This window comes from Ursus arctos, unplaced genomic scaffold (assembly GCF_023065955.2).
Source record: "Ursus arctos isolate Adak ecotype North America unplaced genomic scaffold, UrsArc2.0 scaffold_7, whole genome shotgun sequence".
NCBI lineage: Eukaryota > Metazoa > Chordata > Mammalia > Carnivora > Ursidae > Ursus > Ursus arctos.
In genome coordinates, this window is record NW_026623089.1 from 79099658 (window position 1) to 79171577 (window position 71920).

At 44.9% G+C, this 71920-nt stretch overlaps 1 protein-coding gene across 3 annotated transcripts; it reads left to right on the top strand.

Moving 5' to 3' along the window:
* The first annotated feature begins 432 nt into the window (after positions 1 to 432).
* Positions 433 to 27750, top strand: FAS (Fas cell surface death receptor). 3 transcript variants are annotated; one of them, XM_057308643.1, is made up of 8 exons: positions 433 to 631; positions 13281 to 13446; positions 17724 to 17861; positions 19028 to 19136; positions 23175 to 23233; positions 23388 to 23456; positions 24666 to 24731; positions 26072 to 27750. In XM_057308643.1, the coding sequence occupies exons 1-8, from the start codon at positions 626 to 628 to the stop codon at positions 26377 to 26379; spliced, it is 921 nt and encodes a 306-aa protein (XP_057164626.1). In that variant the 5' UTR covers positions 433 to 625; the 3' UTR covers positions 26380 to 27750. The 3 variants fall into 3 exon arrangements, with proteins under 3 accessions (XP_057164626.1, XP_057164628.1, XP_057164627.1); XM_057308644.1 differs by lacking the exon at positions 433 to 631 and adding an exon at positions 824 to 988; XM_057308645.1 differs by lacking the exons at positions 433 to 631; positions 23388 to 23456 and adding an exon at positions 821 to 988.
* The last annotated feature ends 44170 nt before the right edge of the window (positions 27751 to 71920 follow it).

Genomic DNA, 71920 nt, shown 5'->3' on the forward strand with positions numbered 1-71920 from the left:
GTACTTCACTCCTGCCAGGCCTGGGAACTACTTTCAGAGTCACACTTTAGCGGTGTCATTATACAAACTTCCCTTCTGTAAAATTCTTGCAAAACCATCTGAACAGACAGGTCCATTGTTCCAAAACAATAGTGGTTTTGAGCTGTGTTAACCCAAGTACTGAAGAATTACAACTTTTTAAAAAAAGGAAATTGGCCAGGAAATAATGAGTAACAAAGGAGGGGAAGTCATCGTGAACGTTTAATGCGGCTGGAGCTGTGATGGGTCCTAACTACTTAGCTTTGTCCTCCTCTGCAGTGGTACAGGTGAAGGGATCCCCCCTCTTCAGAGTCCCCAGAGCGCCCTATCTGAACCTTTCCCTGGATGACTGTCACTTGGCATGGGGGTCAGGGGCGGTCGGTGGCCTCCGGGTGCAGCCACCGCACGCGAGCTGAGCAAGGCCGGGTCTTCCCCGGACGTTCCCAGCGAGCGTCCCAGGCTTGCGCGCGCAGAAGGACGCCGGGGGCGCCCCGCAGCTTCCCGGGGTGCGCGACACCAGCGTGGCCCGAGGACAGCGAGCCCGCTCCCGGGGCCCTCACCTGAACCCCGCCCGCCAGCCGCCCGCGGAAACGCCTCCGCACGGGGAATGCCGGTTTGTGCAACAAAGCCTGACCGCGGCCCCCACCCACCACCCCGGCCCCGCGCCGTCCGAGGGCGCACCTTCCACCCCCTCCCCAGACGCTCCCCGGCCGGGCTTCCCCCAGCGTCCCGGCCCCGGGGCCCGCCGGCCGAGCCCGCGCAGGTGCTCGGAGACTTCCGGGGAGCGAGGCGAGCGGCCGGGGCGGGCAGGGCGGTGAGCTGATCCCGGGCCGGCGGGGCTCGGGGAGGGGCCACGCGGCTGGCACTCCTCCCGGGGCTGCTGGCCGGCGGCGCTCGCAGGCGCACAGGCGCTGGCTCTCCAGCGGGGCGCTCCGCAGCCATGTGGGGGACCTGGGCCGTCCCGTGTCTGGTGAGTGGCTCCGGCCCCGCGCCGGCGGGCGCAGAGCGGGGGGTGGGGCGGCCTGGCCGCGGGCTGCTGGGGCTCTCCGTGCCCGCGGGGTCTGGGAGCCGCTGCCTCCCCGCGCCCCTCCCCGGGGACGGCTGTGCGGGGCCCGGGCCGGGCGGGCCGGGAACGGAGGGGATCTTCGGGAGCAGCGCCGCTTGTCCCGCCGCACGTCGGCCCCGGGGCGGGGTGGTGACCGAGCCCCGGGTGGTGTGTGGGGGGGCACAGCCCGCGCCCTCTGCGGCCGGTCCCCAGCGCGCGTTTTCCACTCGCTCTCAGATCTGGGGAAGAAAGCGGCCCCCGGGCAGTGGGAAACCTGAGACTTCAGACCAAACCGTTTCTTTCTCGGAAAAGTTATCTTGGGGCTGAATGCGCCTCTGGAGGCTTGTTTACCTTCTTATCACCACTCAGAAAAAGAAACTGTTCTTGTTTCCCTTCCGGGAATACTTCTCCTTAAGACCGTAAGTCACTGTCTCAGGTCTCTTCTCTCTTCTCCTCTCTTCTCTTCTCTTTTCTTCTCTTCTCTTCTCTTCTCTTCTCTTCTCTTCTCTTCTCTTCTCTTCTCTTCCCCTTCCTTGTCTTCTTGCAGTCTTCTTCGCGCGCACCCATAAGGCCGGTCTGGGCCAGGGCGCTGGTACCTGCTGCCGGCGCGCACGCCCCCGCGCGCCTGCACTTGGCCTGGAAGCCCGGCCGCAGCCCCCTCCCTGGCAGAGTCCCCGGCGCAAGACTGCCGGCGTGGTGGCCAGTCCCAGAGACTCGGTGCATTTGAGTGCCAAAGCCCCCGAGAGTCCGTGGATTTTCATTTGATGGGGACCGGCCCCGAGTTCCGCGCACCGTGCCGGGACCGTGTGTCAACGGCGCGTCCGCCGCGGGCTGAGGGCGATGCCTTCATCCCCGTTTCACAGAGGGCCGGATGGAGGCCGGAAAGCTCAAGTAGCAGCCGAGCTCGCGCAGCGCGTCTAAGTGGCAGAGCTGGGACTTAATTTAGACTTATTTCCAAAGTCCAGGCAAGTTTGTTGATGGCACCTGGTTTCCAGACTACACCCAAAGTTGGAAGGAAAAAGGCAGTGATGTCTGGAACCATCTTATGATTGGGGAGGAAAAGAAAAACAAAAAACAAAACAAAACAAAAACACAATTCACTGGCTCTTTTGGAAGTACTGTGCAATAGCTGGGTTCCTTTAGAAACTCCTAGAGAAAATGTAAGATTCAAAATCGAACTATTTGTACAACTCAGACCGCTCTCTTTTCTTCCTGTCCCTAACCACTGCATTTTCGCAGTGTTGGTTACTTTGGAAAATCTCTCTTAGTTCTCCAGACAGCAGTACAAGTAAGCATAGCAGAATTATCAAAGCCAGGAGGGGGTTACACTTAGCATCTTTCCAGAGATGCATATTTAAAGCACCGAGGACACTTCGTTTTTCTGAAAGAATGCACACACACACACACACACACACACACACTTGTGTATATTTTTATTTGTATGTACCTATTATTATAACATCTGTAATTAAACATTTATTATGTTTACATATAATATATGGCCTAGGAGATTAAGAAATTTAAGTTTTATTAAATAAAATTTTTAAATGCAGACAAATAATTCTTTAATCTGGAAACAATCTGACATGACCCTATCACTTAGATAATCACTGTCTACATTTTATTGTGTATATTCCCTTTGCCCCTCTGACATGACTCTTAAATTTATGCCTTGCGCCCACCACTAGCCCAATAGCACACCTTATTCTTAAGTTTCCAGGCTGTCTGTCGTGTCATCCGGTGTCTCCCGCAAACACTTGCTTTTGTGCCTTTGCACTTAGCAGTGCTTCCTTAGTAGTAGCAAGAATAATAAAACGGGGCGGGAGTGCTAATTACATGGAACACAGAAGCAGACTTGGTTTGACCAGTCAGTGGGCTGCGTGGGTGGGAGGGAGCTGCCTCCTTCTCTTGTCCTCCTTGTTTCTCTGGGGTCCTGGTCTCCGTTCCTGCCTGCTGTCCCTTACCTCTGTGCTTCCCTTCTTTCTATCCTCTTGGTGTTTGTTTTCTCTCCTCTAGTTCCTAGCCGTTGTGTCTGTGGTACCAAGAAATACGTTTGAAATCCCCAAACAATCACAAATGTCTGAAGGAGACTTTGAAAAAGAGTCAGACCTAATATAGAAATTTGTGTGAGAAATAGCTGTGGGCAATGCATCCTTCTCTTCTCTTCTCCTTTCTTTCTTTCTTTCTTTCTTTCTTTCTTTCTTTCTTTCTTTCTTTCTTTCTTTCTCCCTTTCTCTCTCTCTTTCTCTCTTTTAGCACATAGCTCTGATAGGTTTTTATTTATACCATTGAGGCCTGTGGTCAGGCAATTATTACATACTGAATTTCTTCTACATTTCTTAGAGCAGTTGTCTTCAAATTATGGTCAAGGGAAAGGAGAGGGCATTTGAAAAGAAACCAGTGTATTTATAAAGAATCCAATGAAAGATTTTTAGTGGAAAAATAAAGACAGTTGTTTAATTCCTAATTTAATCATTTTCCTTAAACCGGCCTCAGAAACGTGAAATGGGTTTTTTTTAATGGGTTTTACTTATATCACAAAGGACTTGAAAAGTTTTTAGACCAAAACAAAATTATGAAATGTAATTTAAAACAATAACAACCTGGAGGGAAAAACACCAATTTATAAATGATGGCAAGATGGGGAGGCAGAAATGAAATTGGTACACGGAGCCCAGCAGGGCCACTGTGAGATGAAGGAAGTCTCCTCTTGTCCATCTCTGACATACAGTTACCACCCCTAGTGGCAAATTAGAGTTTAATGTAGAAAAAGAGGTTACATTTCTCTCCCTAAGTTTAGAGGGGGAAGGTGAAATAGTGAGAGGCAAAGGGGACCCAGGATTTGAGTGTAAGTCTCTTTGGGACACTAGGCAAGTAATTTACTCCTAAATAGTTCTTACAGTGGAACTATATCTCAAAGGAATCTCTCCGAAGGCTTCTAGATGCTAAAGGGAAACCAGATGACTATAATACAACCGGCAGTTGGAGAAAATGGCCAACATTTAAGAGATGTTTAAAAACCTGAATAAGGAAATCCCCCACTTGAAAACCCCTAGTGAGCAAAGTGCCTTTTGGTAAATTATCTTGGGTCCCAAAAGTCCCTCAGTGAGCACATGTTTTGTAATAGGTACTGAAGACTATTACCTTATGATGAAAAATAATCAAAGGACACACTTAAAAAGTGGATCCAGAAATAAAAAGCAAATCGAAACCAAATTTAGGACAGTGAATCTCTTTCTTCTCTTTAAATAGATATAGAGAGAGAAACTGACCAGATGATGTGAAATGAAAAGTAATTCTTGAAAATGTAAAGTTATTCCTTACTTTATCACCTAAAGCCAGAGTTTTTATATTTTTCTTATGGCCTTTTAGTTTTGTCTACATCTGTAAATAATTGCATGTTTATTCTGTGCTGTTTATAGTCTGCTTTCTGTCACTTCTCCGGGGCACAATTTTTATCTTGTAATTTTTATTGGATGCATTTACAGAGAGAGCATTTATTCAATGAACTTGAATTTCTATAATTCTTATCATTTATTATTTTATTTATTCTTTTTTTTTAGTAATCTATTATTATAAAGAAACCTTTTCTAATTGTACTGGAATCTGTCCACATATATCTTATTACCAAAAAAAACCTATTTATAGAACTATTGTCAGTATCTTAGTGCATAGGCTTGTATTCTTTTTGCTATCTGTGTGTATCTGTTCACACAAGTGGAAAAGCAGCATTTAACTACCTAGAAGGTCCTTTTCATTTTCTGGAAGACCCTTGCTTTAAAAAGAGAAATAAAGCGCCTTTAGCTTCTTAAGTAAGTCTCTTGAATTCAGTCTCAAGCAGGAGCAAGTAATTCAGTGACTTGCCAACCTCTATTTTCTTTGACGTGAGATGTAAGTGGTGATGGTCTGATTAGAGAGCAAGTGATCGTTACAGGATTGGCAGCTCCATCTTTGCCAGAAGGAAATGAGCTACTTTTCCCCTTAGATCTCTGCTCCCTTCTTGTTTTGGAGTGGAACCAAGCCACTCCCATCTTGGGCATTTAGGAACAGGGGTCTATGTTGGACCACCGGCCCGAGTTCCACTAAGTGTAAGGATGATAATGATTTACTATGTGGTTAGGCATGTTGAGCAAGGCCAGCCTTATAAACTAACGAATCCGACTGCAGCTCACTAGGCCAGCCCAGCGAGGCGAGCAAGACCTACTGTAGGTTTTGTTAAGCTGCGAACTGGGATGAACTTGCAAAATTAGAATCAACTTGGCTCTGGAGGCATTCATGACGGACTGCCCTTTGGCAAGTCATGCAAGATTCTAGACTTACTCACTTCTGTGTTCCGGGAGACCATAAAAATATGAGATGTTAGAAACATCGATACTTTTGATTTCGGAGGGCAGAGGTTTTGGAAGAGAGAGAGAGAGAATACGTTCTCAGAGCACGTGGGTTACACTCTTGCCCCTTGCTGTTGCCTGAGCTTCCGTTTTTAACCTCCCGCACAAGATATTCCAAAGTAGACTGTTTTTTCGTATGGAAGTCTTAATAGATTTAGGCCTGATTTCAAGGCCTGACCAGACACTGCCCCAGACTATGTGGGGTTTTTTGTTTTTGTTTTTGTTTTTTTTAGCCTGCATGGTAGTGACACATACAGTAAATATATATGTAAGTACCTGTTTTTAATATTGCTGCCACCTAAATGTTGGAGGATTTTGCTTTCTGTGGAAAAAATGGAAGACCTGGGCCCACTTGCCGCATGGCCCCGCTCTCCTGCCCTTGGTCCCGGTGGCCCTCTCCATTTCGACGAACCTCTCCTCCCCTATTGCCCATGACACGTGGACGCCTCATTCCCGTGTGACTTCTTTGGCCCCCCTGGGCAGTTAAGAACTCTAGGTTCTAGTTTAGGATTTTGTAGCCCTCCCATTATCTGTTTCCTCCACCAAAGATGGCTTCTTTTCCTTCCGGCCTGTTTCTGGGAAGAGTCATTACTTCTCTGTGAGAAGTCAGCTTCTGATTTGCAAGCGCGGACCACAGAGGCTGTTGGTCTGTAAATCTCTTCAGCGCCTCACGGGTCAGTGCAGTGGCCTGCTGCCCTCAGCTGTCCTCTAGCTGGGCTGTCTCCAGCTGTGGTGACCATCCACAGAACGGAGGGCTTGCTGACGATCTCAGAGACCCTCAGTCTTTACGTCTGTGGTGGGACCTGCAGTATTTTTTTTTTTTTTTTAGTGAATCACTACGCGATTCTGAGGTCTGTCACAGTTTTGAAGACTATTTTTCTAACTCTAGCACTAAACTCAAAATCTAATCCCAGGGAGAATTTGCTAGATTCCCTCGTTCTCTTTTATGTATTGCTTGATCACTCAGAGGTCTACACCCACTGCCTCAACTCCCTCTCTCTCCTGGTCTCCCCAGAAACTGGCCTTAAGAAAGAAAGAAGACACTCCGGGCATAAGATTACCATGTGTATTTTTATTTACACGTTTTGAAGAAATAAGAAGGAACGGAATCCTCACTCATCTCTTTCATGTCAAGAAAATTTTCTCTTACTTCTCTGGATCTCAGTGTTTCAATAATGCACCTGCCACAAAATGTCCCTACTACTTCCTTATGTTTCACACAAATATACCAGCGATGCCTGTCATAGTCGGAAATGGTCTTCTTAGAATTTCTTTCTTCTCACGTGTTCTCAATAAGAGTCCAAACAGCAAGCAAGCGAGCAGAAGTAGTCAGCCGAGCTGCTTCTCATGCCATTTACGTCCTCAGCAGCAGAGGACAGGGCTCAGTCTTGAAAAAATTCACTGACTCTTCGGCAGGCATCTGTTACTCATTCTTGCCATCCTTGCATTTTTCACTTGTGTCTTTTTTTTTTTTAATTTGCTGCTTTTAAAAATTATTTTCCTGTTTGCTTCGAGCTTCACTAAGAACAGGAAAAAAAAAACTTATTATTTTTTTTCTTACTTCCTTTTCAAATTCTAGCTTATCTCTTAGGGCAATTGATTCTTTGGTGTAATCCAAAGGTAGTTTCTGTTTCTTCAATAGTTTGCTTAATTCAGGCACAGAGATATTACTGTTTTTGTAACTGCCACGTGACATCTCCAGTGGTTGTGAGTCCTGGGAACGGGACCAGGGTGAGGTATGCGGTGGGGGGCAGTCTTCAATTTCTGGGTCTGGCTCTGCCTGTGTCATTTCTTGTCTTGAGTGACCTGGTTGTCTCTGAAAAGTGATCCATCCCTGATACAGATAACTAAGGAATACCCAATTATTCTCTCAATTCCTCATCCTCTGATACAAGGGACAAACTCTCTTGCAGCCCTGTCACTGAGTTTCAAAGGGAGCCAGTGCCAAGACTCTAGTCTAGGAAGACGTGGGGTTTCTGTTTGTGTGTTTCAGACCCCCACCCCTGCAAGAGACTGCAGTCCCAGCGGGCATCGTGGCTATTCTCAGAAACTCAGCACCCAGATTGGAGGAAGGGAGGTGTAAACCTACTTCTTTCCGAGCTGCAGACCAAGGGTGCGAAGTTTCCACATCCCTTCCGTGCCAGCCAGAACCCGAGCCTTGGGGTCCCTGCTACAGCCTTCTTACATACACTTGGGACTGACTTCTGTTTCTCAGAGAGTTCCTGCCAGACCCCCTCCCCCACCCGAAATATGCATTTGCGTTGAAGGTTCTCTGTCTTTTTTTTAAACATTTTATTTATTTATTTCACAGAGAGAGAGAGCACAAGCAGGGGGAACAGCAGGCAGAGGGAGAGGGAGAAACAGACTCCCTGCTGAGCAGAGAGCCCAACGTGGGGCTCTATCCCAGGACCCTGGGATCATGACCTGTGCTGAAGGCAGACGCTTAACAGACTGAGTCACCCAGGCGCCCTGAAGGTTCTTTGTATAATTAACACTCAGGCTTTTTGTCAACAACTCACTGTCTGAAACGAATTGAGTTGTTTGTGCACCTAAATGGAATAGAAATAATTAGGAAACTAATACAGCACCTGAAAACAGAGCCCAGGTCTGGGTCAGAGGTGCGATTTTTCCCCTGGCCTTTCCTCATTGTGGATTATTGCACAAGTCATTTCCCATACTCTGTGCTCAGCTTCCTCAACCATAAAATAAGATGGTAAGAATTCCTCATGCAAAAGCTTCCCATAACTACCACGAAGAGAGATATATTAAGGCCCTTTGTTGCAGGCCAGGCACAGGTCCTGGGGATAAGAGAAAACCACCCTCCAGGGTCAGGAGCTCTCACTTCACATCTTCATGGGTGAGTCCAGAGAGAGAGAAGCACATTTTCTGACTTGCAGAAAATACTAACATCCTATAGATAATGAAAGACCCAAGATGGTCCATTTTTTAAAATCTGTCTTGCAGCTGAACAGGTGTGTATGGTCCTTCCCCTGCTCTGACATTCAGGAGTCCAGGAGACTGCGGCCTCTAGGGTTAAGGTTGGCCAGATAATCCCGCTAAGGCTTCCGTCGGCAAAAGGTTGCTGACTTGGGTAGCTCCGGAGACAGAGATCTTTACTTATCTTCACAGCTAGTTGCTAATGATGGTGTTGCTAAGGACCTGAGGTTCTTCCCCACTTTGGGCAGGCCAGGTTCTCCTGGGTCTGACCCTCCTGGAAAGCCTTTCCCGAAAGCCAACTCTTACCCACATTTCCTCCAGTGCCGTGCGCAAACATCCTCTCATTCGGGGGCCTTCCCGGACCAGCTTTCTAACACAGCCCTGCCCCACCCTTCAACCTCTCTGTGCCCCCTAAGCTGGCTTGACCGCTTTCCACAGCACGTATCCCTCCCTGGCGGGGCGCCTATCTCTCAAGTTCTCCATCCCCCTGCATGTGATGCGTTGTTTCGTGTGTCATTGTGACTCAGATGTGAGCGCAGACGTCTGCTCAAACGTTATCCTGGATGTTTTGGTGACGGTGTGTTTTTGTTTCTGTTTTTGTGTTTTGCTGCTGTTGTTTTTTGATGAGATTAGCATTGGAAGTGGTAGATTTGAGTAAAGCAGATTCTCCTCCCTAATGTGGGTGGGCTTCATCCAATCAGTTGAAGGCCTTAACAGCATCGAGACTGTGGTCCCTTCAGGAAGAGGAAATTCTGCCTTTAGACTGCCTTTGGGCTTGAACTGCAATGCTTCCTGACTCTCCAGCCTCCTGGTCTATCCTGTCAGATTTTGGACTTGCCAAGCCTCCCCCCCAACTCTGTGTCTCTCTCTCTCTCACACACACACCCTTTTGGTCCTATTCCTCTAGAGAACCCTGACATACCTCACGTACATATAAACTCTATGAGAGCAGAGTCTTCCTCTGGTCACTGGGCTGTTCCCAGGCACCTGTCTGGCACAGAGTATGTGCCCAACGAAGCGTTTGCTCAATTAGTTAATTTGATGAATGGATTAGCGAATATTCCCAGCAGAATGAACAGTCGAGGTTTCTCTGACTTTTTCATCTTTAGGATGCTGGAGATGTCAAACTATTTTTATTCCTCATTTTTTCCCAGTTGGTGATCCTCTGACTTAGTTTAGTCACATTTTTCAGACCTTTAATTTAATCCATTTTCTGGCCTTTTTGGCTTTTCTGAAAACAAGTTTTTTGAGCATTCAGATCATTTCATTCTTTGTGGGTTTCCTGCCTTGTCACAGTCAAAATGCCCCAGTTCCTGCCTGGACGGTTTGGGTTAAATCTTTGCATATTGCAAACTTGAGTTAATGCAACAATTTAAAAGCAAATACAAGCCCTATGCAGCACCTGCCTCACCCCACGCGTCAGCCACCATGTGCTCTTCGGACCGGCCTCCTTTTTCATACTTAAAGTAAGTTTTTGATGCTGAACAGAGTAAGAGCTGTTTCCAGAAATTCAGCTCTGTGAAGCGGATGTGACCAACTATGAGATGAGCTTGGTGCTGCTGTCTGCCCTTCGTGGCCCGTGATGCCCCTGTCTTCCAGCATTCTGCCCCAGCCTTCGCATTCCTCAAATTCTGGATGGATTTTGGAAGGTGGATTTCGATTCCCACTGAAAAACTTCAGTTTTTTCATTTTGTTTTCTTTTTCCAAAAGAAAACAGAATGAGCGGGAGCATACATTTGTTTTAGACCGCTGGAGAAAGTTGACTGGGTGCAGAGTTTTCCAGAAATAGCATCAGTGTCACAACCCATAAACGTAAAATGTGCTGCTCTCCTGAGCACTTATCACCTAAGCCAGGAATTGTAGACCTGCTCGTAATATTGTCTCAGGAATCCTGAGTGGAATTAGAATACCGAGGAGGAAAAGGCCCCTGAGGCCATCGGAGACACCCCCCCCACACACACACACACAGGATTGAGCATCAACTTTCACTGCTTTTTGCTGGTCAGTTTTGGCCTGCTCAATCCCTATCAATCTCTTCTGGGTTTAAACCTGTGCCGTTTTCTTCACTTTCTGGCGGGACACCAGATTCGAAAGAGGAGGGCAAGTAGTATCTTCCTGTTAATCCCCTCTTCACAGCAGTGGGGCTGGGGGCAATAGAAAAGAATTTCTTCTAGTCAGTTGGGTTTGCTTAGTTCAGTCTTCCATTATCTGTTGCAGACAGGACTCACTGGTCTCTTCCAACTATGGAGAGATATTTTTAAAGGTTTATTTATTTTATTTGAGAGAGAGCGAGATTGAGCACGGTGGGGTGGGGCAAAGGGGGAGAGAGAGAGAGAAAATCTCAAGCAGACCCCCTGCTGAGTGGGATCCCCGAGGTGGGGCTCAAACCCATGACCTGCGATCTTGACCTGAGCAGAATCCAAGAGTCAGACACTTAACAGAATGAGCCACCCAGGCACCCCTGGAGAGATTTTTATATTGGTTCCAGACTTTTCATGTGCTGGCAGTATCTGGAAGGCTAGCTGGCTGGTATGCTTAATCCCTATCAGATAGAACAACCAGATAGTTACAGAATGAGGATCCTAACAATTTGAAAGATTTTCATTTGAAAGTCCTTCCCATCTTAGCAGTTCACACTCTGGTATGCTTTCCATCATGTTATTACTTCCTCGCATGTCCAATTCCGTTACTATGCATTAGCTATTATTCTCTGCTCTAGAAGAGGAGCTGATATTAACAGGATGACAGAATTTCCCCCAGATAAAGTAAAAGTGGGGAACTGTCACCATGAAAAGAGAGATTAATGCTAATAAAGACCTTTTGTTCAAAGTTCTTAAGTTCAAAGAAACTTAATATTCCCATTCTATAACAATCGATGTTACTTGTCTTTTGTAGTCTCAGAACCTGGCACATAGTAGCTGCTCCAGAAATGTCTGTTGGGTCCAAGAGGCAGTGAAGCCAGCATATTTAGGCATTATTCCTCTGATCTGGATACCAGTTTCAGGTGTTCTGTACGTAGAATTATTCTTTTTTTTTTAAGATTTTATTTATTTATTCGACAGAGATAGAGACAGCCAGCGAGAGAGGGAACACAAGCAGGGGGAGTGGGAGAGGAAGAAGCAGGCTCATAGCCGAGGAGCCTGATGTGGGGCTCGATCCCATAATGCCAGGATCACGCCCTGAGCCGAAGGCAGACGCTCAACTGCTGTGCCACCCAGGCGCCCCCGTAGAATTATTCTTATTGAGAGAGAGAGAGCTAGCTGTAGCCCGTGGTAAGTTCACCTGTCTCTTGGCTGGAGGGAAAGAACACTATGGAAGTTGTTTGGAGACTCGGAGAAGCGCTAGGTCTACCTTTTGCTGGCAAGTGTCCCTGGTCAAGTGAGATATTGTCTTGATGCTTTGGTGTCATTTTCCCTCTTGGAAGACTGAATTTTAGGAACGCATTTTTAAAGACGTCCATCCCAAGAGGAAAAGTAGGCAACCACATCTCCCTCAACCCTCCCTCCTTGGAGGTGCCGTGGTATCCTGTGACCTGACGGGATACAGGCTTGGGTGACAAAGGGGGAAGGGCTAGAAGGGAAGAGGGAGGGACTTCCGTGGCAATGGTTTCTACATGAAGAACGCTTAGTTCTCTTGACTCAGAAGATGCCAGTATTATTACTATGCCAGAAAGCAGAAAAAACTATATATGCCATGAAAACTGTGAAAAATGACCTTCAGAAAAATCCTCAGAGCTAATAGTTTAAATTCTTTTGATGCTTAGCAATAGAATTTACATATTCCACCTAAAATTTATATTTATGGTTAGAGAGACAAAATATACCTGGGAAACCAAAGAAAGGAATCAATCAGAGATTAGCCCCAAATGCTTCCATACATTTTAGAGGGCTCATTTTTCTAAGGAATTCTAGTCTATAACTCATGAGATAAGTCTGACACAATACCACTTAGACAGATGGACTTTTACCTCCAGAAGAAAGGAACCCCAAATAAATTAAAGATTGGTTCTCCACTAAAAGAAGTTCTTTTTTTTTTTTTTCCTGAGCAAAGGTGAAGAAAATCCCATGAGATCCATTGTATCATTGGTTAACCAGACAGGATTTCATCAAAATTGTTTATTCTGCGGTTACATATAAAAGGGAAGATAGAACATACTATAAGCTAAGTACCAGGTTTGGGAGAAATTATCACTTTTTATCCTCGTAACTTACCGGTCAGCGACTGAGGGTCACCTGGGTCTATACTTTGCTTGAACTGCTGGCAGCAGAGCTGGGAGTCGCGCTGCAGTTGTTTTGAAACTTCATGGTTTTTCCTGCTTGACTATGTTGTTCCTCACTAGAACTTTATGACAATAACAATAATAAATTTATTATTAAATTTATTATTATTTATTATATTTATTTATATTTATAACATTATATTTATTATATATTATTGTTATTAATTTATTATTAAATTTATTATTAATAAATTGATAATAATACCATTCCCCGGGCACCTATTTATAATGCCAGAAATCGCACTAAGAACTTTAGGTGCATCTAATGATCACATGAAGGGGAGATTATTTCCACTTTATAGATAAAGCCGCGGAGACTGGGAGAATTTAAATGACTTTACCCACAGTGATGGGGTTTGTAAGTGAGAGCCACGGTTCACTTTTGAGCCCATAGCCCTGGCTCCTACCATCCACGATGCTGTTTCTAGAATAGGTCGGACTGTCACGTAATGAGTGTGCTCCTTTTCAGGAGATGCGTGAGCAGAGGGACGGAGCCCCGCGTGCATTTAGCCTGTGCAACCGCAAACGTAGCCATCTGGGGCAGCTTACACTTGTCGTCCAAGTTGTCTAGCTGGAAAGTCAGTAAAATGCTCCTCGTGCTTTCCTTTAACAGATACTTACCTCCATCGCCAGACCATGGCCTAAAGGTGTCGACGCTCAAGCAACGGCTGTCAGCTCCAAGCTGTTGAGAGTGCGGAAGAACATTACTATAAGGGAGACGGGGTGCCCGGAAGGTCTGCATCGTGGGAACACGTTCTGCTGTCAGCCATGTCCTCCTGGTATGTTCGACCAAACAGCCAGCAGTTAGCTTGACAATCAGGGTGAGGAGTAGCATGCAGTAATAATGGAGAGAAGATTCTACAGTGCTTGGTTCTCCTGCATTCTAGCATGACTGGGAAGAAAAACAACCAGAACATTACTTTCCTGAGACTAGTTGAGTTCAGCCTTATCCTGCTTGTTGTGGACATGAAGAAAAGAATTTACAAATGACATGTCCCCCTGAGGTGAGAGGATTTCTCTCATTCGTTCCATTTTTCAGTAGCAAAAGAAGACTCCTTTGTGACTATTAAAGCTTATCACAATGGAACTGATTAAAATGTATCATCATGGGGCACCTGGGTGGCTCAGTCCTTAAGCGTCTGCCTTCGGCTCAGGGCGTGGTGCCGGGGTCTTGGGATCGAGCCCCGCATCGGGCTCCCTGCTCAGCGGGAAGCCTGCTTCTTCCTCTCCCACTCTCCCTGCTTGTGTTCCCTCTCTCGCTGGCTGTCTCTCTCTCTGTCAAATAAATAAAGAAAATCTTTAAAATAAATAAATAAAATGTATCATCATACCCATGGAGCTCTGAAAGCGAGGGACCTCCCGCCTTAAGCAATTCCTTTCAGTCAGAAGGTCTCTGACGCCTGCAAAATACATTTGCATGTTTGCAGCTGAAACTAAGTGAGCTAGAAAAGCAATGGACAAAACCCAGCAATTTTTTAACACCAGAATTTTGAAAAGCAAACCCATTTCAGATCAGAAATCCTTCCAACACTAGCAAATGAGAAGCTTCGCCAAATGCGGAGGTGCACATCTTCTATTTCAGCATGGACTAGAGCTGACGACGTTCTGGCTCAGCTATGACTCCCTCTCAGCGGCGCTGCGAAGGAAGAGAGGAAGAGAAAGGGAGAAGCAGCAGTTGCTGCTGCTGAGCAGAACCAGACAGGGCTGGATGCCGGAGCTTTCGCGGTGACGTCCCAGGCTTCCGGCACCCACGCGGCTGAGCAGGCTTAGGTCCTGTTCGTAAAGATTCTGCCAGTGTCCCCTGGCCTCCTGTCCGGTTTTTAATAACCCTCATGGAAAACCCCCCTTATAATCCAAACCATGTATACTTCAGCCTATTTACATTTACTCTGCTCCAAAAACGAACAGAGGACGACTCCCTGGCCTTTTTATAACTTGCCGAACATCATCCGTTTGCCCCAGGACTTAAGGTCCTTCCTCCTATGTTTAAAACCTAAAATGCAAATTCAAACAAAGATATGATGCTTTCTACCAAACTGTCAAGGAATTTTGTCTGTTTGCTTTGCTTTCGTGGTGCTTTATTTTCACCGAAGAAGTGTTTTTGACACTGGTGGGTTTGCTTTTGAGATCAGAACTCCCATAAACCATAATTGGAAGGTCAATTCTTACAACCTTTTAAGAAAGAAATTTGGACATGTGGGTCAAAAGCTTGAAATGTTCATGCCTACTGATGTAGTAAGAAATTGATGGGGAAAATGTCTTTAAAAATAGTCAGAGGAAAATGTATTCGTGACACTCCATTGTGACACTCAGTGATGTGGGATTGGTTAGTTACATTGTGGAGGGTTCAAAAGTTGAATGTCTCCAAAATTATATCATGTTTTCTCATATATTTTTGAAATGAGCCTCAATGTATAAATTCCCCGAAGGACTTTTTTTTTTTTTTTTTTTTTTTTTGAGAGAGAGAGGAGGAGGAAGAGCGAGAATTTCAAGCAGGCTCCACTCCCAACAGGGAGCCCAATGCAGGGATCGATCTCACAACCCTGAGATCATGACCTGAGCCAAAACCAAGAGTCAGATGCTTAATCTCCTGAGCCACGCCAGCCCCACCTCCCCACCTCCCAAAGGATTTCTAACTGATCTGCCTGCTGGACTAACTGACTCTCTCTGCTCCATCTCTAAGAAGCCTTGCAGGTGTCCAACCCACGCTACTCCCCTTTCTGCTTCTATTCCCTCTTGTTAAATTGTAGGCTTATCACTATTCAAATTGCTTCTGAGTCTTTATGCTTATTGGTGTTGTGATATTAATATGTAATTTAACTATTATATAAACCAATGCCATACGAATACAGAGAAAAGACAGATTTTATTTCTATGTACGCTCGTTTGAATGCTTGGAGGATTTCAGTCCGGGGAGCTGCTAAAAGAATTGTTGATGAATGAGATGAGGTCAAAATAAACAGAAAAATCAGAAAACCCTTGAAAGCTTGTCATACAAATTATTGGTATCTGTAAGGCTTTGTTTCCATCAAAAAGAAGGGAAGAAAGGAAAGAAGGGAGGGAGGGAGAAAGGGAAGGAGGCAGGGAAGAAGGAAGAGAAAGAAAGGAGGCATTTTGAATGTCACCTACCTGAGGAAGAATCTGGAATTCTTATTACTTTCTCCTATGCCACAAGACTGGCCAATAATTTCACAGTTATACTTCATAAAGTAAAACATTTATAGTATTTTTTTCAATGTTGCCCTACGTGAACTAACATTTTTGATCAACTGATCAGAAAGTTCTCATCACGTCACCTTATCCAGTCAGAAAGGTTCTGTGGTACACCGCGTACATTACACACGCACACACATGCATATTACGTGCACATATGCTCACATGTATACATGGGTGAACACGCATAAGAATGCACCAAAACGAGAACCGTGAATCTCTCAGAATGGTTGACATATAGATGCTTTTTATACTTCCCCAACTTTTCCAAGTTCTCCATGTTAAGCATGTGTACTATTATACTCAGAAACAAATGTATTTTAAAATCTTATTTTCAAGAAAACAACCACTCAGGGACGCCTGGGTGGCTCAGTGGGTTAAGCGGTGACCCTTGGTTTCGGCTCAGGTCATGATCTCGGGGTCGTGGGATCGAGCCCCGCCTCGGGTTCCGTGCTCAGCTGGGAGTCTACTTGAGATTCTGTCTCCGTCTCTGCCCCGACACCCCCCCACACACACTCGCTCTCTCTTTAAATAAAAAAAAAACTAATTAAAAAAAACAACCACTCATTTTTGATGTTTCGATCAATTGTGTACGTTGGAGGAGAGAAAACCCCGTGTCTACTGGCCTGCCTAGGCATTGTGCTACTCTTATTCTGCAAGGTAATTCGTTAAAGGGGCCAATTTGTTTAGAAGCCAGGATCATACCACCGGCAGGCCAACGAAATCACACTTGGCTCGGTGTTCTTAAACATCGCTATGATGTTTTACAGCCCCGACGCTTCATGATGCCTGGTATTGGAATTTGGTTCTGGGTTTTCACAATTTATTGTGTTCTCTTGACATCTATCGTCTCCTTTGTTGCCTACTATATCGTACCTGGTTCAGTTTCATAATTTGCTTATGTAGTACTTTGTTTTCTTGGAAAGAATGCTACGAGGATTAAGGAAGTGCTGTCCCCAGGAAAGAGCATCAGTTATTTTTGCGGCACACGTGTGTGGGGCAGATTGGACTCGGCCTAGTCTTTTTAATTGGTTACGCTGTGAATAGTGAGATCCCCCAGCAAAGCTTTCCTCTTAGATTTTCCTTTATAGTTTCTGTCTCTTTCTTCTTCATCCTCCATCGCCTTGCCCTAATCCAGTTTTCTCCAAGGCACTCACCACCACTTGACAATCGTACGTTGATCTAGGCTTGCCCTGCTTCTTCCCTGGAAATGTGAAGTCCTTGCAGACCTAGGCTTTGCCTTCCTTCCTGCAGGATCTCTGGCTCCTGGAAAGGAGCATTTAATAAACATTTGTTAAATAAATGAATTTTCAGGAGAAAGCATTGCCGTCTATTGCTTATGAACGCCTATGCAGTGACTCCCTTTATTTGACAAGTAAAGCGAATGTGAATATTACTTACAATCATGTGGATTGAGATAGCCCACCTGATAATAAATTTTGTTATAAATATGTTCATGCCTTCCCATCAAAACGCCCTCTGTCCCGTCCTGACAAAGGAATAGAAAGAGGAACGAATACAAACCTCTGCCCTCCTTGCAAAGAAAGTTGCTAGAGGCATTTCTTCCAGTGCATTCGGTCGTTCTAACCTTTTAAAAAGTATGTACTCCCATTGGTAATCAACCTATGATTAGGCGTATTCTCTGAGTCACTGAGCTTTTGTCTTGGGAGGCTTTCTGCCTGGTGACATGATTTTTAGAATCACCTTCTCTCCCGTCGTATTGATCTATCATTAGTCTGACAATCCTGACTCCCAGTCCCTTGTCATCCTGCACATATCCCACGCTGTTCCACGTCCTTGTCTTCCTCAAGTTCAATGCTTGCTCCGTTTTTCTCTTGGGCAGGCACGCGGAAAGAGGGCGACTGCAAGTCTGAGAGGGGTGAATCAATATGTGTGCTCTGCCAGGAAGGGGTGGAGTACACAGAGGAGAAGCATTTTTCTGATAAATGCAGAAGATGCATACTTTGTGATGGAGAGCACGGTAAGTGTCTTAAAAAGCAATCAGAAAGACCAGTCATGGTACTCCATGTGGAACCACTTATGACGCAATTTGAAATTGGGACCTAGTCTGGTGCTGTGTTGGCATAGAGGAAAGGGCAGGGTGGAGCTGGCTGGAGTGAAGCAGGACCAGGTACCGAGCTAATCACCCGTCTAGACATTTGTGGGTCAAATCTAGGCATTTCTCCCAGAATGACTAAATATGAACGTGGTGAACAGGGCTCATCAGCTGCTATCCAAATTGGCAGAAATTTTTTTTCCTGCCCTGACTGGTGCACTGATTACAGCCAGCAAGAGCTCAGAAGCCTCTGATATGAGGACAGAGGAACCCAAGAGGTCGGTGGGATGCTCCCCCTCCCCCTCCTTTGGAGATCCGTTTTGTCCTGATAATTCCAACTGGGGACCTGAATTTCTATGAACGTGAGAGCCCAGATTCAAATACTCCCAGTTTCATTGGATATCAAGAAATGTCTGGACATAAAGCATTTCTTGTCCCTATTCAGACCCTAATAGAATGTTTCTCAACCCTGGTGGTCCATTAGGATCACACAGGGAGCTATGAAAAATGTCAACATTTAGTTCCCACCTCAGAGCAATTAAATCAAAATCTCTGAGTGAGGGCTTTGGCATTGGTCTGACTGACTAGGTCTGGAGTAGGGCCTGATATTCTGCACTTTTTTTTTTTTTAAGATTTGATTCATTTATTTGAGAGAGCAAGCATGAGCCGGAGGCAGCGAGCAAAGGGAGAAAGGAAAGCACTGAGCAGGGAGGCCAATGCAGGGCTCGATTGCAGAACCCTGAGATCACGACCCCAGCTGAAGTCAGAGGCTTCACCGACGGAGCCCCCCGGGCACCCATGACATTCTGCATTTCTAACAGGTTTCCAACTGAGGTTGATGCTGCTGGTCCACAAGCCACACCCAAGCAGCCAGGTGCTCTCGAGGCACAGGGGAGCTCTTTAAGCAAAAGTGGGGTCGTGTTGGTTGCTGAACTGTCTGTCCACTTAAAACTCTTCTGGGTCGCCTGTTTTGCACGTGCGCGCTACCCGTGCTGCAAAAGGTGTGCTGACTTAAGCGGTAGATGTCAAAATCTCTTGCAGCCCCTGCTCCCCAGCTGCTATAATTCATAGTCTGCAAACTGGTTTTCTAGGCTTGGAAGTGGAAAAAAACTGTACCCGGACCCAGAATACCAAGTGCAGGTGTAAACCAAACTTTTTTTGTAACGTCTCTGAATGCGGACACTGTACCCCGTGCACCACGTAAGTGTTCACCTTTCTTCGATCAAGAGGCTAGATACACCTGGATAGACAATGTCTTCCTCGGGCAGCAGCACTGGCTGAGAGTCAAGAATGGGGGTTCTAGTCTTGCTTTGCCTCCAAGCCACTACATAACTGTTCATTCGTTCAAACGTCCAGTCTCCAAACGTTTATTGAACACCCCCTAAGTGCTTGATACTGTGCATGCTGCCTTAGCTAGCAAGTGTTATGAGCGAGCCACGTTCCTGGCATCAAAGCTCTCAGGCATGAGGCAGAGAGAGTCAAGAAAAGCAATGGTTATGGGGTCAAGCACCAGAAGAGACGTGTGCTCAGGCTGTTACAAGTTCTATGGAGAACATTCCAGCTCTGCCTGAAGGGCGGGTGAAGATAGGACACACAGCGGGAGTCTTGAGAGAGGAAAGGTGTGCGCACATGGGCAGGACATCTCAGGCAGGGGGTAGCATCTGCAGAGAGACCTATGGCCACTCCAGAGAGCAGAGTACCTGGCCGCAGTGTAGTGAGAAGGACCCAGGGCCAGATCATGAAAGGCCTTGGCTTTCATGCAAAAGAGCTCAATTTGGACCCAAGGTTAGAAAATCTGATTGTGCATTTCACTTAATCTTTTATTATTATTATTATTATTATTATTATTATGTTATGTTAGTCACCATACAGAACATCATTAGTTTTTGATGTAGTGTTCCATGATTCATTGTTTGCGTATAACACCCAGTGCTCCACGCAATACGTGCCCTCCTTACTACCCAACACCGGCCTATCCCAATCCCCCACCCACCTCCCCTCTGAAGCCCTCAGTTTGTTTCCCAGAGTCCATAGTCTCTCATGATTCATTTCCCCCTCTGTTTACCCCCCCTTCATTCTTCCCTTCTTTCTCCTACATATCTTTCTACTATTTCTTATGTTCCACAAATGAGTGAGACCATGTGATAATTGTCTTTCTCTGCTTGACTTATTTCACTTAGCATGATCCCCTCCAGTTCCATCCATGTTGATGTAAATGTTGAGTAATCGTTCTTTCTGATGGCTGAGTAATATTCCATTGTATATATGGATCACATCTTCTTTACCCATTCATCTGTTGAAGGGCATCTCGGCTCCTTCCACAGTTTGACCATTGTGGACAATGCTGCTATGAACATTGGGGTGCGTATGGCCCTTCTCTTCACCTCGTCTGTGTCTTTGGGGTAAATACCCAGTAGTGCAATTGCTGGGTCATAGGGTAGCTGTATTTTTAACACCAGGAACCTCCACACTGTTTTCCAGAGTGGCTGTACCAACTTGCATTCCCACCAACAATGTAGGAGGGATCCCCTTTCTCCACATCCTCTCCAACATTTGTTATTTCTTGCCTTGTCAATTTTTGCCATTCTAACTGGCGTAAGGTGGTATCTCAATGTGGTTTCGATCTGAATTTCCCTGATGGCTAATGATTTTGAACATTTTTTCATGTGTCTATTAGCCATTTGTATGTCTTCATTGGAAAAGTGTTTGTTCATATCTTCTGCCCATTTTTTTGATTTGATTATTTGTTTCTCATGTATTGAGTTTGAGAAGTTCTATAGATCTTGGATACCAGCCCTTTATCTGTAGTGTCATTTGCAAATATCTTCTCCAATTCTGTGGGCTGCCTCTTAGTTTTGTTGACTGTTTCCTTGGCTGTGCAGAAGCTTTTTATCTTGATCTTCTGATTAACTGGGTGATTTTGAGCAGGTCACTGAACCTCTCTGAGCATCCGTTCCCTCACTCATGGGAAGCAAACAGTGTTCACATCTCCTATCCACCTCATTTCTGTGAAGCTCAGACTGGATGATATGTGTTGTAAAGTAGCTTGTGCTCCGTAAGATATTGTGTGGTACCAATATAAACATTCAGGATTATATTCATGTGCCTCTCCCCAAACTTGTATTTCACCTTGGGAAACTTTCAGGAGTTCACCTAGTTGACTTGAGAAGTAGGGACATGATGCCGTCTGTCTCTTATTGACTAGAAATTTAAAATTATGTGCAGTTAACCTATTCTCTCCCTTCTAGCTCCCACCCCCCACCCCATGGCTGAGAGTGACTCATGATGACAGCATAAGTAGGGACTGCAGGGGAGGGACTAATGTGCTATAATAATAATAATAATAATAATAATAATAATAATACATTGACCCTTAAACAACATGTGTGTGAACTGTGCAGGTCCACTTATATGTGGTTTCTTTCATTAAGTACAGTACAGCACTGTAAATGTATTTTCTCTTCCTTATGATTTTAATTTTTTAATTTTAATTTTTTTTAAAGATTTTATTTATTTATTTGACAGAGAGAGAGACAGCCAGTGAGAGAGGGAACACAAGCAGGGGGAGTGGGAGAGGAAGAACAGGTTTCCAGCAGAGCAGGGATCCCGACGTGGGGCTCGATCCCAGGACCCTGGGATCACACCCTGAGCCGAAGGCAGATGCTTAACTACTGAGCCACCCAGGTGCCCCTTTATTTTTATTTTTTAAAGAGAGAGAGAGAGCATGAGCAGGGTGGGGAGGATAGGGGCAGAGTGAGAGCGAGAGAGAATCCCAAGCAGGCTCCATGCCCAGCTCAGAGCCCAACATAGGGCTCCATCTCACGACCCTGAGATCATGACCTGAGCTGAAATCAAGAGTTAGATGCTCAACCCACTGAGCCACCCAGCTGCCCCTTCCTTATGATTTTTAAGTAACATTTTCCTTTCTCTAGCTTACTTCATTGAAAGAATACAGTATAGAATGCATGTAATATACAGAATGTGTTAATTGACCATTTGTGTTATCAGGACGCCTTCGGTCAACAGTATGCTATTAGTAGTCAAGTTTTGAGAGAGTCAACCCCCACATTGTTCAAGGGTCCACTGTAATAATAGTTCTAAATACCTCATAGTCTCAATTTAATTTTCTTCTCATCATAACCCTCCTTGTTATTGTAATGTAGTCTCCTTGTTATTGATGAGAAAACAGGCTCGCGGTGGTTAAGTGACATACCCAAGCTCACGGGGTTAGGGAATGGGCTAAACCAGGCTATCATTTAGACAAGCTGACAATCTGACTGTCCGAAGGAAACCCCAGGATTCTCCTCCTGAGTGTTCTGATCACCACCTGATGCTGAGAGGGGAAACCTCGGAGGGTTGGCTGGGTAAGCTTTCTAAGCAGTATCGTGGGCAGGGGCTGCTGTCCATTCATTTAATTGTTCAGTGGGAATGTTTTGAAATAGCTTTGGGCAGTTCATGATTTTAAGAGCGTAGTTTACCACCAATCTCAAATCTTTGTTTCATCCTTTTTCCTATTTGTCAATATTTTATTACTTTCCTTTAACACTTGGTATTTTATTTTTTAAAAGATTTTATTTATTTATTTGAGAGAGAGAGAGAGAAAGCACGAGCAGGGGGAGGGGCAGAGGGAGAAGGACAAGCAGACTCCGTGCTGAGCAGGGAGCCCGATGTGGGACCCGATCCGCATGATGTGGGATCATGACCTGAGCTGAAGGCAGAAGCTTCACCAACTGAGCCACCCAGGTGCCCCAACTCTTGGTATTTTAAAACGAACGTAGTTACTCTTTGGGACATTTCTCATTCAAACATCCAAATTATGTTATGAATTTGTACCAACTTTAGATGCTAATCTAGCAATATTTGAGGGATGATGTTTGCCAGAGACGCAAATATGAATGAAATGGCCCTGGTTTTAGAATGTGTCATTGCAGATGATCAAGGAGTCAGTCCACCAGGCTTTTTGAATTTCCTCTGTATTTTATTAAAGATTTTATTTATTTATTTTGAGAGAGAGAGAGGGACACACACACACACAGACATGCGTGTGGTGGGGGGAGGGGCAGGGGCAGAGGGAGAGAGATTCCCAAGCAGACTCCATGCTGAGTGCAGGAGCCCGATGTGGGGCTTGATCTCACAACCCCGAGATCATGACCTGAGCCAAAACCAAGAGCTGAACGCTTAAGCGACTGAGAGGCGCCCCAGTTAGTGTTTTGGTTTTTTTGTGTGTTTTTTTTTTAGGTGTGAACACGGAATCCTTGAGAGCTGCACACCAACCAGCAACACCAAATGCAAAGAAGGTTATTATTTCTTTTTATGATGACAATCTCCCCTCTCTCATCCCTACTGTAAAATATGAAGAAAAGCCAATCCCTTTTGATTCTTTGAGAGTACTCTGTTTAATCTTAAAGATTTCTTATTTTCACATTCAATGTTCAATGTTTCTACCTACAGGATCCAGCTCCAAATTTCTGTGGTTTTGTGTCCTAATCCCGATTCTAGTAGCTGCACTAATATGTTGGTGTAAGTTCTTACTTTGTTCAAACAACTGCAGATTGAGATAATTTGGGAAGTAGTTATTCACAAGAATTCCCCTCTGTCTCCTACCCATATGAATGCTCCTGCCAGGTAGGTACTTCTGTTATATTGTTAAATTCCCGCCACGAAATGCCCCCCCGAGAACGGATAAGAACTAGATAATATCACCCGTCGGCTACTGTTTTTGAGCAATCATTCTGGGGCTCAGAACGGATATTCACATCCTCCTTATGAACAAGGGTATGTTTTCACCCCAGCAGCAGCTGAGCTGGTCAGGAATCAGATGGAATCCTTGACTGCTCGTTGAGATGGCCCCATAAAGAGCACGAGGAGCAAGGATCTTCCTGGGAAAGATTGCAGAGAACACTTGATTGCAGGTCCTCTCTGTGCCTCCCTCTCCCTTGTTCAGGCTCCATTGTTTTTGTGTTTTTATTATTATTTCTCCACCTTAACTTAAAATACTGTGGCAATGGAATCTATGCTAGGGTTATTTAGCAAAGTCAACAGGTAAGCCCAAATGGGCATCATCATGATGACCATAGAAAAATCCCTTGAAATCACTCCTAAAACACAGAGGGGTGTCAAGTTTTAATAACTCGGAGGTATCTAATTTTTCCTTCTCCGTTGGAACCCATCACTGTTTCTCCAGGTCAGGTGAAGATAAAGAGGTCACCTTGCCTTTAGAAGCTAAAAACACACGCTCAGTGCTTAAACACGATCATTGTGCTTGGAGATGTGTCCACTTGTTTCTTTCATTTCATACTGACTTCAAGGCACACACGCACTGAGTGTGTGCACTGTAGGGATTTGTATGTACTTGAATTTCTGGGCCTTCAATGCCAACTTTCCGTATCCTTTGGCTTCTGCGTCCTACCACAGGCACGTCCCCCAATTCCATTCTGGTGACAGGGACTAGTGGTGGCCAAATGATAAGTCAAAAGCCAGCTTCATGCTATAGGCCCGTGTGTGATCACGGGATGGCTCCATCAAAATGTGACATATCTCTAGAACATTTGACCTCGCGGGGTGGGATTTCCAAAATCAGGACAATGGGTCCTCTTGGGGTGTTGGTCACTTTAAGTTTCAGCGAATTTCTCCTTCCTTCTCCCACTTCTTTTAGTGCGAGAGTCTGTTCTCACGGGCTTCCTACCAGGCTGAGATGTGAGTCTGACAGAAATGTCTTTAATCTTCCAGGGATGTTAAGACGGCGCAGGAAGAAAAGCAATGAAGTCCTTCGATCCACAGGCTCAACCACTGTAGGTGTTGAAGCATGCATCTGCTTCCTTCAGAAAATGGAGAGAGTCATAATTCAGCTTTGTTTTTGCTCCTTATTTTCAAACAAACGTTTATCTTGAGTGCGTGTGCACGGGTTAGAGGGGCATCAAGAACGGACGAAGATTTGGTGCCCAGTTTAGAGGACCTTTCTACACAAAGAGCATGAGAGTCAATTAACAAAGAGTAGGAGAGGGCTAAGCTAAGACTCCTTAGTTTCTGGCAAGCCTGGAATTTTGCAGAATAAAAATTTGATGGGGAAAAGAATCCTTAATCACGTCATCTAGCTAATCTTATACATCAAGCTACTGATTGTACGTCCTTCAGTATTAAGGAAGAATTAGACAATTACATTTAGAATATTATAAATATATTTTAATTTATCTTGCTCCTTCCCTCTGCTTTTTGTCTCCCCCAGGAAATGATGCCAATAAATTTTGCAGGTAAGGCTTCTATCATTCTGTTTCACAGAGATGGCTTCCTTGGGAGTTAACAGGCCAATTTCAGAGTAAAATAATGTTGCTAATTTCGGTGACATCTTGTGAGGTCTCTTCCTCGAGCTTATAGCTCCTTGGGCTCACCATCAAGGGTTTAGCAGACAGTGTGTTTGAATGTATAACTAATACTCATAGTTAAAAATAAATGGGATAGCAATCGGAGACTTAGGAGAATTTTCCTTCACAAACAGGTGTATTATAGAACTCCTGCTTAAATTGATTTAGGGCACTGGGTGTTATACGCAACTAATGAATCATTGAACTTTACATCAAAAACCAGGGATGTACTGTATGGTGACTAACATAATATAATAAAAATATTATTATGGAAAAATAAAAAATTAAAAAAAAATTTTAAAAGGGAAAAAAAGTAAATTGATTTAGGGGCTAAATAAGCTGAATTGTAGGTGTGGTTAATCCTGGTGTATTCCTGGCTCTGGTGTATCACGTGATTCCATTCAGTCGTGCTGCTCTCTGCCTGTGAGTCAGAGAGAAGATCCTAAAGTCTTTGCCTGCCTTTTAGGTTTGTGGGTCACTAATCATCAGATCCATAAAGAACATTAGAGGTGATCTTTTCCAACCCTCTTATTTTATAGCCAAGAAAAGAAGATAGAGAGATGTCATATATCTTGCCCACGTCATAGAGCAAAGTACTGGGGACCCAGGAGGGGCTGGGATTAGAGCTCGGGGCGGGGGGAGGATTCTGTTTTCATTTTCCCCTGACCAGTTCTTCCAATCTCTAGGACTGAGCCCGTATTCTTAATACTATTAGAAGAGAAATAAACATGGTTTTCAATAATGAGAATTCCATTCAGAAAAACAAATTTTCAGAGACTGTCCTCTATTTTTCAGACATCGACCTGAGTAAATATATCACTAGTGTTTCTGAACAAATGACAATAACTCAAGTCAGAGAATTTGTTCGGAAGAATGGTATCAACGAAGCCAAGATAGATGAGATCAAGAATGACAATCTCCAAGACACAGCGGAACAGAAAGTCCAGTTGCTCCGTAATTGGTACCAACTCCACGGGAGGAAAGATGCATATTGCAATTTAATTAGAGGCCTCAGAAAAGCCAATTTCTGTGCACTAGCAGAGAGAATTGAAGAAATGATCCAGAGAGACATTACTAGCTAACTTGAAAATGGAAACTTCAAACATGAAAATAGAAGACAAAGCTTGGCCAAAAGTGGAAAACAACTCACTCCGTCCTGAGTATATACGAGTCAATAGAAAGAAAAAGTAGTGTTTGAGTAAGTTCCGACCAGCTGTGGACCATAAACGTTGCTTGGCTTTTTACAGGGTGTGCATTTCACCTGTTAGATGTGTAGAGCTAGTATGTTTACAGGTCCTGAAGGTCTCAGGAGTCTGACCTCAAGATTGCCGGGAAGACAGACAGGGTTAATAGTAAAAGCAATGTCGCAGTATGTGTGCAAGTTGCGTGCAAAGGACAAAAGACAAGGAGCACGCTCTAGTGTCTAACGAGAGGGTGTGGGTAGGAGCGGAATCGGCGTTCGGGAATGCAAATGTCTCCCCGCAGGTCGACTCCATTCCATGAGTCAACAGAAGCTGAGACTTTTTGTTGCAATGTCACAATCACTGGCAAGGCTACTTGGTTTCTGCATGACCTCTCCAGCTCCACGATGACTCCAGAGACTGCACCATGTCTGTGAATTTCGCAACCCCCAGAGGACAGGATCCGAGGCAAGCTCGCGTGTACATCTGAGTGCAGAATTTGATAAGGGTCTATCTCAAAGATCTTTGCACAGATCATGGGCATTTCCGTGTGAAATATTTCAATTTTGAATTCACGCAGGAAAGGCAGACTGACTTACAAGGCTTGGATATTTTCTACTCGGATGCCATTTTACTGGATCGAGATAATCCACTTATTTCTCAGGAAAGTCGTACTGGGGCTTTGTTGCCTCTCCGTTCTCTCTCTGGTATGTATCTTGATTGTACATCTTCACACCCAGAACTGCTGCCTAGCAAACACATAATGATCCCCTAAAAGCCAGGGCTGCCTGTAGAAACTTCTAGCCTGTTTTGGAGAGACTACTGCTCTTTCAGAAGGTGGCTCTGCAGCATATCGGGAACCCAGCAACCCACAGAAGTTGACAATGTAGATTCTTATTTTGTCCTGTTCTTCCCAAAATGCTCAGTCACCTCCCATGTGACCTCTGTCACTACAAGGGCAGCGCATACACAGCAAGGGTGAAGTCATCTCCAGGCTTTAGGGACGCCCTTGTTACTCCCTGTCGCTTCTGACACAAACAAGCCCCTCTCCCCTCTGCTCCTTCCTCCCCTTTTCCATTTAAACACGTCTAGAAGTTTGTGTTAAATAGGAATCTTAATAAATACTATTTTTATTTATATGGATATAAATGGAAGACAGGTAAAACAAAAAAGGCAGATATTTAGAACCACCTAATGGGCCTCCATCAATGGCAGATATTTTTTCCTTATATTTGGAAATATAAAATATTTCATTAAAATCACATTTTGGGAGTTTCTGGTTATCTCTTTTCTGGTGGGGCCTTGCTTTTTGTTTTTGTTTCCCTGTCCTCTAACTGTTGCTAAATGTAACCTGGTTATGAATCGCTGATTCTCTCTTGGGTCTCTCAGAAAGTACTTCCTTTCTAAAGCCCTCTTAGTAGTTACTTAATTCCCTCCGTAGGCTGTTACTGCCAAGAACACCTCTCCCAAATAGCACATAATTATTTGTTATGGGAGGGTATGTTACAACAGGATTATATGTCAGGCACTGAATGTGGGTAAGAAAGTAAATATTTCAAAGGGTAGGTTTTATTGGTAAGAAAGGTAAATGGGGATTTTGAAAAATGCTCTTTCCTGCATACTTTCCATTCTGGCTACTTTGTGACCACTGGACTACCCCCCCCTTTTAAATTTGATTTTTTTTTAAAGATTTTATTTATTTATTTGACAGAGAGAGAGACAGCCAGCTAGAGAGGGAACACAAGCAGGGGAGTGGGAGAGGAAGAAGCAGGCTCATAGCGGAGGAGCCTGATGTGGGGCTTGATCCCATAACGCCGGGATCACGCCCTGAGCCAAAGGCAGACGCTTAACCGCTGTGCCACCCAGGCGCCCCTTAAATTTGATTTTTTAAAAATACTTTATGTATTTGAGAGAGGAAGAGCAGGAACAAGGGCAGAGGCAGAGGGACAGGGACAAGCAGATACCCTGCTGAGTGGGCAGCCTTTCCTGGGGCTCGATCCCAGGACCCTGAGATCATGACCTGAGCCAAAGTCAGACACTTAACTGACTGAGGCACCCAGGTGCCCCAAATTTAATTTTAATAATATATTCTGTTTAACCCATTATTCCCAAAGTATTCTCATTTGAAGATGTAATTAATATAAAAACTACTAATGAGATAGTTTACATTCATTTTTTTCATACGAAAGTCTTCCAAATCTGGTCTGTACTTTATTTATACTTAAAGGCACATCTCGGTTTGGACTAGCCAACGTTTCAAGGGTTCAGTAGCCACGTATGGGTATGGCTAGTGCTGCTGTTTCACGTGGCTCAGGTCATGTCTCTGTGAGGGCAGGTCGAAAAGCCCTGGACCCCCTGGCTGGTTTAGCCCTGCTACTTCCCGGTCTGTTCATCAAGGTCTCTTCATTTTGATTGGTTGGAACGTTGACATCTTCCATCCCTATGTCAGTTTTAAGAATTACGCTGTTTACAGTGCCCGGGAGTTGGTCTTTGCCCAGCTCTTGGAGACTTCGCCCCGCACGTGCACACGGTGATTGGCTCAAGACGCCAGAGAACCGCTGTTCTGATCTCTGGAGCTCCTGTTTCTGGGGAGCTCCCTTCTTTCCAGAACTCTGTACTGTAAAACCTGGAGTCTCAGCCTTCCGAGCTCCAGTCTCTGCTCCTCAACTCACAGCGATGACCATGCTCTGCTTAGGGTGTCCCCGTGGGCTGGAAAGTGCCCCTGGGCAGAGAGTCTCAGTGCTCATAGGACACACCTCATTGGCTTCTCTCCCCTGAGAGATCACAGTGTGGGCCACCTGTTGTCCAGTTTTCTAGTTGTAGACAGCGGAAAAGCAAGTCTGGTCCTCATTATCCTTCATGTCCAGAAGCAGAAGCCTCACTTTGCAAGGTGAAGCCCAGGTAGAGAAGATCTCGTGCCCACTCAGTGAGTCCCAGCCAAGAACGCTGGGTTCCTTGGGGAGAGAGGGGGAAGCTGGAAAGGTCTTTGGTGTTGGTGTGAGGGCTCTTTCCCCCAGGATTTCACCCGACCATGACTGCTCACACATCCGTAATCACCTGAGCCATGTTTCCTCATTCTGGTGAACCCAGCCTGGTCCTCTCTGTAGTGGGCGTCCTGGGCAGGAGTGTCAGTCACGTGCTGCGGAGAACAGGCTTTGGAGAAGGAGAGATCAGACCGTGGGGAGAGCCTTGCTCACTCCGTGATGATCTGGGGCACACATGCGGTTTTCCCACGTCTGCTTGCATCAGATGGTTTTTCGCTGTGGAAACATCATGTTTCTGCACAACCATCTGGATAAGGCATATGGTCAATGCCATCTGGAGAATTTTCCGCCCTCGCTCCCAAGTGGTGATTTATCTGGTGATAGAATTTTATCCTAGGGCACCTGCAGTTTTCCCTCTGCACTTTGAAAATACTAATCTACTGTCTTCTTACATCTATGGCTGCTGAAGAGATGTCCTCTGTGGGTCTAACTATCACTCCTCCATAGGCAATCTTTATTTTTTAACTCTGAGAACTTTCAAAGCTTCCCCTGCCCTTGTCCTTGGCTTTCTGCAGTCTCACTTCTATGAGTTTCAGTGTGGACTTATCTTCACGTGAGGAAATTTTCCATCAGAAAGAGAAGTCTGAAATGTTTCGTCATTTCTAGAAAATTCCCAGCTCTTTTCTCCTTCAGAAGGATTTCTTCTGAAACTCTTCACATCCTCTGGTGAAGTTTCTTGAGTTACTCTTCATGTCTCTTCATTTTTATTTTGATCTTTTAATATAATTGTCTCTCTAGGTTGTATTTTGGGGAATTCCTCACTGCTCTTTCCCAGTTAACTTTTTTTCATAGTAAGACTAGAGTGTTCTGCCCACTGAAGTGTGTTTTTTGTTGTCTCTGCTTTTTATCCTGAATATTTCCGGTCGTTTCACATTTCCCGTTGTTCTATTTCTGCTTTTCTTCATGGACAGTTTATTATAGTTTAACAGATCTTATTGTACTATTTACGTCCTTGGGGATCTTACACATCATCATTTCAAAGTCCTTTTTACATGTGCTTTGTTATCTCCACTTTAACTGTGCTGATATCATCCATGCTGCTTTTGCAGGTTGGCTTTTCCCGTGTCATTTTCTTCCTGCATTTTTGAACTTGTAGGTTCACGCTGAATGACAGATTTCCCCCCTATTTGTCTGCATTCACCTTTACCTCTCCTTGTCTAGTAGTTTATGGCTTCTTTAACCAGGCCTATCAGCATCCCCAGGGCTGGGCCAGGATTTCTAGAGCTGTTTGGGGAACCACACCCTTTGGTGACACTGGGGCTGTTGAAGATTCAGTCAGGAACCTGCGGGTGGCTTGGCTCAGCCAGTTGTCATGAGGTTTTCAGATGTGCCCAGGTCACCATCTTGCAGGGAAGGCTTGATCTCACGCTTTAGCTTGACTTTGCCTTTTTATTTTCCTTCTTAAATGGTTTCTGTATTGTTGCTGTTTGTTCAGATGGGGAAGGAGTGGCCCCCAAGAAATGAGCTTCCATTTCTATAGTAATTATAAGGCCTCGTGTTTGTCACTAGAAGATCAGAAACAATGTCCTGTTTTGTTTTAATTTGTGAGTTACATTTGTAACTCGGGTCAATTTCAGTTCTATAGGACCCTTTGGCAGGAATCAGGAGAACAGAAAGAGGTTGTGGGGTTTTGGGGTGGACCGGAGTGTTACTATAGTGATGAATCTAGAGTCATACAGATCTAGAATTAAATAGTGAGTTCCTCTGTAATGGTAGAAACAAATACTTTAATCTCTTTGAGCCTTACTTTCCCCACCTATAAAATGGGGGGAAAGTTTCAACATTTTTGAGTTTTATGAGGACTAAATAAAGTGTGTATGAAGTATGTACCACAGCGCCTGGCTCTGTACCTTGAAAGATGGTAATAAAAAACCCACTTCAGATGCTTAAATAAGCAAAATATGAATTGATTGGCACATGTTTCTGGAGGCTTGAAGATATTACTGGGTATTACCATGGGGGGAGGAATTACTTTGCTCAGATACTGCTGGCTTGGCATTTTTTAAGTAGAAGAAATCAGTTTATTATGAAAGCAAGTGCATGTAAGGGCCTCCCGGAAGTTTTGCTGCCAGCTTTAAAGTCCTATGTTTCGTTTCTAGTCACCAAGCTAAGCTTCAGGCGGAGACATGTACCGTCAGTAAAGGCCAATTCGTATCTTCCCTCCTTCCACTGGAGTGTTTGAAGGGAGGGGTTGGCTTCCTGGCACCGGCAGTGAGCACTTCTAGTTATGTTATTAATGAGAGGAGACAAATCTAGTGTAATATCAGCCCCCTTGGGACCCAGGTGCCTCCAGTCATCCACTGTCGGCTCCCACTAGGCCACAATCCCAGACGCATGGAGCAGGGCCCTGCAGGAGCTCCCAGACCAGACTGGGGACGTAGACACTCCCCTCCTCCTGCTCACCCTCACCTCCCCTGCTCTGCACCCCGAAGTCTTCTTGTATGCCCTCCCCTCTCTCCCATGCCTCTTTGCACCCTGATTCTCCTCTTTTCCTCCTCCCCATGCTCTTGTCATGTTCCTTCCCTTCTGTCTTCTACATTCTCCGTGAGGGGAGCTGGCAGGTCTCCCTACTGTCCACCCCCGGTCTGTTACCAGGCCCTATTGGCCTGATGTGTAAGTAGTTCTGGAACCCAGCACTTCCATGGAGCATTGGCTGCCCTGCCCTCTCCCTGGCCACCCTCTTTCCTTGGATTATTGCAACACCGTCTTGACGTGTCTGACTTTTACTCTTCGCGCTTCTAACCCATCCTCCAAAGAGCAGCCACCACAATCCAATTGTATGGCTTCCCTGCTTAAAATCCTCCATGACTCCCGTTGCTTCCCGAATAGTCTATACTTGGGTTGCGAGTCCTATGAGATGTGGGCATGTGTGCCTTTCTAACACCCTTTTTTTTTTTTTAAGATTTTTTATTTATTTGACAGAGAGATCTAGCACCCTTTCTTAACACCTTCCCATCCAGTCCAAAGCCCCGGCCATGTCAAACCATTTATTGTCCCTCAGAGCTGCTGTTCATCTTCGCCTCTGGGTGTTTGCTTTCTGCTTCTTCCCCATTTTGTCCCCCTGCTTCCAATTTACCCCTCAGGTCTCAGCTTTAAATGCCACCTGCTACGGAATTGGAATTCCACCGTGAGGCGGTCTAACCCAGGCACCTCGGAGGTATTCACGTGTCCTGCCCCCCAGATAGCTGTTTGTCCCTCCCTCTCTAGCCCAGGGCCCCCTGGGGACAGAAATCACACAGAGCAGGTATTCATTCAATCAATATTTTGTGACTGAATCAGTGAATGAAGGAATAAATGTATATCTAGTCATTTGTGTCGTTTTGTGACTGCCTTTCCGTAGAAAAATTATGAGTAACTGATCACTCACTCTACAGGGAGGCTGACCTTTTTTCTTAAAAAACACACTTCACTCAGTCAAAATGTTCTGCACTCTGTCCCTGCCCCAAGAAACATCTTGCCAAATTCCACCCCTCCTCAAAGGTCCAGCGAAAGCCCTAGCTCCCTGAAGGGGCAGTCACCATCTCCCCCAAAGCCTCGCGTCTCCTGAAGTCATAGTGACTGCCTTCAGGAGCCCCCCTGTCACCCCAGCAGGAGGCCTGAAATTGTTGACTTGCTGCGAATACGTATGTATCCGTCAGGTCCTTCGGGGCAGAAAAGGACTTAAGAGAGCAGGCTCTGAGGACAGCCCATTTGGATCCCTGCCGTTCCTGCATCTGGGACCCGGCCCCTTGGACGAGTCAGTTAACGTCCCTCGGCCTCAGCGTCCTCACCTCTAGAAGAACAGTAGCCATCGCGTGGTGCTGCCCGGAGCGGGAGTGAGCTACCACACCGGGAGCGCATAGAACGGTGTCCAGCACCTACACGGACCTCAAGCGCCACGGTCCCACAGGCCGCACCCAATGCTGGTGCGGGAGGAAGGTCGCCACGGGTCCCTCGAAACGGGTGCTCCAGGAGACCACACACAAAGCCACGCCTCGGCTGTCACGCGAAGCAAGGACTTGGCTGCCAGCCCCGGGGCTGTTGGGGCTTGAACTAGCTAGAGCTAGAAAACAGGTCTGCAGGAGAAGGCAGCCAAGTGGCCACCAGGAGGCAGTCAAAGACTACGACAGGGACACGGGCACAGGTGAAAGGATGCGCCTACCTTCCCGTCCCCGCTCCCTGCTGCAGCAGCAAGGGTGACGGGACAGCAGAGCCCTCGTTGCGGGAGACCTGTCCCTGCCACCCGGGCGGACGACGCTCGACTGCGAGCAGCAGCCGAGGATTTGCTGTCCTCTGTGGCGCCCTCCCAGGCCCTCCCCCACCGCGCTCTATAGCTCCCCCTCTGGAGAGCAGGAACTTTTTTAAAAAGTTTTATTTATTTAAATAATGTCTGCACCCAACGTGGGGCTCGAACTCACGAGCCCGAGATCAAGAGTTGCCTGCTCTTCCATCTGAGCTAGCCAGGCGCCCCTAGATGGCAGGAACTTCACATCTGTCTCCGAAACCTGGCACCCGGGTCCTCCTCAGCCTGCTCCCAGCCCAGCCCGTCATATCTGAAAAGTCTCCCTAGCAAAGCTAAGGAACTCACAGGTCCAGCGCCCGATCTAATGCCTGCCCCGCCCCTGCACCTCTGCTTGGACTGCTTCGAACGTGGAATTCTCTCCTCCATCTTCGAAGGTCAGACGCCACCCTCTTTTGAGGCTTTGATGAAGACCACGTGCTTCCCCGGGGTCTTGGGCTGAAGACGCCTTTCTGACTCTGACGGTGTCAGAGCTCGGGCCCCATCTGCTTATCAGGGCTGGTACTCTTCCCCCCACTTCTGTAGAGCGGATTAGAGACGATTGTGCAAAGCACCTGGTACAGTGCCGGGCTCACTTCAACATGGCACCTGTTCTTACAATTATCACTCTCACTGAAATTGATACACAGCTCATCAGCATACAAGCAGGAAGGTAGGAGTGAGGTCTGACCAATCTCCCACATGTAAGGATTTATAAAAAATTTGCTGCACACGTGATCACACAAATTAGAGAGCCAGCCAACCCCTAATTCATCGCGGAAGCAACGGAAGGGGCAAATGACTCCTTGTGGGGTTTGTTGGTTTGTTTGTTTTTTGTAATTATGATTGTGAAGTACAAGCCAGCAAATGCAGTCATTATTTTTCCCTAATCTTGAAGCCAGTATAGTCTCTTAGAAAATTCAAGTAATACAGGTAAGTGTGAGGAAGAAAGTGCAAGTTAACCCAGTCTCACCAACCAGAGGTAACGGCTCTCATGAATCTATGGATATCTACTCAGACATCGAGTTAAATAAACGTGATCTACTACATATGCTTCTAACCTGATTGTTACTCAAGATGGGTTATGGATGCTGTTGCATATTAATAAATATAAAAATATCTTTTTAGTATTTAAAAAACGTAACATCCATTTAGCGGGCATAGTATTCTACCACTTTGAGGTATCATGCTTTATTGAAACACAAATGTTATCATTCATTTTGTTAAAATGTGAGTGTGGTATAAGAAAGTGAAGACATTTAGCCCCTACGGGCATTAGCGCTTTAGCTCCTACCTGACTTACTTAACCTTGAACTAAAAACTTGGTTGGAGGGGGAGGGGTGTCGCCTGGGTGGCTCAGTTGATTAAGCATCTAACTCTTGATTTTGGCTCAGGTCATGATCTCAGTGTCGTGGGATCAAGCCCCAAGTCAGGCTCTGTGCTCACCGAGGAGTCTGCTTGAGATTCTCTCTCTTTCCCTCTGCCTCTGCCCCTCCCCCCACTTGCGAGTATGCTCTCTCTCTCTCTCTCTCTCTCTCTCGATCTCTCAAATGAATAAATAAATCTTAAAAAAAAAAAAAAGACTTGGTGGGGAAGTGTAAGGAGACAGTGCCCCAGAAGTTGGGCACTGCCAAAGTGGTACCCCGAGGGTGAACAGAATGTCTCCAGGTGGCTGAGGAATGGGAGATCCAGGACAAGGACTGGAGGAGAACAGGGGGTTCTGGAAATGGTTTCTCTAGGTAGACATATCTGGGTCAGCCCTGCCAAGGTTTGGGTATCTCCAACGCTCCACTCCCAATGTAAGCCTCAGCCAAGTTCAAAGATGCAGGGTCTGGAGCTACCCCTAGCTGAACAAGATTATTTCCATACCACTCGATGCTGGCCAGCCAACTAATGAGGAAGTTACAGAATGAAAAATAAAGAAAAAGTGGTTATAGAGGGAGGAAAAAACTTAACCGAGTGATTACTATGCACTATGCTATGTGCTTATGTGAAAAAAAGCATTGACAAAATTCCACATCTATTCATGATGGAATTTCTGCAAAACTGGAAATAGAAGGGAATTTCCTCAACCTGGTGAGGGATATCAAGGAAAAACTCAGCACTAACATCGTAGGTCGTGGGGCAGGATTACATGTACATCATCTTGCTACTCCTTCCAGTGGTTCTGGGTTGATGTTCTTTTCCAGTACCAGTAAGTTTTTACTGGTCAGAAATGAGGGGAGGGGATCAGGGAATGAACAGATAAGTACAGTCTCTCCCCCCTTTCTCCCCTCCCCATAAATTCAAGACTTCACACCACAAGCCTTTGGTTTCTATTAAACAATCTTTCAGGGGCACCTGGGTGGCTCAGTCGGTGAAGCGTCTGCCTTTGGCTCAGGTCATAGACCTCAGGGTCCTGGGATCGAGCCCTGCATCAGGCTCCCTGCTCAGCGGGGAGCCTGCTTCTCCCTCTCCTCCTCCCCCTCCTTCTGTGCATGCACGCTCTCTCTCTCTAATAAATAAAATATTTTAAAAATTCAGTAAAAGATAAATAAATAAGCAATCTTGTGGCCACTTTGACACAAGTTTCTTGCACCTGTACCAAAGTTCCTGAGTGACTTGGATATGCATTCATCTTCCCTTTCTTGGTCTCCTGACCGTACTTTCTATGTGGAAGGCCGCCCTCATTGCTTCTGCTTCTCTCTACCCGAAGATGAGAGACTAAAGCAGGTTTGGTCCATCCAAATACAAGTGTATTGGTACGAATCACAGCAAGGATTGGTCTTGACACAGGAGACTGGGAACAAGGGATGGAGTGCTCTTAGCTTCTTCAGGATTTAAAGGTTCATGTGTGTGGGGCTTTTTTTTTAGGGGGAGAGGGGGAAAAGAAAAAGGGATAGGGCAGGAATCAAATTTTTAGGACTGAAGATCTGGCCCCAAATAGGAAATAGGGGAAGGGGAACCCAAGAGAAAGGGTGGTTCAAGGCCCCCACACTTCAAGAGGGGCGACAAGGCTCTGTCCCAGGTTCTTTTCCTGCAGCAGGACCTTTTGTCAAAGATGCTTTGGCTATTTTTCTCACTACAAAAAGAAGTTTGTAAATAATAAAACCCCAAAAGAACACAGAGAAGACCAACGTGTCATATTTACAGAAACCAGGCCACCTACCGGCCACCCAGCCAGCCGCTCTGAGGTCCCGCAAAGCCCAGACAGATACAATAACTAGAGGGGGCAGTGACTACGGGGACAAGAATACACGATCAGACACACGTCACCCAGAGAGCTCTGCTACATTTGCCCCGTTTCAACACAGTGAGGCAGGTTTGCGGGGATCTCACAGTGTGGGAAAGAAACTTTCTTTTCTCCTTCAGCTCCCAGGACATGCATCCCTTCCACAGCAGAGCAGAACACCACCTCTGGGCAGCACAAAGAAGCCGCAGTTTATGGTCTCTCTGGAAGCCAACAAGAAAAGCCCAGAATCTGTAAAGGTTAAAAAAGTTAGACTTTGCCTCATACACCCACCCCTGCACAGCTCAAAATGGATACAGAGATACTGTTCTTAAACCTATCGTTGCCAACTCATTTTTTAAACACACACACACACACACACACACACGCCTGGTTGTGCATGGTAGGCGTAGCCCAATCCCGCGAAGGATGGATCTGGTATGGGAAGCGAGTCCCGTGCCCTGGGAGAAGCCTCTATTACCCTTATAGAGAACCCTCAGCTAAGCTTGGCTTCTCCTTTGAACTTTCACCCTGTGCAGACAGACTCTGCTTGCCCTCCTGCACCACCTGTTCTGTCCAGACCAATTTCCAGTCTCCCAGAAGCAGGAGATCAAGTCAGGGGGCAACTGAGTTCAAACCTAGTTTCCCCCGGAACCCTGCAGGTGGAGGGGTTTCAAGAGGGCGCTGTGGCCGGAGAGCCGCTCTCATTGGCAAAAACGAGACGGTTCCATACGCACTGCCCTCCAAAGAGTTGTTCCCAGTGATCAAACCAGACGTATTCCTGCTGCGTAGACCTGAGCTCGCCCGTGCACCTGAGAACACAGTGCGGGAAGGACGGCCTTAGGACTCGAATACACAAAAGTACGAAACCAGAATCTGATATTAAGGGGAAAACGTGAACATGCCCAAATACATCACGTACACCCAGTGCAGCTGGCGTCCTGGAGGAAGGGGGCCCACGGTGGGTCAGCCAAAGGAGCAAGAAAGTTCTATCGGCCCAGAATGGGGTGGGAGACCGCCGAGGGGCAGCAGGCCTGCAGCTGTTCTTCCAACAAGGCCTCTACCTGCTGTCACAACCCACAGCTGGGGACAGTTCTCGGCACCCTATCCCCACGGTGGGTTATGACAAGAAGTGGAAAAACCCTGCCTCGCCCCGGGGAGATTCCCTTCCACAGAGTGTAGAGGCTCGTGGGCTGGACTGGTCAATCCAGTCTCCCTCTTCGTCTTTACACTCTGGCCTGGGGGAAATGATTATTACACCCCCTTCTTGAAAGGAAAACAACTTCCCTATCCAGGCCACTTGCAAAAGCTGGAGATCTGGGGGCGGGAGACTCTGAGAAAGCCCAGCGGGAAGGGATTTTCCCCGTCAAGCCCAGTTGCAGTTCATTTGCACCACCTCCCACCTGCGAGCTGGGGGCCTGCCCGGCTTCCGTGGACACGAGGCCACCGTATGGCGTGGTGGCCTAGACCTCCACGGTTGGAGCCCTTGACCCCCTTCAACCTGAGCTTCTGCACATCCTTCCCTTTGGGGGCCCCTCACTCCCGATACAGAACACCCCACCAGGGCCCGAGCCCCCCCACTGATGCAGGGCCCTTAACGTACTCGTGAAGGTGAGCTCCAGCAGCTCACCGTCGTGCCGGCTCGGGCAGCCCTCCGCCTGCAGCTTGCTCGGGGCACAGGGACATCCAGCGAGGAGGGGGCGAGGCTCTAGCGTGACCCCCACACAGGCAGGCGGCCGTGGACCAGAAGCCGAACCCCAGGTGCACTGTGCGGCAGCGTGGGCTCCCCTGTGCCCTAGTGGGTTCCCGAGCCTCCTCCAGCAGCCTGGGGCAGCCACCTGTCAAACCGTGCTTTCACGCAGAGGCCCTGGTAGTCGACTGAGCCCTGGGCGCCCCCCCCCAATGGTTCTGTTGTCCCCCACTTTATATTTTTATTTATTTATTTTTTAAGATTTTTATTTATTTATTTGACAGAGATAGAGACAGCCAGCGAGAGAGGGAACACAAGCAGGGGGAGTGGGAGAGGAAGAAGCAGGCTCATAGCAGAGGAGCCTGATGTGGGGCTCGATCCCATAACGCTGGGATCATGCCCTGAGCCGAAGGCAGACGCCTAACCGCTGTGCCACCCAGGCGCCCCTGTCCCCCACTTTATAGATGAAGGAAGCGAGGGTTTAAAAGCTCCATGAACTCATCCAAAGTTACACAATCAGTAAGACTCAGAATATTCTCAAGAAACCAGCAGGGTATTGTCAAGCAAAATTGCCATCTTTCACCATCTTGCCAGGACTGGAAAAGTGCGTAGGACCTCTCCCCACCTTGAAGATGGGGTTTAGGGCAATAGGGTTTAGGCAGCAACTTTGAGATCTCTGGCATCAAGCAATCTCACAAAGCCACCGCCTGGAAGACAGGATCTGAGGGGTGGGGGTGAGGTCGTGGGGGTGGGATGAGCGTCGCTCACAGGCTCAGGGAGTGAGTCCGTCAATGCTTCTTGCACTCCTGTGTGCCTGTGAGGCTCTGGCTCACAAACGCTGATACTTCCCAGGGTCTCCCATCTAGAGGCAGACATGCCTGAGACGGTGACACAGTCAGATGGTTGGTCACAACTGTGACAGAGGCCGTTGGAAGAAAAGGAAGAAGGGCAGCAGGACAAGAGGGTGTGACCTCGTGTGTGAGGTCAGGAAAATGACACCTGACCTGAAATCTGGAGGAAGGACGAGGGTGTGAAAGGCTCCCGTGGCAGCAATGAGCAAGGGCAGTGGGGACACAGAGGGGAGAGCAGTGCAGCTGCGCCTGGGGGGGCCCGGGGGGCTGGCATCCTGGTCCCCACGGCTCTACTACACAGCCACTCGCAAGGTCGGCGTTTGAGACAAGACAAGCACGTGTGAAGATTCCAGAACGAGGACTGAGAATTTGCACAGCTGCCTGGGGTGGCGTAAGCAGATTCTGTGCCATCTTGGAGGTGAATTGTCAGGCCACACTGGCTGTTTTGGGGGCTGTCTGGATAGTTCTGTGGTCCACATGAGGCACCTGCCCACGGACAGCTCCCTATGGTGACTTCCTCGGGGATTTGCAGAGGTCCGTGTGCTGGAGTGGAGGGGGCAGAGGGGCTCCTCATCTCTGGGGGCTCCTGCAAGTGGCTGTTGAGGGTCCTATTCTTTAACACTCTGATGACACCTTGGTTTTGTCAAAAAGATTTTGTAACTATGGGAAAACAAACAAACAAAACCCAAAACAAACCCCACTTTTGAATAAAATTTTTAAAATGAAGACTAAGCTTCTAGAGATAAAAGGTATGTTGGTTCCACAAAGAGTTTCACTAGGGTCCCTTGGATCTACTGGTTGTTATGTGGCACTAAAGACCTGAGGTGTCCTGCCCTATATGAGTCAATTAACTTCAGCTAGGAGAAGAAAAGTTCTCGGTTACAAAACCAAAGCACAAAACACCAGTCAGCTGGTCCTCCAAAGGAGCGAAGCTGACTTAACACAAACCCATCCACGAAAAGTGCCGCAAAGCTAGCAAGAGGAAATGATCCCCTGTTCAATCAAAAAAAATTGATTTTCCCCCTCGTTCGCTTTGCTCCCAGGCGGCCACCAGATGGCACTGTTTCCCCAGTCCTAACTGGGCTTCTGCGGGTTGAAAAGATTCCTTATCCCTCTGGAGATATATCCCAGTCATTTCATAGTTTGATCCCCCTTTTTGTTTTCCAGCGCAGGGCAAGCCAAGGATGAGATCCAAAATCAGGCAAATCCGGATTCAAATTTTAGCCTTGCCACAAATTAACTGTATCGCCTTGGATTTAACATCTCTTGAGTTTCCATTTCTTTCTCCGCAAAATGAAGACACATCTCACCTGCCCTTCTGATAATTGTGAAGAACAAGAAGGAAATACATCTTAACCATAAAGATGCATACGTGTGGCCCGAGGAATATTTTTAAATACATATTGGCAGGTTCCGCTCCTAGAGATGTTTCAGTAAGTCCAGTGTTGTGCCTGGGAATCCGCACATTACCGACTACCGTTGATAACGGCGATGCTGAAGGACCACCGTGTGAGGAACTGCCCTTTGCAAACACACACCAGGGGGAGGAGAGAGGCCAAGGCACAGAAGTTATTCTTAGCTTCCCTTGTAATGGCATTATGATTTTCTATTGTAAATAAAGGCTCTACAAAATCTCCAGTGCTCACGGATTAACTAATGAGCGCAGAAATCTGTATTTTGTTCCGTCTCTTAGGTTCATAGCCAGTATTTGAAATATTTCTCTGGTGGAACATAGACCTGGAACAGCCCGAAGAGCATCTCTAGAAGTTTTTACCCCACTTGTTGATACATTTAGGTCATAGGACTTGGCAGCTTTGCCTTTGGACCCCCACGGGTTCATTTTGGCTTGCAAATAAATGACCCGGTGCCTACTGGTAATAGCGGATCATGGCTTCATTGACCCTGCAGAAGCAGGCAAGAAGTTTAGCAGTGAAGTTGCACGAACCCCCTGGGATTTTCTGTCACTATGGCGATGGAAGACCGCCAGGACTTTCGACCAGTACTGGCAAGGTTTTCACAATTTCTAAGCAAAGACCCAGGGTCCCCCGTCCTCGGAAGCTGCTCCCCTACTGTGCTATTGCCCCACAGAGAAGGTCTGATTCACAGTGTGAAGATAGCTGGTGAGTGATGCAGTCTGGCCCTCGGCCGCGGCCAGGGAGGAATAGATCGGACTCCTTAACCACAGCACGTGGAGGGGACTCTTTCTACACTCATCTTAGGTAAGAGCGGACAGAGCTGTTAGCGAAGGACTGTGTTCAAACTTCGCACTGATGGCAGAAAAGGTGTTCAAACACAACTAGAGGATTTTGTCTCAGCAAATATTTACTGAACAACTACGAGTTTTGAGCCGGGCACCATTCCAGGCTTTTCACTAAAAGGTTAATGCAATACCCCAGTGTCTGCCATGGGAGAGCTGAGATTCCAGCACCAGGAAGCAATCTGTGGGCGTGACTGCACTTTGGAGGGCCCGTGAAGACCATCTGTTGGGTTGGCGGAACCCGGAATCCATGCAGGAAGGGCACTCAGCACGGCACCGTCTACACCCATCCTGCTAAGTCTGCGTTGTGCAGGTTGTGCTCTGCTCCGGGGCGTTTTCTCCAATCCTCCAGCTCTTGACTTTTCCTATGCATCATACCTTACTCATTTTTCCACTGAGAAAGGATTTTCTTAACAACTTGGAATTTGGAAAGTCCCTTCCTTGCCCCCGCCACCTTGTTGTTTTTAACTGAGGTGAAATTCACATAGCATAAAAATTTTGAAATATACAATTCAGTGGCAAGTGGCATGCTCCGTGTTGTGCAACCAACCGCCTCCTTCTAGTTCCAAAACATCTCGCTACTCCCAAGAAAACCTGCACCCATTCAGAAGCCGCTGCTCACTCTCCCTCCCTCGAGGCTCTGGAAGCCACCACTCTGTTTTCTGTCTCTGAGGGTTTAAAACTATTCTATGTCATTCATATAATATATGGATTTATGCGCCTGGCTTCGCTCACGGAAGTGCTCCGCTCAGCACTATAACGTTCCAGTGAAGGTGCAGGTTTGAATCCCTGCACAGCCGGAAGAGCAGATGGAGTTGCTGGTAGTTACTGTCTGAGGGTAACAATCTCAAAGGCTTTCTGGGGTCTGGGGGGTGCTGTATAATGCCTTCAGATTGTAGACCCTAGAGCTAGTTTGCTTTGGATAAAGATCCAGAATCCAGATGACAACAGTAATAGGTCCCTTCCTGGCAATAAGAGGCAGTGTTTGAATAGGGAAGTTTACCGAGATGGTCTCTTGTAAGGAATGGGGACAGGGTGGAGGGTCTCAGAGGCGCAGGGTTTGAGGTGGTCTCATGCTTCCATTTACAGAGTATTATCAACTGGTCCATGAAAGTACCCTTTTTACTTTTATTTTCACTGCTTCATTTTATTCTCCAATTTTGAAGCAGGTGTTATTACCATCATTTAGTTTTTTTTTAAGATTTATTTATTATTTTAGAGAGAAAGAGAACCCAAGTTGGGGGGAGAGGCAGAGGCAGAGAGAGAATCTCAAGCAGACTCCCTGAGCTTGATCCCGGGACCCTGAGGTCAGGACCTGAGCCAAAATCAAGAGTTGGTTGCTTAACTGGCTGAGCCACCCAGGCGCCCTATCCCCATTTTAAGAAGAAATGGAGGTTCCAAGAAGACAAAATTTGTGCACGTTCACACACCTTTCTGCCCACAATGCAGACTGAGTTTTTATACCCTAGAGAGATTCCTAAGTCATGAGCAATGTCATTTGTAGGAACGCTTAGTCACATCCTCACTGGAAGCCTAGGGAGCTTTCACTGAGAGCCGGCTTGGTTCTGGCATGAGATGAGAGTTAGATGATGGCTCCTACCTGAAGAAGGCTCCCAAGCAGCACTTAGTGAAGACCAGACCAGGCTCAGTGCAGCCAGGAACCTCTCTGCCTCCTATCCCTTTTCACCGACCGTGTGTGCACGCACACGTGTGTGAGTTCTCTACTCTGTTCCAGATTGACGGAACGCAGTGGCTCCTAATGAGAGCTAAAGTGGCGTGCTTTGTGTCCACGTGATTCCTTCATGATTGCCCTTGACACCGTGATTGAGGTGGCAGCTAACTGGCTTTGGAAGCGCGCGTCCATACACACGCATATAGACCCTTCCTATTAGTTTGTTAATTCAAGAACTATGTGTTGAAAGTGTATCCAACGATCTCCCTGGCACTCAAATTCTAGGGATACAGTATGAGTAAGATAGACACTTGAGTTTATCTCAGGGTGGATATTTACAGCAGGAAACATCTATAGTAATTAATTAAGTAATATATTCTCTAATAAGGAACATCAAGAAAAAGTACACGTGCTATAAATTGGTATAACAGAGAAACTTAATCTAGAATGAGGTGGGGGTAGAAGATGAGGAAAAGGCTTTTCAAGAAAATGACATCAAACTCTGTCCTTCCATATCTAAATGTATCTCTATATAGATACGAATAGATATTCATGAAAACTTAAAGATGGTTATCTCCAGGCAGTGGGCATTGGAATTATGTGGGATTATTCTTTTTCTTCCACAAAGGGTGTATATATTAAAGATTTTATTTATTTTTGTGAGAGAGAGAGAGGAGGAGTGGAGGGGGAGGGGCAAAGGGAGAAGCAGGCTCCCCACTGAGCAGGGAGCCCGATGCGGGGCTTGATCCCAGGCCCCTGAGATCACGACCTGAGCTGAAGGCAGTTGCTTAACCTACTGAGCCACCCAGGCATCCCACAAAAGTATATTTTAAAGGCAGTTCCCATGCAAATAAGGTACATACACATTTGTTGGAGTTATAGTCAAGAAGAACCACATCAGATCCATCGCTGGGTGAAGCCATCCTGATTTTGTATCTTTGATTTTGTAGCTTTGACTTAGTGAAGAGCTACTTGATGTTCACAGAGGATCTTAGGAAATCCCAAGGTTCATTTTTTCTGAGAAATGGATTGCAAAATATCCATTACCAACTCAAAAGTGGACCATGCCTGTTGGACACTAGCTGAAGCCATCACACGAGGCTAATTTTCCTGCACCACCAAGCAGCTAGCCTCTTCCAGGAAGCACACACCCTGGCCCCAGCATCCCTACTGCGTGGCTGTACAAGGGAAGATACTGGCCAGCGTTTCCACTGCTTGGAAGCTTGCTGTCTAGCAGGCAAGACAAGCCAGGTGCCTCAACTCACACTGAGTGCATACAGTCGCGTTCTCTGATTCCTGCAAATAGTCCACAATGTCAGGCAGAGCATTTCGACCTGGTCATTTAATTTAACCTTGGTGGCAGTGAGTGTGCATGGGTCACCTGGCAGGGTACATTTAAATGTTAGAGGACTGCTCTCACGCCCTGAGAATGCAACACAGAGGCTTGGTGCAAAAATCTGGACTCTCCAGTAATGAATTGAGGATTCTTTCCCTCTCCCTCTACCCCGCTCCTCCCCACATGCTTGCATTGCCTCTCTCTCTCAAATAGATAAATGAATCTTTTAAAATCCATGTTGAAAATGGGTTAAAATTACCTCCTTGGACAGTAAACATTGCTGTGCACCTTCCCAAGTGCGACGTCCTCCTCTGGGCACTTTACATACATCATTTCATTGCAATAAAAACCTGTAAACTAAGTATCCTACAAATAATGAAACTGAGGCTCAGAGAAATGAAATATTCCCTGCTGCCCCCAAAGACCCCGTACAATTCACCCATTTAAAGTGTATATTCCATTTTTTTTAATATATTCACAGAGTTGTGCAGCTCTTACCATATTCTAAATTCAGAATATTTTCATCACCTCCCCCTAAAACCCATACTCATTAACAGTGAGCCCCCAATTCCTCCCTCTCAGCCCAAGGGAACCACTAATCGATTTCCTGTCTGTATTCTGGACATTGTACATCAGCGCAATCAGGTAACATGGTGCCTCTTGTGACTGGCTGTTTTCGCCGTGCTTATTATCTTTAAGGTTCATCCGTGTTGTACTAGGTACCAGAACCTCATTCCTTTTTGTGGACGCATGGTAGGGCACTGTGTGGATATGTCACTTTACTTAGCGGTTGATGAACATTTGCGTTGTTCACACTCCGTGGCAATTATGAATAACACTGCCTCAAACATGCATGGGCTCGTTTTCATTTCTCTCTTTCTCTCGGGTATTTACCTAGGAGTAAGCAGAATTGCTGGATTGTATGGTAACTGACTCTACGTTTCACATTTCGATAAACTGCCAAACTTGTCTACATAGCACTTGAGAGCGAAGAATGCAGTCCCAATCTCCCCCCCATTATCCCTAACACTTGTCACTGTCTGTCTTTTTGATTAGAGGCAGCCTAAGTGGATGTGAAGTGCAATCTCACTGCGGTTTTGATTTGCAATTCCCTAATGACTAAGAACGTTGAAAATGTTTTTATGAGTGTGCTGGCTGTTTGCACATCTCCTTTGGAGAGATGTCTATGCAAATCCACTACCATTTTTCATCTGCTTGTCTTTTTATTATTGAGTTATAAGAGCTTTTTACATATGTGGCTGTGAGTTACTTATCAGGTATATGATCTACAATATTTCTCCTATTCTTTGGGCTGTCTTTGTACTTTCTTAACATCATTTGCAGCATGAAAGTTTTTAATTTTAATGCAGTTCATTTTGTCTGTTTCCTTCTCTTGTCATTTGTGCTTTTGACATTTTATCTAAGAATCCATTGTTGAACCCAAGGTCACAAAGACTTGTTTCTATGTTTTCCTCTAGGGATCTCATAGTTTTGTTTTGTTTTTTTAAAGATTTTATTTATTTGACAGAGAGAGACAGCCAGCGAGAGAGGGAACACAAGCAGGGGGAGTGGGAGAGGAAGAAGCAGGCTCCCAGTGGAGGAGCCTGATGCAGGGCTCGATCCCAGGACGCTGGGATCACGCCCTGAGCCGAAGGCAGAGGATTAACGACTGAGCCACCCAGGCGTCCCAGGATCTCATAGTTTTATATTTTGCACTTAGGTCTGTGTTCTATTTTGAGTTAATTTGGGGATATGGCATGAGATAGGAGTCCAATTTGATATATTTGCACATGGAGATCCAGTGGTCTCAGTACCATTTAAACAATTCTTTCCCCTTTGAGTTGCCTTGGGTCCTTTTTTCAAAAGTCAACCAATGTCAATGCAAGGGTGTACATACGCATTTGTAATTCTATTCCGCCGTCTATATATCTACCCTTATGCCAGCACCACACAATCTTTATCCCAGTATGTTTTGAAATAGGAAAATATGTGTACTCTATGTTGTTCTTCTTTTTTAAAGATCGCATTGGCTACTTGGGGTCTTTTGTATTTCCACATAAATGTTAGTATCAGCTTGTCAACTTCTGCAGGAAAAAAAAAATAAGCCATGCAACTGCAAAGCAAATTTATACTTTATCTTCCTTTTCTTACTTGATGTTAGACTCAGAATATACAGGTCATTGGCAGACATATATATTATTCAAGCTGCCGTGTTATTGAATAATGTTCCCATAGTCAATTTTCACCCAATTATCATCAAAATGGAAAGCTAACGATAGCAGTCAAGGATGGAAAAAACAAGATATCTGTAATATTACGGATTTTCGAAGCTATTGGAACTCAATACCTTACTAAGTGCTATAATTCTGAGGCTTTTATACCATGTTGGTGACTGATCACTGCCTGGGAGTCAGGTTCCTGCTTCGAGTCTAACATTTGAAATAAGAAAGCCAGCTGTTTTATTTTTTTAATGTAAAAACTGTTTCTAACTGATGAGATGAAGATTCCAGTCTGCTTTCAGTGAGCACCTCTTCATAAATAATATATTCAGGCGAGAAGAGTACTCTTACCAATGAAAAATCAAGTACATAACTGAGGCCCTTTTTTTCCCTTTTAAACTATATTTTTTATATTTTTCAGCACTCAAATGTGTCCAGAGTCCTGTGATTTTGAATAATTACACAACAGGAAAGCTAAGAAGGAAGAATTGCATATGTGATATTGTTTCCTACTCACGGAGTGTCTTATTCCCTAGCTCCGTTGGCGCAGTACCGACTGAATGCATACGATGAGGCGGACACTGCGCCCATCTGCGGGAATGCAATGGGAGCAAAGCAGACACGGACTCCCCCATGATGCCAAAAGTCAGGTCCAAGCCTACCGATCTCGTGCTGTGACCTGGACTTCCTTCCAAATCTCGCTGCATCCCTAGCAGGAGGGCATCGGCCGGTACCTGGAACCTCGCTTATGAGCTGTGAGGATCCGATGATGTGAATAAAGCCCCTGGATCTCACCCATCCTTTCAGACCCCTTCATCTCCACCCATCTCCTGGGACCCGAGCTATCAGTACAGAACCCTAAACTCTGCATGTGCCCCCCATTCTGTTCCCAAGGCCAACCTGTAACTTGCCCGGAGTGTGCTCGCTCAGCCCTGACTGACCACCTGCACGCTTGGGAGTTTCCGGTTCTGGGCACCGTGTCCAGCACAGAACAGCACTTATGGGGGTTTGGGATCTAGCATTCCAGGGGGTCACTGGAAGGGCTGGATTGACACACCCAGAAGTCCAGGGGCATTATCTCCTTGTGGGGAGAAACTTGACCATCGGGGAACATCAGTCAAGAGGAATCTGGGCAGGTAAATTCTCTCTCCTTCCTCGTTCCTCAAGGGATAGTTTTCTCTGGCCACTCAAACGGATAATACCCGTGTAGATATGCCTGCCGACAACTCCCTGGGTCTCTTGGCGCTTGTCATGGATCATGGAGCGGTAGACAGCATCATCTGAGGTGACCTCACCTCCTTCCTCGCCAGGCGTTCACAGACACACTTCAGCAAAGTTCAGGTAGAAATTTTCTTGCCATTACTGTCTTTCTTGGTCTAAAACTCTTTTCATGTAGATTTGGGTTAAGAAATGGAGAAGACCAGTGAGAGAAGCAGTGAAACATTAACAGGAAACTCACTCCTTGAGCAATAGCCCAACGTTCCTGGACACATCTTTGTAGATTAGGCTCTCTGGGAAGCTGGAGATGGTAACACAACAAAGACACTTCCCAGAGGTCTGTTCCACCCTGCTGAGGAATGCTTTCAGATGCAAAACTCAAGCATCCCCCCTATTTCTCCTATTTTCCACATCCTAGCTATCACTTATGCTGGTCACTGCCACTTACCCACATGTTTTTAACCACTTCCTTCCTCTTTGTCCCATTGTCATCTTCCTCAGACTCCAGTCACCACTGTTCTAGACAAAATCCTCAGAAATGCCGGTCAGCTGGCCTCCGGGGTCACCCTACTTGAACCCATGCTCCCAATGGCCCCCAGATCAGTCTGTCTAAAGTAGGAGGCAGGTTGCTTTCTCCTCTGCTCTCAAAACCTCAAGAACTCCTCACTGCCCTTGAAGGAGAGCCTTCAGGTTAAACCCATCCTGCGACCATCCACCCAGCCCCCGCCAGCGGCAGAGTGATTACAAGACTGTATGATGAAGGTTGAGGAGGGATAGGGAACAGAGAAACAGTCTTCCACTCAGGCTGCAAAGTGGGCACCGTTGTAAGGGGGCTGTTGATATGTGACCAATGTCTTTTCTGAAAGTAGACGTAGAGAGAGTCCAAACCATGGGCGCTCTGACTGCTCTCTAAGTATGTTCCCTCTGGTAGATCACGAGACTGCTCAGCCCACAGCCCTCCCTGCTGAGGGTGCTGCCCGCCCACCGGGTGTGGCTGCCTGTGGGACTTGCGCTCCATCCGGGCAGAATTATTATTTCCTGTACCCTTTGAATTGTTGTCAGCCTTGGCCACGTGACTTCTTTGTCCAGGGAAGTGTGAATGGAAACATGCACCTCTTCCAAGTAGGAGCTTTAAGAGTCACACTAAGGTTCCTTTGTTGTCTCTTCTGCCCTAGTTTACTGTGAATCAGCAGGTTGCGGACAGAGGCTGATCTGAGTCCAGAACAGAGATTCTTGGGGGTAGAGCGGCAGTGGCCCCACAGTGACAAGTGACATGATGAGAGGTAAACCTTTGCTCTTGGAGGTCTCTGCCGCTTGAGGGTTGATCGTCACTGCGGTACCAGAGGGAACATCCTAGTCTCGGCCGATCCATACCTTCCTCCACAGAGTGTCCCAGCGCTCTGTCGCTGCTTGCAATCCACCCCAAGAGTACCGGCTGAGAAGGAAGCAGGCGTTTCGTCTGCTTACAAATTGCAACTTGGGCCGTGGGAGGCGGGGGGAGCTGAGAGTAGCTTCTCTCTGCTCCTCAAAGCATGAACAGTGTAGTTCAGCAGCCAAGGGCTGGAACAGAAGACGGCTCGCCCTGGAATAGAAGATCGCTCTCTCACTCACACGTCTGGTGCTCGAGGCTGCTTGTCACCCGATCTCCGCTGGACTGTGACCACAGCACCAACATGAGTTGTTTTCGTTTGGCTCTTCGCCATCCTCCCAGCATGGTGGCTGGGTCTCGACCCCAAGAACCCCAAAAGGAGCAAGCAGAAGCTCTATCACCTTTTCTTCACCTGGCCTTAGAAGTCTTACAGAGTCATTTCTGTATCGCACCTCATAGCCGCAAACACACACACACACACACACACACACACACACTCACACACACACACACACACACACACACACACACACACACACACACAGTCTTAGACAAGGTTCTCCAGAGAAACAGGATTCCTACAACAGCAGTATTTCTTCTGGGGAACTGACAACACCTGACTTAAATCTGAACGATTTCTGCACCTAGACCCCCTGCAGACTCAGACAAACAGCAGAGATGCCTGGCCGCCTGCCCTGCAGACCTCAGACATGCCAGCCTCGCCCCTCGTGAGCCAATTCCGTAGAGCTCTTTCGGAGTCGGCTTGGGATTCTCTCTCCCTCTCCTTTTGCCCTTCTCCCTTCCACCCCGTCCCCCTCGCATGCTCTCTCTCTCTCCCTCTCTCTCTCTTTCTAAAATGATACACAAATAAATCTTCAAAAATGTAATCCATGGGTATTAACGAAAAGTGGCTATTACACACAAAAAAATTCATAAGGCAGTTGGGTCAGGGGAAGTTTATAATGAGCATTTAATTTATGATACTCCAATTACAAAGAAAAAAATCAAATCCACTTATAGGAAAGAAAATTGAATTCTCACAGAATGTAGAGGTAAAGGGGAAAAAATTAGGAAAAGAGGAAATGACACATCTTTGTCATTAAAATGACTGTAGAATTGTAGAGAATATACTCTGACATGAAATAGCTTTATTTAAAGCAATCAGTTAATAAACCAACCTTGGTAGGAGTCGGAGTATCATCTAACCACATCATGTGACATATTTGAAAGAAATTAAGAAAGATATGAATCCAGAGGACAGGGTTGAAAAAACGAACCCCTTGTGATAAATATTAACTTGGAACCTTCATTATCTTCATAATTACCCCAAAAGAATGTGTGTGTGTGTGTGTGTGTGTGTGTGTGTGTGTGTGTGTGTATGTGTGTGGGGGGGAGGTTACCATTTCTCTGTGTTTGTGGCTCAAAAAGGCTCATTTTGGGATTACGTAGCCCCCAGTTCTGCATGCTGGTTCCAACTTTTGACTGATAGTTAGCTGCATTAAAGGTTTCAATTGTCAAACCAGAAACCACAACCTGTTGCCATGGTAACTCCAATTCACCTGGAAGGTAACCTCAGTTCATCTTATAGGTAATCTCATCTTAACAGAATAACTCTGGTTCCTTTCCTTCCCTCCCTTCCTCCCCCCTTCTTCCCTTCCTTTGTTGCTAGATCCTGCCTTAGGCTTATTCATAAACGCGCAGGAGGACACAGCCCCATGCAGACAGCAGCCCAGGGTCACGCTGGTCCTGCACCGTCACACCGGCAGACAGAGGCCTCTCCTCGGGAGCCTGGGCAGAGGCCTGGGCACCTTCTTGATCTTGAACTGGAGCTGGAACTAGGCCAGAGCTATAGTGCAGCTTGGATCTTGATCTGAGCCCCGGCCCCAGACTCTGGCCAGCAGAGCCCCAGACTCCTGGGCTGCGGGCATGAGCAGCATGAGTGTGCTGCCCAGGCCGGGGGGTAGGCGACGTCAGCAAGTGGATTGAGCCTGTGGCTGCCACCCTTTGCATGGTGGGCTTGACCTCTCTGGGCTTGGTGAGCTTGATCGTCTTGGCCTGCACACTCATGGCCTTGGCGTTGCTGGCCCACATCTTCTTCAGGCCCTTCTTCTGTGGCTTCTGATTGTTAATATAAATAATTTTCAACCCTGGAAAATTAATACCTAAGCATAAGTAGAATATGACGATTTACCGTTTGTGCGTTAGGCTTAAGAGTAAGTTTTGTCATCAGTGGACTAGCCTCCCAGCGTTTGAAGTTAGAGTGTTTGCAGAGATAGTCATACTTATGTAAAAATTACATGACCAGCAGGAACCAATAAAGGTCTCCCGGTGACCAAAGTCGGAACAACTTGAGCAGCAAAATAACAGAGCATTGGACTCTAACCCAACAGAAAAAATAAATATCCACAAGTCCGTCCTGATACAAGAAATGATTGAATAAAAATAACTAGAGGAGAAGAGACAACTCTTCTGTGCAGAAATATTCCAAAAAATCCAAAATGGATGCATATGCTCCCTACTTCTTCTGTGTGAGCTGTGCGAGGTAACTTCCTTCCAAAGAGGAGGGTATGGAAATATGGGGGCTCGGAGTAACCGTACAGCAGAGAAACGGGACAAACCCTACCTCAGCCAGGTGACCAAAGTCAACATCAAAGTCATTACGCATGTTGATAGCATGTAACCTGGCTATAACGGGATCAGAAGGACACTTCACCTATGTGACCCTCCTTCCCCCAATTCGTAACCCCAGTCTAATCAGGAGACAGCATCAGACAAATCCCAAGTGAGAGACATCTACAAAATGGGTCACTGGCTTTCCTCAATACTGTCAAGGTCATCAACACAGAAGGAAATCCTGATAAACTGCCATAGGCAAGAGGAGCCAACAGAGTCAGGTGACTACAGGTGGTGTGGTGTTCTGGGCGGGATCTTGGAACAGCATAGAGACAGTAGGTGAAAATTAAAGAAATATGAATAAAACATGGACTTCAGTTGATACTAATGTGTGAATATTGCTTCATTAACTACAACAAATGTACCGTACTTGTTAATACTAGGAGGGACTGGGCGCGAGGTATATGAGAACTTCCTGTAAGATCTTCTCAATTTTTCTGTAAATCTGTTCTTTAAAAAAAAGTCTATTTAAAAAAATGTTTCATTGTCCTCCAAACACGAAACTCCCCCAAAATGGAAACCGCTGAGGGCAGTCCAGGTCTAGCTGCTCAAAACAGAGGACAACCTGTGTGTGAAAAAATTCGAGAGAGATGCCCACTTACTATGCAGTGAGCCAGTCAGTGACCTCATTTCTTGAGTTCCTAAAGGCTTTTCTGAACTTGACATAGAAAGGCCTCTTTGGGGGTCTAAGCCTTATGTTTCAGAAGCCTTAGGGGAAAGTAAGGAAGAGAGAGATCAAAAAATAAGGAATTATACGATTTCTTCTTCTTGTTCTCTGGCTGGTGCTTCTTATATTAAGACAGTTTTGTAACTGTCAACCCAAGCTAATGTTATCACCTTCCTGCCTCTTGCTGCGTTGGGTTTAGATTTTCCTGGGGTTTGCCTCAGTGTTTGATGCTGGATTTTGGATTGTAGTCTTGTCCAGTGTTCCTGGTGCCAAGAATTTGAGAGTGCTATAACTGGGCAAAAAGTTTGTTTCTATTTTGAAAAATGTAAATATGATACAACTCCCTATATATTTTATATATGCTATTATATAGATAAGGTACAGAAAACGACAACACAACACTGCCCAATACAATACAATAATAAAGGATTTATGTGCTCACTGCACAATTGTAACGAATATCTGCCGTTTAGTCATATGTGTTTTGGATATTTCAATAAAAGAAAAAAATGTAAAAATATGTGCCCCGGGGGAGGCACTATAAAAATACTCAGAACACAAAAATTCCATTCTAAGAATTTTTCACTGTACCTTGAATCAAGGGGGAAGTTAAGATGTATGGCCCCAGGAAGAAAGAAATGAAAATCATAGTGCAAAGCTCTGAGAAATAAAATTAATAGAAATCTGTCCTCTTAATAGGAGGGACAACGTCTCACACACATTTCCCCTTACAGTTTCAGGAAGCAATTTACTACAAAAGAATAGGGAAAAACTAAAAAATAGCCTTGGAGCTATCTTTCCTGGAAAAACACAATTGTGCACACACACACACACACACACACACACACACACACTCCCCCCAACATTTAGTCTTCCTGGAACATGCAACATCCCCCAGAAGCCAAATTTACTTTGCTCCTAATTCTTTTGGCTCTCACTATCTAAACAACCAGGTGTCCTTGGGTGTCCTTATGATGTTGGAACCCCAGAACCCAGCGATTTACGAAGTTGTGCACACTGTAAATCTTCAATAGATACATATTGCTTGACTGAGTGAACTGGTATTTTTATGTATAATCAGTGGTTTGTTTGAATTTTAAACGTCCCACATTAACTCAGAGCAAATGCCCTCTATCCTTGAGACCCTCACTAAATTCTATTAATATTTAAAAGCCCATCTTAAGTGCATACTTCCCAAAGAAGCCTCTTCTGACCCTCCAAACCACAGACACTGACATTTCTAATCCATACAATTCCTTTGGAATTCACCGTGCACTTTGGGGGAGTAATTCCTATTTTGGTTTATGCAGTGCCCTGTACTTACATTTAAATTGCGCTGAACTTACGTGCTCACATTAGTACACTTTGTAACCGTACGATGAGAATTTGACAGCAGACATCCCAGGAAGCCTTTGTCCTGAAGTTAGTGGCCAGCCACTGACCCTTTATGGGACCCTGATGCCATGCCTGGGGGGTGCCCCGTAAGTGTTTGTGGAACAAATAAATAAATAACTTAAATCCTCCTATTCTCAGTATCTTCATCTATGAGACAGGTGTAATTTATCTCACCTAGAGAAATAGTGGGAGGACCAGAAACACAAAGGATTGAATGTAACCATATACAATGCGTTTATTTCAGAGAAAATTGTTGGCTTTTGCCCGACTTTTTGTTTGCCACAGATCGAGTGGGTTTTCTTCGTGGAGATCCCCAAGATATCTTTTTCTTTGCCTTTGAAGGGAAATAAACCCAATTCATTCTGTATTTCTTCTTCCACCGTACCCCACGTGTTTGCTTCCCGGTTCTTGCCGTGAGGCAGTTTTCGGTGTGCCCTCCAAGGCTTGCTGGTACCCTCCCCTAGACAATCAAGCACTCGGTGTCCTGTTTACTTGTGTGACTCATGCTCACGTCGCCCTAAGCCTGACAACCCGTTTGCACCGTCTTCTGAGAATTATCACATCGGAGTGCCTGGGTCGTCTGCGGGAGTCACCCTCAGGACAAAAGGACGCAATCTCTGCCCCCACTGCATTTGTAACGGTGAGATAAGGAGATTGACTTCTTCCTCCCCGGGAGAGGTGTTGAAGGGACACTGGCAGCGGGAGGGATGCCCTGGCTCCTTGGGGACGTCTATTAACTCCTTCAGGACAGAAGGCATTTCTAAAGGACCTCCTTAAGCAGGAGTTTTCTAATATTTGAGAGCATAGGAATATTTGAGTGCATAAAAGTCTGTTACAAATGCAGATTTCCCGCGCCCTCTTGCTGGGAGACTGATTTGTTGGGGTGGAGCCCAGGAATTTGCATTTTACTGTCATAATGCTCCCCCTCCCCATTCTGTTGATGCTGATGGTCTTTTGGCCCCAATATAAGAAGGATCCTTAGGTGACCAAGAGTTCTTTTCTCCAAACTGGCCGGCACCTTCCTGGGCCAGGACAGTCTGAGAGCTTCACTGAATACTAATGGGGTTGGTAGGATGATATCCTCACTGCTTTGGCAACGTTAATTCCAGCAGAACCAGAAACAAGGAATACATTCAGTTGTTCAGATCCTCGGGAGCTTACAGGATGGGCTTGGGTCTCATTCTGTCCAGTTCTGCATGACACAGTTTTAGAGTGGTGTCCCAGGATACGTCCCAGAGAAAAGACGATCCAGATGGTGAAGGATTTAGAAACCACGACCCATGTGGGAGGTGCTGAAAGACCCGAAGGCTCTGAGGCCACGGGGAGGGAGCTGTCCTCAGTTAGCCGCGCGTTTCCCACATAACTTGGGGTGGGCGGAGGGGCATTCATCCAGAAGGCAAAATGTGTTTATCCCAGCAGATCGTCCCCTGACCCACAGCTCAATGTTGTGTCCCACACATCACTGTGGTCACGATGACATCAACCTATAGAAAAAATACATTGAAATGGTGATCGAAATTTGGTTAAATCTTTGGAGCCGAGAATAATACTTTCCTCTCTAGTAATTCCAAATTGCCCTTGTCCTTTCCTCTTCTGTCTCCAGGTCTTTGCTCACTCAGTTAACACTCTCCCAAGTGTCTTCCCTCCTACTTCTCCGCCTGGTCACCTCCCACTTATTCTCTAAGTTAGACGACTTGTCCAGGAAGCCGTCCTTGATTTCCAGGCAGAGTTAATTCTCTACAGCATTCTTGTGGTTCTCCATGTCTTGTGTGGGAGGCCTAGCTGTCCTTTTGTTTTGGGCTGTCTTTTCAAAGCTGCGTATATAGGGAGGAGCTTTGGAAGGTAGATATACTGTCTCCATCTGAAGAACTTACTGCTTATTGCGTAGTAGGAAAGATTCAGGGTCCCTGAACTCGAGGGACCTCAGCGGTGAAGCAAGCCCACTGCTCGTGCGGCATCCATCCAGATCCCTCTGTGTCCCCCTTGTGGAAACAGCTGGGTGATGGGAAGTGATACAAACATGATATTCATGTTTGTGTCGTGAGTAATAGAGCTCTTTATCTTTGACTCAGAAGTCTGGTGTCTTCTGTGAGCTTCCATGAAACTGCTGGACGAATTCCTTAGTTTGCAAGGAGGGCAAAATCTCAGACCCCTCATGGCTCTTGATAAGTGGTCCCCCAGTTGACAGCTTTTATCACAGTGTTATTCATCTCCTATTTTGAAAGAACCAGTTTATATTATGGTAACTTCAGGGGAAATGACTGTTACCTTACTCATCCTTGCTTTTCCAGTGTCTGGTCCATGGCAGGCACTCTCCTTGTAGAAGGCCTTCTATTTAAGTGCAAGGGGAGCTTCAAAATCTTGTATCCCTAAGGCTACTTGCTTCAAAGTGTGAAGTGACCCTATTTAGCAAATAATGCCATCCATTAGCGGCGGGCAGAGTTAACGTGGTTTTGCTAGTGTATGTGCCTTGTGCGAATCAGTGAAGGTTTGCAAATTTAAAAATTTATAATTAGAGGAATGTGGTGCACTTCAACTGAACTGAGAATTCAAGAAATTGCACTGAATTAAATTGTTATTGTTTGCAATTCCTCCCCCTGAACATACTTGTTGAAAGTAAAGGAAACATCTTGGAGGGGAGAAGAGTAGGAGGGGTAAAAGTGAGGGTGAAGCCATGAAGACATCAAGGGCAATTTAAGGACACATATTTGGGGCTTGGAGATAGGTCCCTCAGGGCGTGAGAAACACTTTGGTTCAAGGGAACATTATTAGGTTCATACAGCCAAGGTTCATACAAGCTATACATAGGAACTCCCTGCCAATATTCTCCAACTAACTTTTACTTCTAGATGTTTCATAATGGTCATTATCATCAACCTCCCATGTCTTTTCTAATTTAGCACCACGAGCCATAAGAACACATGACCCGGAATGAGAATTATACGTCCCCCAACACACATCCTTAGTGAGTGTTGACCAACTATCCTAGCATTCTTTCCTTCTAAACCAGGAGTCTGTTTCTCCACCTAGTTCTCTAGTTACCCATCACCAGTCAGAGTGAGTTGATACAGGCATCAAATCTAAATGCCATTGTAGATAAATCTTTCTGGAATAATTTTTTGGAATGAGATGTAGCTAAATGATAAATCCGCCCTGAAGAGGAGCCCTGAATCGATGAGGAGACTTGTCATCTGGCTGCAGAAGATTTATTTATTTTAGAGAGAGAGAGAGAATGAGAGCTGGAGGAGGGGCAGAGGAAGAGAGAGAATCCTCAAGCAGACTCCCCACTGAGCACAGAGCCCGACCCAGAGCTCAATCCCATGACCCTGAGATCATCACCTGAGCAGAAATCAAGAGGCGGACGCTTCATTGACTGAGCCCCCCAGGCACCCCGGACAGTAATTTCTAAAATCAAGAATTGAAATCCCACAGAGATGAGCACCAGACTCCATGCAAAGCCAGACGTATTTGACCACAGCTGCCCTACACCTCTTGGGCTCATCCCCTCCCTCTGCCCTCCTCACTGTTTTCTCCTCACAGAGAAAGGAGGGAGAGGCAGAAAGAAGGGTGGTGGGGAGGGAGGGGAGGAAGGATGTTCCTATAAGATGAGAAACTCTCTAGAGAAGAACTTAGTGGAAAGTAATGTCTCCTAAAACCCTCCGTGGACCGTGTATACCACTTCTAAAGCTTCTGAACACCTTCAGGGAAAAGAGTTGTCATGCCTGGGGAAAACTATCAAATGGGTTTGCCCCCATTGGGTGTGAGTGAAGATAGGAGAAATGGAGGAGCTGGGTTGTTTTCCAGATGCTTTCGATGGCCTTGCCAAGCGTGCTGCTCTTGCCCATCAGTACCTCAGCCTTCCCGTGGAAGGACACGGGGACAGGCTGCATCTGCTTGGACCCTGCACTGTCTGCTCCCAGAATCTGATAGGTGGGTGACCTTAAGGAAGGAGGTAGCCCTTCAGGTCACTGTCTTCCCTGGGCATCCTGGTGGTACATGAGGAATGGCCACACAGGATTGAAAGATATTGTCCTTCTTACAAGGACACCCAGCCTGAGGAACCCCAATATTTTCAGAGAGTCTTGGTAGTCAGGCATAAAAGCAAATATCTATTGACAAGAATGGTTCCTCCAGTATGACTCAGAATAGAGAAAAATCTGAAAAAAGCCTGAATTACCAATAAAAAGGGTTTTGTTACATAGTTTATTTGATGTCACTACATTGGAATAATTCTACTTAGTTATTTCAAAAATCACATTTAAATGGAAATTTATTCACGTGAGAAAATATCTCGCTGAAATATTGTTAAGAGACAATGAAAGATACAAAAGAATGCATATAATACCTCCATTTTATGGTATATATGGATGATATTTAGATGGTTAAGATCATGGATGAATTATTGATTTTTCTCTCCTCTTTCTTAAAATTAAAAAGATTTTTGTACATTAAATAATGATTATTGGTGCAATCAGAAAAAGTGTATGTTAATAAGATAGTGATAAAATTAAAAAAAAAAAATCTCCAGGGAAGGAGGGTGTAGCCTTTTTGAGAAATGAAAACAAGTTTGAGAGAAAGCTGAAGGCCTAATAAAACAGGTACTAAAATCATGTTAGTGAGCAGGTAGGCTCAATACTGTAAATTATAAAAATTTCCCCTCCCCTCAAATTGATCTATAAATTTAATGCAAAGCCAATTAAATTCCAAGCACGTTTCTATGCATATGTACATGTAGAAATTAAGACGATGCTTCTGTAATTTCTGTAAGAAATGAGAAGATCCAAGAGTAAGTAAGACGACATTGCAGAGGGAAACAAACCCGAAGGTCTTACACTACTAGAGAAGAAGTTTCGTTATAGAGCAGATAAAGGAGTGTCGGTGCAAGAATAGACAAGTAGACCGATGGCACAGAAAGGAGAATCAGACACATACCTGTTCATAGATGGTCACTTGATTACTGCTGTGCCGTGGGGAAGGGGGAAAGAACTGTGTTCATAAATGCTGCCGGGTCAAGTGGATATCCATATGAACAAAAACGAATTCTCACTCCTAATTCTCACTGCAAACCAAATTGAAGTCAGATGCACAGATGGTATGACAAAATATAAAGCTTCCAAGTTAAAATATAGAAGAACGTCTTTATGACTTTGAAGCAGGCAAAGGTTTCCTAAATGCAATCTACTAAAAAGCCTAACCATAGAAAAGATCCATTAGACTGCATTATAATTTCGAATAACAGTTCGCCAGGGTCCCCGCGTGGCTCGGTCCATTAGCTTCAGCTCAGGTCATGGTCTCAGGACCTAGCCCCGCATTGGGTTCCATGCCCAGCTGGGAGTCTGCTTGAGGATTGCTCTCCCTCTCCCGCTTCCTCGGCCCCTCTGCTCCCTCTCTCTCTCTCAAAAAAAAAAAAATAAATCAATCTTTAAGAAAAAAAAAGAATATCGGTTCATCAAAAGATATCACTAAGGCAGTGAAAAGACAGGTACAGAATGGGAGAAAATATTTGCAAAGCAGATATCCCAAAAGCATTCATATATAGAATATATATGTGTGTGTGTGTATATATATGTACTTTCATATTTAAAGCTCATAGAAACAAAAGGAAGAAAGCACAATAGAAAAAAGTGAGCAAAAGACATGAAAAGACATTTTTCAAAAGGAGGTATTCAGATGACCGTTCCTCACAGGAATGGGTGCTCAACTTTGTAGGTTGTTAGGGAAATGCTAACTAGGAACAATTAAAATACCCTTTCACGATTACACGAATGACTGAAATGAAAAAGGCCAGCAGTTCCAAGTGTTGGTGATACCGTGGCTCAGCCAGAAGTCCCCCCACTCCGGTGGGAGTGTACGTCAGGTAAATACGTTAGCGTACTGTTTGGTGATATCTAGTAAAACTGAACAGGAGCTTTCTCTATGACCCAGAGCTTCCTTTTGTGAAAATACACCCAGAAGAAACGCACACAGATAGTCACCATCAAATACATGCAAAAATGTGCAAGACAGAATTATTCATGATAGCCCCACCCTGAAACCAAGTCAAATGTACATCGAGAGTAGAAGGGATATATAAATCACAGTGTTTTCGTACAACACAAGTAAAACAATGTTATATGCAATGAGGCAGGTGATTTTCAGAAACATAATAAATCCTGAACAAAAGAAGCCAGTATCTAACTTTATTATTCCATGTATGTAAAGTTGAAAAAAAAAAAAAACAAGAAAAAGTAATCCCTCTGTGATATATCAGGATAGCTGTTATCCCTACCGCGACATGCCTGATAAGGGGCATGAAGATGTGGGTAATGTTTTATTTATTTATTTTTATTTGGTTTCTGGTTACATGGTATGTTCACTTGTTAAAAAAAAAAATCAATGAGCTGAACACTTGTATATTGTTAAACTTTAATAAAATGTATATTTTAAGAAAAGTTGCTAAAGAAACCATTTGTGTGTTATATTCAGTAATCTGGTAGAAGGGTTAGTTAGAATACACTTTAAAAAAAAACATTATGGGGCGCCTGGGTGGCGCAGTCGTTAAGCGTCTGCCTTCGGCTCAGGGAGTGATCCTGGCGCTCTGGGATCAAGCCCCACATCAGGCTCCTCTGCTAAGAGCCTGCTTCTTCCTCTCCCACTCCCCCTGCTTGTGTTCCCTCTCTCGCTGGCTGTCTCTCTCTGTCAAATAAATAAATAAAATCTTTAAAAACAAAACAAAACAAAAAACCAACATTAAAAGTAAACTTAGTTGCCAGAAAACCCCACTTGGCTTTCAGCTTCTGTGTGTGTGGAAGTCTTGAAACCCAGGCAGGACATAACATTTCAAACATGTTTCTTCTTCAAGTTTCCTGAGCTCTGATGTGGCTCTTCCAGTAAGTTCTTGATTTGGCTCCCTTTGGTAGCTGTCTGATCTTGGTGTTCCTGCCCTCGGCTTCCTGCCTGACGGCAGCTTGACTCCGTCGCATGCGTGACCCCAGGTCCCCATCCCAATGGACTGGCTACATGTCTAGTCTACGGCTTCATTGCCTCAATTTTTGCCTCCTATCAGCACACTCTGGTAATTTAACAATCTGAGTTAATGAATTTCCTATTCAGATAAACCCTGAAAGGAAGATTAAAACTCTTTTCTTTTCAAAGATTTTATTTATTTATTTATTTGAGAGACACAGAGAGAAACTGAGAGCAAGCATGAATGGGGGGAGGAGCCAAGGGAGAGGGAGAAGCAGACTCCCCGCTGAGCAGGGAGCCCCACACCAAGAACCTCCCCCCTCCGGAGGTCATGACCTGAGCCGAAGACAGATGCTTCACCTACTGAGTCCCCAAGACACCCTGAAAATTAAAACTCTGAAAGAAGATTTATTTTGCAGACCATAGTTTCCTCTCCATCTGGCTTTTTGTAAAGCTCCCAGAAGCAAAAAGCATTGAATCTCCATCACAGAAAAAAGACAGTAGGGCAAGAGTTGAAAATTGAAATGTCCAAAGAGGCCAGGCATTTGAAAAATGATGAAATGTTTGTGAAAACTTTTTTCCTATTGAGAGATAAACATATGCTCTCTTCCATTTTTTTCCTTAAATTATGCAACTGTCAGTCTAAATTAGTGGAACAGAGAAATATGCATTTACTCTACATATGAAGGGGAGCCATGCAAATAAAATCATTGAGAGCAATGCTCTTAGGGCAGACCTGCAAAGTAGGAGGGAGTAGGGCTCCTGTCTTGTCTACGACGGACATTCTGTTCCACCTGTGTGATCCTTCGGAGAAATATGGACCTAGTGCAAGATGAGATAGAACCTGTATTTTTACCACTGGATGTTTTTTCTTGTTTTGTCAAAGATTAGTTGCCCAAACAGCCAAGGATCCATTTCTGGGTTCTCTATTCTGTTCCATTGGTCTATGTGTCTGTTTTTGTGCCAGTACCATGCTGTCTTTGTGATCACAGCTTTGTAGTACAGCTTGAAATCTGGCATTGTGATGCCCCCAGCTTTGTTTTTCCTTTTCAACAATTCCTTGGCAATTCGGGACCTTTTCTGGTTCCACACAAATTTAAGGGCTGTTTGTTCCAGTTCTTTGAAAAATGCCATTGGTATTTTGATCGGGATGGCATTGAAAGTGTAGATTGCTCTGGGTAGCATGGACATTTTAACTATGTTAATTCTTCCAACCCATGATCATGGAATATTTTTCCATCTTTTTGTGTCTTCCTCAATGTCTTTCAAGAGTGATTTGTAGTTTCTAGAATATAGGTCCTTTACGTCTCTGGTTAAGTTAATTCCAAGGTAACGTATGGTTTTTGGTGCTATTGTAAATGGGATGGATTCCCTAATTTCTCTTTCTTCAGTCTCATTATTTGTGTATAGAAAAGCAACTGATTTCTGAGCATTGATTTTGTATCCCGCCACATTACTGAATTGCTCTATAACTTCTAGTAGTTTGGGAGTGGATTCTTTTGGGTTTTCCATATAGAGTATCATGTCATCTGCGAAGAGAGACATTTTGACTTCTTCTTTGCCGATTTGGATACCTTTTATCCCTTTTTGTTGTCTGATTGCTGTTGCAAGGACTTCTAGTACTACATTGAATAATAATGGCAAGAGTGGGCATCCTTGTCGTGTTCCTGATCTTAAGGGAAAGGCTTCCAGCTTTTCCCCATTGAGAATGATATTTGCTGTAGGCTTTTCATAGATGGTTTTTATGCTATTGAGGAATGTACCCTCTATCCCTATACTCTGAAGGGTTTTAATCAGGAAAGATGCTGTATTTTGTCAAATGCTTTTTCTGAATCTATTGAGAGGATCAATAGCACCAAAACCATATGTTACCTTGGAATTAACTGAACCAGAGACGTAAAGGATCTATATTCTAGAAACTACAAATCATTCTTGAAAGTCACTGAAGAAGACACAAAAAGATGGAAAAATATTCCATGATCATGGGTTGGAAGAATTAACATAGTTAAAATGTCCATGCTACCCAGAGCAATCTACACTTTCAATGCCATCCCGATCAAAATACCAATGGCATTTTTCAAAGAACTGGAACAAACAGCCCTTAAATTTGTGTGGAACCAGAAAAGGTCCCGAATTGCCAAGGAATTGTTGAAAAGGAAAAACAAAGCTGGGGGCATCACAATGCCAGATTTCAAGCTGTACTACAAAGCTGTGATCACAAAGACAGCATGGTACTGGCACAAAAACAGACACATAGACCAATGGAACAGAATAGAGAACCCAGAAATGGATCCTTGGCTGTTTGGGCAACTAATCTTTGACAAAACAAGAAAAAACATCCGGTGGAAAAAAGTCAGTCTCTTCAATAAATGGTGCTGGGAAAATTGGACAGCTACATGACCACTCTCTCACACCATACACAAAGATAAACTCTAAATGGATGAAAGACCTCGATGTGAGACAGGAATCCATCAAAATCCTAGAGGAGAACATAGGCAGCAACCTCTACGACATCGGCCACAGCAACTTTTTGAATGACATATCTCCAAAGGCAAGAGAAACAAAAGATAAAATGCACTTGTGGGACTTCATCAAGATAAAAAGCTTCTGCACAGCCAAGGAAACAGTCAAAAAAAATAAGAGGCAGCCCACGGAATGGGAGAAGATATTTGCAAATGATGCTACAGATGAAAGACTGGTATCCAAGATCTACAAAGAACTTCTCAAACTCAATATGCGAGAAACAAATAAACAAATCATAAAATGGGCAGAAGATACGAACAGACACTTTTCCAATGAAGACATACAAATGGCTAACAGACACATGAAAAAAATGTTCAAAATCATTAGCCATCAGGGAAATTCAAATCAAAACCACACTAAGATACCACCTTACGCCAGTTAGAATGGCAAAAATTGAGAATGCAAGAAACAACAAATGTTGGAGAGGATGTGGAGAAAGGGGATCCCTCCTATACTGTTGGTGGGAATGCAAGTTGGTACAGCCACTCTGGACAACAGTGTGGAGGTCCCTTAAAAAGTTAAAAATTGAGCTACCCTATGACCCAGCCATTGCACTACTGTGTATTTACCCCAAAGATACAGACATAGTGAAGAGAAGGGCCATATGCACCCCAATGTTCATAGCAGCTCTGTCCACAATAGCTAAATCGTGGAAGGAGCCGAGATGCCCTTCAACAGATGACTGGATTAAGAAGATGTGGTCCATATATACAATGGAATAATACTCAGCTATCAGAAAGAACAAGTTCTCGGGGCGCCTGGGTGGCACAGCGGTTAAGCATCTGCCTTCGGCTCAGGGCGTGATCCCGGCATTGTGAGATCAAGCCCCACATCAGGCTCCTCTGCTGTGAGCCTGCTTCTTCCTCTCCCACTCCCCCTGCTTGTGTTCCCTCTCTCGCTGGCTGTCTCTATCTCTATTGAATAAATAAATAAAATCTTTAAAAAGAAAAAAAAAAGAAAGAACAAGTTCTCAACATTTGCTGCAACATGGATGGCACTGGATGAGATAATGCTAAGTGAAATAAGTCAAGCAGAGAAAGACAATTATCATATGGTTTCTCTCATCTATGGAACATAAGAACTAGGAAGATCGGCAGGGGAAGAAAGGGATAAAGAAAGGGGGGTAATCAGAAGGGGGAATGAAGCCTGAGAGACTATGGACTCTGAGAAACAAACTGAGGGCTTCAGAGGGGAGGGAGGTGGGGGAATGGGATAGTCTGGTGATGGATAGTAAGGAGGGCAAGTATTGCATGGTGCACTGGGTGTTATAAGCAACTAATGAATCATTGAACTTTACATCAGAAACCAGGGATGTACTGTATGGTGAATAACATAATATAATAAAAAATATTAAAAAAAAAAAAGACCTGTATTTTTAGGTAAAATCTCCTGACTCATAAATGCTAATTTAAAAAATTTAAAAGACAATGAAAGTGTTTGGGGCTGGATTTGGCCCAGGGGAACATTAGTTTGCAACCCCTCCCAGGGGAGCTAGTTGCATATTCATCAACTTCATCCCTGCATTAAAGAAATTCTAGAGGAATATTGACAATGGAAATAACTAGAGATCTAGGGCTGTATATAAGCTTTGGACCAAGCAAGGAAGAATTAATGTCAACTGCTTCCCTCAGCTTCAGACAAAAAGCCAGGTTTAGGAAGGGAAACCAATTCGTTTTTCACCCAATGAACATTTACTGGGCAGCTGCTCCCCACATGTAATTTGGTTCAACCTGGTTCGATTAGATTTATTTAATTAATTTCAAAAGGACAACCAAATGCAAGCAAATCCGTAAACCGAGAAAGCTTTGGGTTGAATGACAGGCCTGGACTTAATGTTCAGGAACCATGACCCCTCTCTGGGGAAACTTTTTGGCATCAGCTTTCATGGTGATCATTGGGGGGTTTAGTCATGGAGTCGAGAAGGAAATTAGAGGCCTCTGAAGGCTGACCTTTCAAACCAAAGTCTTGTCATTGCTCAATTCGAATTCAAGAGAGAGAAACAAAAGACGGAGGGAAGTCTCCCTAGATACAAACGGTTAAGAGCGAATCCATGCAGGATGAATTTGGAAGTGAGAACAGCAGTGAGGGCCGAAGGACTAAGAGCGAAGGACTGATCCGAGAGCAGGATTTCATACTTACATTCCCAAGTGGTCCTGCTGTTCCACTTCCCAGTTCAGTTTTGCTTTAAAGGGAAGGCACGAAGAATAAAAATATCTGTCATCACAACAGCCCTTTCACCCCTACTCTTCCTAATGGGAGGACAGTGGAGGTCACTACTCCTTTTGTTATTGTCTCTGGAGGCTAGTTTTTCCACACATACACAGGCCAATCTTTAATAAATATTTTTCTTCTCACAATATCACCCGAAGAAGAACCCAAACATTAATTCTTTCAAATGACAGCAATTACCCTTTGATGCCACATGAGTTCTCCAAGCTACTTAGGGGCTTCCCAGAGATGTTGAAGCTGCCAGTTCAACCCAGACTGAGTGCAGAGCCCAAGTGAATCGGTTCCTGGAACCCAAGTGCGTCTTTCTGAACTTTGTTTACAGACTTCAGTTTCTTCTCTTTTCAGTTCCAGCAGAGTTTCTGACAGAGAAATAGGAGCACATTCTTTAGCAGTTCCAAGGTCAAGATCATAGAACAAAAGGTCCCCCTAGTTTGTTCCTTCTTATCAACATTTTGTGTGGGTGAAAGGGATTGTTAAATTTCCCTGGATTAAGGTAGTCAAAATTGGGTCTGATCCAGAAAAAAAAAAAAAAAAGAATGAAAGAAAGAAATTTCGACTGAATTTTGTTTGCCTAGCCCTCATCCTCACTAGAAGGGAATGGAAATGTTTAGCAAATGTTCTCTGTGTGCCCATAATTTTCTTGGGCCCATAGTTTCTCACCACAGCTACTTCTTCCATGCTAACGTCTATTGATTCCTGAGTATACGATGGTGCCTCGGAGAGCACAGCATAAGTCTCCCTATCTCCTAGATTTCTCAGCAGTGACAGTCACTAGAAGAAGACAGAATCCAAGGGTCACCAGATTGATGGAGAAGTCCTAGATTTGGAGCCAGACTTCCAGCTGGACAAGTCAATCTCAATAGTTTCGGCTTCTTTCTTTGTATAATGCGGATAAATAACCACATCACCTAGTTGCAATAAATGTTTAAGTGAATGAGGAATATGAAATATCCAGAATGGCACCTCATGCAAAAGAAGTTTCCAATAGATGGTGGTTGAGTTTGAATTCGAAAGAGAAATAGTACCCTGAACGTTGATCACGATGTTGTATGCTATTCACAAAACTAAGAGAGCAGGCAATCTGAATAATTTATCAGCGTATGGCACTTTTCTTGGTTTGAAAAACGCCTGAATGTTTTAGGATTTTACTAAACTAAGCACACATTATTTATTTCAGAAAAGATGCAGGTTCCAAGTTATGCTGCTAAAAATACCATCATAGGAGAACTCAAACACATCTTCCCCCCCAGAGGAACACATCAAAGTTTTGAAATTCCAAATCCAGCTATCCAGAAAATTAATACAAAGGTCAAACCAGGACAATCTTCATAGTTGAAAATCCTGTTTATTTATTTTAATCCAAACATTCTAGAAATCTGAAAAATAAGTTGATTACATTTTAAATATTCGTTTTGGTCCATTTGGTTCTACTTGGTTAAAGGGCCGTGGGATCTGGCCAGGGTTTTTTTCTTCAAATCAAGGCCTCATTCTCTGAGCAAGATCGAATCCACCATCTTGACAGTCCCACAGTTTGGACTCTTTACTGAGACTGCAGGGAAAACTGCATGTCTGTACTTTATTTTTAAAACAGCTTTTATTGACACCTTCCTACAGAAAAGTATGTATGTCCTAAATGCACAGCTTAAAATTAGTCGTCAAATAAATTTTACAAACAGATCACACCCACGTAACCAGCACCCAAATTAAAACACAGAATGACACCAGCATCTCAGAAAGCCCCTGGTGTCCCTCCCAGCCCTGCCCATCCAAGAATCATCTGATCGCACAGACAAGATGTGTCAGTTTTTACATGTTATACAGTGTGACTCATCTAGCAGGTACTCTTTTGGGCTTCTTTGGCTCAACATTATGTTTGTGAGACTGATCTGTATTTTTTTGCAGCTGTCTGCAGATCAAGGTGATGTTTCCTTGTGTGGCTGGAGCACAATTGGTTTACCTACTGCATTGGTGGATATTCATTCATGGTGTGGGGGGTTCCTTCCAGGTTTTGGCTTTTACAGATAAAGCTGCAATGGGCATTCTAGTGCTTGTTTTGGGGTGAGCATAGGATGCCCCTCTCTTGGTTATATACCTAGAAGTGATATTTAAATATTTAAAAATAAGCATAGCTTTAGCTTTAGTAGATAATGCCTAAAAGCCATCCAAAGGGGCTACTTGGTATTGTCTGTCTTTTCCATGTTTGTCATTCTTCTGCAGGTGTCTTGTCATTACATGGAAATCGCATGTGTATCTGGAAACAAATTTCTTTGTAATTTAAAAAATGATATGTCATCTGGCCTTGAAGAAATATAATCAGGAAAGTAGTCTTGAGGCTCAAGAATCAAACTCCCACAGAGAGGAGCTGCCTAAATAGTCAGCAAAGTTCGGACACATCTGGTCACAGCACAGCTGTGAGCTACTGGTCCTCGTCAGAGTCTTTGAGACCAAGGCTGGGATGTCTGGAAGCCACAAATGAGTTGGTTAGCTTTCCACAAAGTAATACTCTTCTGCTCCAAAAGCATCACACCTAATGTTTGCTAGTAACCTTGTAAATAGAAGTTGTCCTAGGGGTGTGGAATCGAGTGGGCAGATGGCTCATGAGGAAGACCAGAAAACTCAAATTTATGGACTTTTCCAATGGTGCCTCCATAAAATTCATCATTATGTACTCAATTTAAGAATTCTTTTTACTGTATTAATGTACTCTTTAAGGCTAAAGTCTGGAAGCAGGCTGGCAGGGTCTGACTCCTGGGTCAACTCCTTACTAGCTGTGTGACCTTGCCCAAGTTACTTAGCCTCTCTGTGCCTTAGCTCCCTCATAGGTAAGATGTAAATAATCCCAGTACCTACTAAAAGCTTTGTTACGAAGATTAAATGTGAGTTCAGTGAGTTATATGAAGTGCTTAGAACAGTGCCTAGCACAAGGGACGTATTATGTAAATATTTGCCACTATTTCATAATATTATGTCATGAAAGTAGGCTCCATTACCTAAAACAACTCTCTAGTAGTTCTTAAATTCTGCCATTGTACATAGACAGATTCTCCATCTAGAAAAGTCTGTCAAAGGAAGAAAATTTACCAGCCTTAGACCAGGACCAATGGAGGAATCGAGAATTACCAAGTCAGCCACGCTGATCAGGATGTGTTCGGGGGTCTCTTGCATCTGTGAGACTCTCTAAGTCTGAGGGGGGACCAAGAAGGGAGTATTGGAATAAGAGATGTGACTTAATATCTGGGCTTGCTAACTTTTTGATCTTGGAAATTCTTGCCTATTTCAAGGATGAAATAGACCCCTTGACCAGATAGAGAAGACGTGTCCTAAGGGAACTTATCCAGAAGTCAATCAAGAAATAAAGGTTAGTCTAGCCAAGCAGTCATAGATGTTAGGGTGCTTTCTTGAAGATAATAGAAAATCCAAGCCAAAATTGCCCAGTGATAGCAGGAAATTCAGTGTGTGTGCATAATCTGGTTTTAGAAACATTTTGATCAATGCACTAATCCCATTTCTCTGCAATTGTTTGGGCAAAGCCCTCCTCCATCCTTCAGGGTGGCTTCCGGCAGAATCATGGCCACATGCTTCCTTGTTCACATCCCACAGTCGTGAAACCAAAGCCCTACCTAGGCAGTGCCACAAAACGGACTGAGGCCACAAAACGGACTGAGGCTGTGGTGAAGAGAACTAAAATGATCTGAATTATCTGATACAACCAGGGTATACGCTGGAACTCAGCGTAGGGGGAACCACACCAAAGTCTCCATGCTGCTATGATTGGAGGGATGTGGACTCAATATGGGGGTGGGTAGGGACAAAAATGATGTCACGTCATCAGAGGATGTCATGGCGTTAATTTGGATGTGGGGAATAGAGCAGGCAAAGGTAGGATGGGATCACATTATAAAAAGGCAAGGAAATGTCTTAGGGACAAAAAACAAAGAGAAGGGTAAGAATCGGAGTCCCATAAAGATCATGCCTGAGGTCACCTTTATTTAACCTCTAAATGTTTTGGAGGAGAGAAACAAGGCTGCAGATTGGAGGACCCCTCCAATTTGCTGATTATTAACTTATTATTGTAGTAAATACATAGATTGAGAGTAAGCTGTAAGCAGCAAGACTGCTACATTGATGAGTGGGCAGAAAATCTGCAGATTTGTGTCAAAATGGACAAGCACTTTTAGGTTTAAATAAACATAAGCCAACTCATCCTGGGTGCTCCAAACTCTTCCCTTTATACACGGAATTCCCTGCATCCAGAAGGCCCTTCCCTCCACTTTTACTCTATAAAAAAACCCACATGTCCTTTAATACCCAACTTCAATGTCATCACTTATGTGGAGCTTTTCCTGATTTTCCCAAGGAGAAACAGCCACCTCTGCCTTTGTGTTTTACAGAAATTGCCGTATGCCTCTAATATAGCACTCAACTTACTGCCCCGAGATTGTTTATACGGTTGTCTCCATGGTGCAGATGTGCGTGGTCCAGCTCAGCCATACCGAGCTATTTAAGTTAAATTAACCCAAATTAGATAGAATTAAACTTTGTTTGGGGCACCTGGGTGGTTCAGTTGGTTGAGCTTCTGACTCCTGATTTTGGCACAGCTCATGATCTCAGGGTCATGATATCGAGTCCCCTGATGGGCTCCGTGCTGGGTGTGGAGCTTACTTGAGATTCTCTCTCTCCCTCTGCCTCTGTCTCTCTTGCCCTACGCCCTGCTCACGTGCCCATGCTCTCTCTCTCTCTCTCAAAAAAAAAATTAGAACTTCGTTTCTTCAGACCTGCTAGTCCCATTTCACACGTTTAATAGCCACATGTGTCTGGCGACCACTGTATTGCCCAGTGCAGGTATATGCTATTTCCTTCATGCAGAAATTCTACTGCACAGAGCATCTGGACTATTGGTTCCATGAGGCTGTTAGTATTCTTTTATTCATCTCTGTATACACAGGGCTTAGCACCAACAGCTGGTAAATGGCACAACCTTAATACATATTTGACTGATTGACTGTTAATGGACATGATAATACTAGTTAATACTATTAAGTGCTAACTATAAGTTAGAACAGCGGTAAACATTTTACAGAAGCCGCCTAATTAAATGTAATGGCCACAATCACCATATAAGGTAAGTACCATTTTTATTTCTATCTTATATATAAGGAAATAAGATCAGAGTTAATAAAAGAATGCCCTAAAAAAAACCACCCGACAACAACAAGGTTTTATTTTGGAAAGATAAAGCCTGAAAATGATATGACTCTGGCTTATGAAAATCATAAAGGGAATGTATATTGTGAAAGAATCTCTTTCACTAAGTAAATCTTCAAATATTAGACCAAGGAAGTGTGGACACCGATCAGAACTTCTAGAGCTAGTCCTGGCTACTGTTGTGCACCGAAAAAGATGAGAGAGTATGGATGATTCAATTAAAGCCAACCACACAGTTGGGAGAGTCATTCAAGACCTTATCAAAGAGGAGAGTTAGGCAACTTTGAAGAGATACAATAATCATTACTCATCTGGCTCAAATAAAAGACAGCTTGTCACAGCAGGTAGTATATATAAGGAATCTACTACATTCGAGGGATAAAAAAAGTTAAAAAGAGAGTAAAATAAAATAAGAAAGAACGAATGACTTAATAGATAAATAGGTTTAAAAGTATAAAAACAATTACCCTTGGAAAAATCAGCAAGTCTGGGGCAGATTGCTTATTCTTGGTATCTGGTCTACCTTTAGGACGGGATGGATCAGAGCCTTGCAGTATTGTGGCGTTTCTCTGAGTTAGTTCTAGTTTGATTATCTGGAACCCATATGAACCTAGCTCTCTAGTAAAAGTATGGCTGTCACACCTACGCCACCGGGCTGTGAGGATTAAACATAAGTATTACGA

What these genes read in the sequence shown, in the direction of transcription:
- FAS (XM_057308644.1), top strand. Translation starts at nt 959, where the DNA reads ATGTGGGGGACCTGGGCCGTCCCGTGTCTG. An exon ending in CAACACCAAATGCAAAGAAG is followed by an intron (nt 23,234 to 23,387) that starts GTTATTATTTCT and finishes TTCTACCTACAG; the next exon opens with GATCCAGCTCCAAATTTCTG. An exon ending in AGCTGCACTAATATGTTGGT is followed by an intron (nt 23,457 to 24,665) that starts GTAAGTTCTTAC and finishes TTAATCTTCCAG; the next exon opens with GGATGTTAAGACGGCGCAGG.